Source organism: Odocoileus virginianus, unplaced genomic scaffold, assembly GCF_023699985.2.
Source record: "Odocoileus virginianus isolate 20LAN1187 ecotype Illinois unplaced genomic scaffold, Ovbor_1.2 Unplaced_Scaffold_27, whole genome shotgun sequence".
NCBI classification, from domain to species: Eukaryota; Metazoa; Chordata; class Mammalia; order Artiodactyla; family Cervidae; genus Odocoileus; species Odocoileus virginianus.
The window spans coordinates 2,499-74,587 of record NW_027224289.1 but is presented as its reverse complement, the minus strand read 5'-3'; the positions used below and the strand labels follow the sequence as shown (position 1 = coordinate 74,587).

The following is a 72,089-nucleotide window of genomic DNA, read 5'->3' as shown; positions in this document are numbered from 1 at the left end:
TTTAATTGCATTTCTGGCAACTGGCTATTTGCATCTTTTGAAAGTACCTTGACTCCTTCCTCATAACATAAAAAAATTAACTCTAGCTGGATACAAGTTCTAAATGTGATCAGTGAAACTATAAAACTTCTTAAAAACATGAAAGAATTTCTTTATAAGTTTGACAGCATAGATTCCTTCAAAAGCACACACACAAAACCAATCAGAAAAGGAAAAATATTAAATTTCACTCTTTCAAAATTAAATATATCTATTCCCCAAATACACCACCAAAAGAATGAAAACACAAGTTATAGACTGGGTTAAAATATGTGTGTTATGTATATCTGATACGGGCTTCCCAGGTGGCTCAGTGGGTAAGGAATCTGCCTGAAATGCAGGAGATGCAGGAGATGTGGGTTCAATCCCTGGCTTGGGAAGATCCCCTGGAGGAGGGCATGGCAACCCACTCCAGTATTCTTGCCTGGAGAATCCCCCATGGACACAGAAGCCTGGCAGGCTACAGTCCATAGGGTGGCAAAGAGTAGGATATGACCGAAGTGGACTGAGCACATATACATGCACGTGTCTGATAAACAACTTGAATACAGACTAACAAACATGCCTATACATTTTAAAATGGTAAAAATAAATAATCTACAACCTAGAAATCCATAATCAAATGATGCAAAGTGATACTTCTCAAAAGAAATCACCCAAATGGCCAATAAGCTTAGGAAAATGTGTTCAACACCATTACTCATCAACAAATGTAAATTAAATCCACCTTGTGCTCCTTCCCTCCCCTCTGAGTCATTCAGTTTTGTCCAACTCTTTGCAACCCCGTGGACTGTAGTTTGCCAGGCTCCTCTGTCCATGGGATTCTCCAGGTAAGAATACTGGAGTGGGTTGCCATTCCCTTCTCCAGAGGATCTTCCAGACCCAGGATTGAACTGCAGTCTCCCACACTGCAGGCAGAACCGTCTCAGTCACCTGGGAAGCCCCCACCTTGGGCTGCTACCACACAAACACTAGACTGTGCTCTTAGTGATATATTATTGTGGTTTTAATTGTATTTCTCTGATGATTTATGATGCTGGATATATTTTTATATGCTTATTTGCTATCTGTATACTTCTTTAGTGAAATAGCTCTTTGCCCACGGTCTAGGTGAAATGTTTGCCTTATTTAAATACTGTTTAGCTCTGAGAGTTATGTATATATTCTAGATACTAGTTCCTTGTTGGATATATGGTTTCCAAATAATAGTTTTTCACAGTTGGTAGCTTGTCTTTTCATGCTCTTACAGGTTGCTTTCTAGGGCAAAGATCTTAATTTTGAAGTCTAGTTTGTCAGTTTTAAAAAATTTTACTGACTGTTCTTTTGTTGTCAAGTCCAAAGACTCTTTTTTTTTTTCTTTTCTTTTTTTTTTTTTTTATTAGTTGGAGGCCAATTACTTTACAGTATTGTAGTGGGTTTTTGTCATACATTGACATGAACCAGCCATGGATTTACATGTATTCCCCATCCCGATTCCCCCTCCCGCCTCCCTCTCCACCCGATCCCTCTGGGTCTTCCCAGTGCACCAGGTCCGAGCACACTTGTCTCATGCATCCAACCTGGGCTGGTGATCTGTTTCACCCTTGATAATATACATGTTTCGATGCTGTTCTCTTGAAACATCCCACCCTCGCCTTCTCCCACAGAGTCCAAAGTCTGTTCTATACATCTGTGTCTCTTTTTCTGTTTTGCATGTAGGGTTATCATTACCATCTTTCTAAATTCCATATATATGTGTTAGTATACTGTAATGGTCTTTATCTTTCTGGCTTACTTCACTCTGTATAATGGGCTCCAGTTTCATCCATCTCATTAGAACTGATTCAAATGAATTCTTTTTAATAGTCCAAAGACTCTTGACCCTTACACATATCAAAATTTGGTCCTGTATTTTTTCCTAATATTTTTTATAATTTAACATTTTACATTTAAGTCTGTGATCCATTTTAAAGAATGTATGTATGAAGTGTGAGACCTGAATCAAGGTTAATTTTTCCTGCCAGTGGATTTCAACTTTCTCCAACACTGTGTGTTGAAAGGGTTATCTTTCTTCTATTGAATGTATTTGGCACTTTGCCAGAAAAGGTCAGTTGGATATATTTGTGTGTATGTATTTTCTTCACTGAACTGTGTGTTCATCCCTGCACCAGTACCAAATAACCGCAATAACTGTAGCCTGAAACCAGATTGACTGATTGTTCTGACTTATTCTTCAAAATTTTTAAAATTACTCCAGTGTCTCTCCCTGTTCATATAAATTTTAGAATAATCTTGCCTGTGTTTGTTTTTTAAATCCTGATGGACTTTAGCAGGAGTTCTATAATGTATGTATGTAAATTTGGAGAGACTTGTCATGTTCTCTGCTTTGAAACATCCAGTTTGCAAACTCATGATGTCTCTCCATCTGTCTTCTCTAAGTTATTTCATCAGTGTTTTGTAGTTTTCAGCTTAAAAATTATGTACATGTTTCTGTACAAAAAAGACCACTTGGGGTCTCTTTTCGAGTCATTGTAAATGGTATTATACTTTTAATTTTGAGGTCCACATGTCCATCGCTAATATATAGAAATACAGTTGACTACATACATTTATCTTATTTCCTATGGTGTTGCTGAACTCAATAGGTCTGAGAGTTTTGGGGGGTATGTTCTTTGAGATTCTCTATATAGATAATTATATTACCTGGCAGTTTCACTTCTTTTCTGGCCCAAAACTGTCTTTACACCTACTTTCTTTACTGCACTGGCTCTGATGTCTAGCACTGTGCTGAAGGAGAGTGATGAGAGTGGATGTGCTTGCCTTGTTCCCAGTCTTGGGGAAACACACACAGTCTTCTGTTAGTAAGCACACTCTTCGCTACGGAGGATCTTCCCCACTGTGCCTGCGCTTCTCAAAGTCTTCACCATAGTTGACTGTTGAATTCCGGCAAAAGTTTAGTCTACATAGATTAATATGATGTAATTTTTCTTTTTTTTATCCTGTTAATGTGGTGAATTTCATCAACTGATTTTCAATTTTAAGTAATTTGCATCCTTGAAAAAATATCCATTTGTGCTTGGTATATTACTCTTTTTATATAGACGAATTTTATTTGCTAATATTTTTAAGAAACTTTGTCTATATTCATGAAATATGTTTCTGTGCAGTTTTCTGTTATGATCTTTGATTTTAATTTCAGGGTAACACTAGCTTCATAAAACGAGTGAGGAATTCTTTTCTTTTTTTTCTGGAAAAAATAGTGCATAATTCACGCTAATACTTCAAAAGATTGGTAGAATTATCTAGTAACAATGAGGATTTTTTAAATTAAAAATTCAGTTTCTTCATAGATATCGTGACTTCAACTTTCTTTGGCCCCTGCTCTGAGAAGAAGGGAAGAAGAGTGGCCCCTGGAGCCCACAGTCAGGTTTGGGGACAGACAGCGTGTGCTTCTAGAGCACTGTGCCCCACACAGAAGTAGGTTCCTACATCTGAGAGCTGGGCAGCAGTGAGGTGCAGGGAGCTGTGCTTTCTGGTCTCTCCAGACCGACCTGTCAGTCTCTGCTCCGTCTTCACTTCTCCTCCCTTAGCTAATATCATCAAGAGAACAGGACTTCCCCCAGGGCTCTGCTTACACCACTGTAAAGTGGTTAAAATGCTTGAGGAATTGCAGTACGTGGTGAAGTTCTCTCCTTCTTGTAGAAACAAGAATTGAGGAATTTGACTTATCTGTTGTCCGTTCACTTCTGTTGAGAAAACAGTGAGAAGTATCAGAGAAAGTCTAATCGGATATCTATTCTCTCAGCTCCAACGGTCTCTCTCATTCTTCTTGTGTATTTTTCTCCTTCTTTCCATGTCTCCCTGCCCAACTCCCTCCATCTTTCCACTTTGTAGTTTCTGAGTTTTTCTCAACATCCTGCTCTTTATCAGAAAATCTCATTCCTACAGTTTCCTGCAGATAAGATTCCGCTGTGCAGAATTCTCTGGAAGCAATCAGGGTAAGCCCAAAGTCAGGTGATATTTGCATCCATAAGATCAACACTGGTGCTATGAGCAGCATTTCCCTCTTCTCCCTCTTCAGGAAGAGTTGCTGAGTCTGCCTGCTCCTAAAGGGTGTCCGTTGTACAAGCTTTTCCAGCCCCACACATGTTTTCGTGGTCTACACTGCCTTTTGCAAAGAAAAAAAGAAAGGAGTGACTGCAGTTTGAGACAGATAATCAGACTTACCCCTATTTTACTCATACATCTTAAAAAAAAGCAGGGCGGGTTTGCAGATGCTGCCCCCTGTGGCTGGATCTAAAATTGCTGACTTTATAACCAATTCTTCCCAGAATGCTTTGCAATTTAAGTGGAATATATGTTTGTCAAAGCTTGAAAAGAAAGAGTTTGCTCACGCTGATATTGTTTGGGGAGGAACAATTTGCCTTTTAAAATGGATTTTTTTTTAATTTAAAACTAGGGCATCAGGGGAAATAATGGAAATAGTGAGCGACTTCATTCTGGGAGGCTCCAGAATCACTGCAGATGGTGTCTGCAGCCATGAAATTAAAAGATATTTGCTCCTTGGAAGAAAAGCTATGACCAACCTAGACAGCATATTAAAAAGCAGAGACATTACTTTGCCAACAAAGGTCCATCTAGTCAAAGATATGGTTTTTCCAGTAGTCATGTATGGATGTGAGTGTTAGACTATAAAGAAAGCTGAGCACCAAAAATTGATGCTTTTGAACTGTGGTGTTGGAGAAGACTCTTGAGAATCCCTTGGACTGCAAGGAGATCAAACCAGTCCATCCTAAAGGAGATCAGTCCTGAATATTCATTGGAAGGACTGATGCTGAAGTTGAAGCTCCAATACTTTGGCTACATGATGCAAAGAACCGACTCATTGGAAAAGATCCTGATGCTGGGAAAGATTGAAGGTGGGAAGAGAAGGGGATGACAGAGGATGAGACGGGTGGATAGCATCACCAACTCAATGGACATGAGCTTGAGTAAGCTCCAGGTGTTGATGATGGACAGAGAAGACGGGCGTGCTGCAGTCCATGGGGTCACAGAGAGTCTGCAGACATGACTGAGCAACTGAACTGAACTGAACTGAGGGCATCAGGAGGAAATAAAATGTTTCATTTCGCATTTCCTGTTTTATCGGAATCATACATATTTGTCTCTGCATGTACTAATGGAATGTATTAGATCATAGACAGTTGAAAAATTTATTGTTAGATGACCTAAGATCATGAAATGGAAGATAATAAGTACCTTTTTTTCTGTTGTCATATAGATTATCCTGGTTGTGAATTATGAAATCTGGAGCTCCAACATCACTCATTATCAGAGAAATGCAAATCAAAACCACAATGAGGTACCATTACACGCCAGTCAAGATGGCTGCTATCCAAAAGTCTACAAGCAATAAACGCTGGAGAGGGTGTGGAGAAAACGGAACCCTCTTACACTGTTGGTGGGAATGCAAACTAGTACAGCCGCTATGGAGAACACTGTGGAAATTTCTTAAAAAAACTGGAAATGCTGCCATATGACCCAGCAATCCCACTTCTGGGCATACACACTGAGGAAACCAGATCTGAAAGAGACATGTGCACCCCAATGTTCATCACAGCACTGTTTATAATAGCCAGGACATGGAAGCAACCTAGATGTCCATCAGCAGATGAATGGATAAGGAAGCTGTGGTACATATACACCATGGAATATTACTCAGCCATTAAAAAGAATTCATTTTAATCAGTTCTAATGAGATGGATGAAACTGGAGCCCATTATACAGAGTGAAGTAAGCCAGAAAAATAAACACCAATACAGTATACTAACACATATATATGGAATTTAGAAAGATGGTAACGATAACCCTATAGGCAAAACAGAAAAAGAGACACAGATGTACAGAACAGACATTTGGACTCTGTGGGAGAAGGTGAGGGTGGGATGTTTTGAGAGAACAGCATCGAAACATGTATATTATCAAGGGTGAAACAGATCACCAGCCCAGGTTGGAGGCATGAGACAAGTGCTCAGGGCTGGTGCACTGGGAAGACCCAGAGGGATGGGGTGGGGGGGGGGGGGGGATCGGGATGGGGAATACATGTAAATCCATGGCTGATTCATGTCAATGTATGGCAAAAACCACTACAATATTGTAAAGTAATTAGCCTCCAACTAATAAAAATAAATGGAAAAAAATAAAGAAAGGAAGGAAGGAGGTTTTTTGTTTGTTGTCTGGTGATCTGTTAATGTCAGTAAATTTGTCATGGTTTCAGGTATTCTTTAATTGTTTAATGTTTACTAGATTTTGCTAGTAAACTGAGACTTGAGACTAAAAAAAAAAAAATTGGAGCTCATATTTATTGTCCCACTGTGTTATTTTACCACACACCAGTGATATTTTAAAATCAGTATAATTTGACAGGAAGCCTTATCTATCAGATATGTCTTTCTCTAAGACTTCCTTAAGCAAAACTCTCAGATAGAATACATTTTTATGGCTCCACAGAATTTCTCACTTATCACAGCACTTACCAGCCCATAGTATGATCTGTTAAATGAGGGGACTGGCCTCAAGATCTAGAGGGTGTGTACTGTATCACCTTCAAGAACTGAGCTGTCCTATATAGCAGATACTAGACACATGAGGCCACTTAAATTAATTGAACTTAAATAATATTAAAATTTTAGTTCCTCAATCATACTGGCCATATAACAAGGGCTAAGTACCCACACCTGACCAGAGACTATTGAATAGTGCAGATATAGGGCATTTCCACCATCTCATAAAGTTCCACTGAGTGGTGATTCTCTGCAATATAGGGTCTATGAAAACAAGGAACTTAGCCTGTTTGGTGTCACAATTAAAGGCCTAGATATGTGGTATGCACTTAATAAGTGTTTGTATGTTAACATCACCATGTTCCCAGAAACTACTTGAATACCTGATAAATAGTAGATACTCAAGTATTTGTAGTATAATAAATAAATGGATGTGTCTGCATGTGTGAGAGTTTGAACTCAAAATATTCCAAAGATCAGTTTAAAAACACCCTTCCATGACTGTAATCAGGAGTTGCTTGTAGCTATTTAGAAATATTGCTTTTGGAAAATTGTGTTAAAACTTCAGTCTGTCATAACAATTTATCACAGATTTGATGGCTCTTTAAAAAAAAATGGTTCCCTTGCAATCTGAAAGGGCTTACTTGGTAGCTCAGTTGGTAAAGAATCTTCCTGCAGTGCAAGAGGCCTGGGTTTGATCTCTGGGTTGGGAGGATCCCCTGGATAAGAAAACAGCAACCCACTCAATATTCTTGCCTGGATAATCCCATGGATAGAGGAACCTGGTGGACTACAGTCCATGGGGCTGCAAGAGTCTTAGTGACTAAACCAATCTGGAGGCCAGAAGTCTGAGACAAGGTATCTACAGAAACATACTTCTTCTGAATGTTCTAGAAGGGAATTCTTCAGTGCCTCTTCTAGCTTTAGGTGACTCCAAGTGTTCCTTCACTTGTGACTGTATACTTCCAACTTCCTCCTCCATCAAGAAGGCCTCACAAGACTTTCTCACCTGTGTGTTTCTTAAAAGAAAAATTGTCACTGGATTTAGGCCCTATCTGAGTAGTCCAGGATGACCTTATCTTTCTATCCTTAACTTTGTGTACTTTTACAAAGTCTCTTTGTCCAAATAAGCCACATTCACACTTTCTGTGATTAGGATGTGGGTATATCATTTGGGAGCCCTCTCTCCATCCCACTATAAGGTCTTTAATGTCTTTGAAGAATTCATAAAAATATATGAATGATGGAAATCTCAGCATTTCTTTCAGAGTCAAAAGTGAATCTGAATCTAAATTACTGCATAATATGGAAAGAGAGAGAAGCAAGTTTAGGATGTGCTGGAAAATGAAAATATCATGAGTTAACAAAGTTTTTTTGAAATGCACATTGTTGGGACAAATTTTTCTTCTCAAGTACATTGGATTTGGACACCAAAATGAAGACAAACCTAGCAATGCTATGTTAGTGAAGGCTTCTGCCCCATCCTAAAAGAGCAAGGGGTCTGGAGAGCACTTGGGGTTGCTTTTAAAGTTCCCTGATCTTCATGCAGATCAGGAGCCCTGCTGCAGTTTACACAGAAGTAGGTAAACTGGGACAGAATAGTCACCCCCTGGAGAAGGCTGCACTTTTCCAGCTCACAGCATCATATTTACTGTATGTTATCTCTGGATCTTGGGGTGAGAAATAGAAATTTGCTAAATGAAGATAAAGAGACCTGTCTTTGCTTTGGTTTATGGGCAAAAAGGGATCTCAACATGCTTAGTAGGAAATTACTCCACAGAATACATGTTTAAGATAGCCCTTATTCACTAATATTCTTGTCAAAGCAATTTTAAAAGAGGACCAGATACAAGAATATTTATAATAAATGGTTACAATTATTATCCTATGAGATTTTAGATAAGAAACAAATAACGCTGCCTGAACTGACCATGAATACTGAACACACATGCTCATTTTCACAATTACATGGAAAATTCATTCTGGCCAAAGAGGACAGCATCTGCAAAGGCTCTGACTTAGGAAAGAGTTTAATATGTCTGTCCATGGTTAGAATTTTAAAGTGGTTGATGTACATTAGGGAGTATGTGGTGGAAAAGGGGGAATGACAAAACTAGAAGCAATTCAGGGGAAAACTGTACACTGTCTTGTATTTCTTAATATAGAATTTGATCTTTGTATCTTCTAATGGTTCCTCACTACCCAACGATGACCAGGAAGTGATACGATTATATATACATTTTATAATAACTCTACAGTCATGTAGAAGTTAGATTCAAGGAGTTGAGAGTAAAGCCAGGAAGAAGCCTAAGAGGTCCCTGCAGTTAAACAAGATGGACCAAATGGCTGAATTAGAAGAGTAGCAAAGAGTTTGGAAATGAGGAGATGGATGTGGGTGCTACAGAAGAGATACGCTGACGTGACCTTAATGTTTATGGAGGGTGTGTGCTTCATTCTACGCTGGTGCCCATCTTCTGCAGACAGTGTGTTTACTCTAACAGGGCTATTTAAAAGGGCATGACTGTATCTCTATTAATAATCAAAATTAAACAGACTGTTTCAACTTCAGGTCTACTTGAGGATCTATATGCAGAACAAACTAGGTATGTTTCCAACAGTCGTGGCATTCTTGCAGCTAGTAAAATAGAATTCTGAAGCATAAAAATTTTTAAGTCACTTTCCCAAGATCACTCAGCTAATGAGTAGCAGATTTGGAAATATAACCTAAGTTGTTGTGTTCTGCTAATTTATCTAACTTATCTAAATTAATCTAATTTATCATGTTCTTACTGTTAGTGGGAAATCTGTTCATTAGAGTGCTATGTTCAGAGATTGGGTGTATGACTAACATGATAATATTAAATAAGTATTCAAAGTCATGTTTGCTATGATTGTTTGGTTTTTTCCCATTATTGAGTCCTGCTCCCACTTCTCGTCATATTTCTATACTACTAGAAAGACAGAGCAGTAGACAAAATTCACTTACCAGAGGAAAAAACTCCCACCTCGTGCAACAGTTCCAAACTTTCTGTCCAAGTTAGCTTATTACTCTCCAGGTTCAATTTATCATCTGAAGTCGATCAAGTTCACATCCGGCAGACAAAAGATTAAAAAGAGCCAGTTCTCCTGAATCCTCTCACTCCTGATTTCTGCATTGCGAGATTTACCAACTGCTTCAGCAATGGCAGGTCCTATGGTGATTAGGCTTCTGCACAATTTTACCCACGATCACTGAGGGGAGCAAGGAGGCTAGTGTAGGCCCCACAAAATGTTTGAGTAGGACCCTAGGTGGCAATTCTTCAGCTTTCATTCTTGCTGCATGCACTGTGCTGGAACCTGATTCTCTAGGAGGGAAAATAGAAAAATTGCGATAAAGCATTCACCAAGGGGTGACATCGAGTAAAGATGTGAAGGAAGTTCAGAGATACACCGTGTGGGTGTTTTGGGTAATAGCGTCACGGTAGAGAGGGCAAAGGCAAGGGACACAGGTCTTAATATAGAATGATTAGAGTGTTTAAGTAATAATATCTCTTCTTTCTCTGTACCCACTTATTCTTCCTAGGACACTATTGCATAAGAAACTTGCTAAAGCATTCAGCTGAATATTCATTGAAAGGACTGGTTCTGAAACTGAAGCTCCAGTACTTTGGCCACCTGATGCAAAGAGCCAACTCATTGAAAAGACTCTGATGCTGGGAAAGAGTGAAGGCAGGAAGAGAAGAGGACAACAGAGGATGAGATGGTTGGATGACATCATCGACTCAACGGACATGAGTTTGAGCAAACTCCGGGAAATAGTGAAAGACCCTGAAGCCTGACATTCTGCAGTCCATGGGGTCGCAGAGTCGGGCACAACTGAGCGACAGAACAACAACAAAGCATTCAGCACTGTTACCTGGTTAGTGGATGATTTCCTCATATTCTGATCCTGGGGCAATTGTGTCTATGGTTTGGCATCTTCTTTCCTGGTTCCCTTTAACTTCCGGTTTTAACCAGTAATGTCACCACCATTGAGACATCCAGCCACCCTGGGGTCAAGCGCTTCTCCATAGTCCAAGCCTTTCTCTTTAGGAGCCCTTTGAGATGTTACACACTGCCTGGCAATAAAAATTAGAGATGCTTATCACAGTTAGAAAAGTTATGTCTCATTTCTCACAGATTAAAAACTTGGGAACAATAAAATTATAGTTTTTATATTTAAATTAGATAATGAATCTGAAATGCATCCTACATTGCCTGAAATATAGTAAGCATAGTAAATAACAATTTTCTTTTTTATAATGAAACCTACCTTTCCTTCAATGTCCAGGTCTGTAACCTTCTACTGCTTTTTTTTCCCCTCTATATCAGGTCAGTGATGGGAGTTTCTAGAAAGATACTTAATCACTTATTTTCCTGGAGACTCATTACTCTTCTCTATACTTTTAGGTTATATCTACTAGCTACACTGATGCATTGCTACTCTCAGGGTGCAGAAAAGACACGAAAGGAACACTCAGAGGAGCTAGGTATTATTTTGATTCCCTAATGAATAATTAAATCAAGGTTATTTTTGTAAGTTTACTGGTTATGGATATAATATTTCTAAATTGGATCTCCCAGATTTTTTCCATTGTTTAACTATCTTCTTTTCTTTTTGATTTATGAGCTTTTCATATATCCTGCACTTGAGTTCTTTTTTAGAAATACACATTGCACATATAGTCTACCAGTCTGGAATTGACTTTCTACCCTCATGGCAGTTATTTTTTTTAAGTAAAGACTATTTAAAAATACACTTTCATGTTCATAAGAAGCTAGCTTGAAAGTTTTGTTTGTTTTCTCTAAGAACTGTAGAACTGCTTTCTTTTGGTGACTGCTATTGTTTCCGATAAGAAAACAGGTATCATTCAAATGAAGGTTCCCAGAATACAATATATCATTTTTCCCTGGGCATTGGCAAGATTATTTCTGCTTAAATAGACCCTGGGATTCTTCTTCAATGCCTTGCAAACTTCTGCCAAAACCATGATGTCCCATTTGCAGAATTCCTTATTCATCTTTATGGCATTTCACATAACATGCTCCTGATTAAGGACCTTGTTGTAGAGGAAGTCAATACAGCAGTGAGTGGAGGTGCCTCCTATAAGCAAATAGGTTATGGAATGGGTAACGGAAGTAGTTATAAATACCTGCGACAATTATCTGGTCATTTTCAGTAACAAAAACATAAAATGTTATTAATGTTTTTCATTTTGATATGAACATATTCACACATACATTAATTATTTTTAAATCCCCTGTCTCATTTTCTTGCCTGTAGTAACATAAAATGTGCTAATATAAGTTAATCTTATATCTCATTGTATCTCAGTTATTAAGATACAGGTTTCAATGCAAGAGTTTAATTCAGCTAGAAGAGGAAAGAACATCACCCAATAAACGAATAAATGAACTTGGTATAATTTTGCAGAAGAGAGTTAACTTATACCAGTTGAATGAAGAATTATTGCAGCAGGAAAAATAGTTTTCCTGTTGACGTCATGACAAAGTTGTGTTGTTAAAAGAGGTACTGTTGGATGCCTAGTTAACAAATCAATTAAGTAGTTAAGCTATTGCAGTAACTTTGTACTGCCCCAACCTAAGTATCCAGAAATCTATTTGGAAGGTACTTGTCATGAAGTAGCCATATTTTTATATTCTGCTGTTTGGTGCAGAGCTCCAGGCCCTGCGGCAACTCACACATGTTGCTGCTGATCAACTACATCATCTTATTGATGAGGCACAACTCTTCCACCTCCCAGCAGATCTCCAAATCTTCTGTTCATCTCGGGCCAAGTATGCATGTAGCATAACAGCAAGTGACACTCTTCTCCTCAAGGTCACTCATTCTTGTGAGACACTAAAGGAGGTGAGAGACCAGTTTTAGTGTGTTATGCAGGTTCCATTATCCTCGTGGTTCTAGTATGTCCTTATGAGTCACAGTTTGTCCATGCTTTTGTCTGCACCCACTTTCCCTCACAAATATTACTCTAGCTGGATAACAGTGAATTCGGTCTCAACACCAGATGCAAAGATAACAGCTTTGTATGGACTCCTCCAGCTCTAGCAATTGCCTGAGTTCTCATCCCGATAACTGATCTCTTATTCGACACCACTAGTGGTTCTGCTTTTCTGATTGTAGCTTCAGTGACAGAGTCTAAGAGGAAAGGACTAAGGAAATGATTTTCATGATGATTCTGGATAACTAGACCCATGTTTGTCATGTGAGGGTCTTTAGGTGAAGCTGCCACTTTGATGTATTATGGGGCAAGTATTCAACTTTAGACAATGCATGTTCTGTACGATTGTTTTAAAGTCAAAAATTCAAGACCGAGAATGTATTAGTAGGAAGTTACTCTGGACACCTGTTTCCAAATGACATGGAAGGAGTTTTTGTTTAAAATTAAATCCTCTGATCCAGACCACAGATGAAGCAACCACAGGACTACCCTTTCTTGTCTGAGGTCTGCAGGTGTGCATTTCAGCTGGGGTCTGGCAGCAGGGGGGCTCTCACTTATTAAGCTCTGGGGTTTTTGTATAGCTTTTCCCATTACTTCAAGCACTGTGAGTTCCCAGACTGCACAAAAGTACTTTGCGGAGTCTTCCAGTTGTAAGGCTGAAATGGTGAGGCTGATGGAGTTCTGTGCTTTCCGAAAGTCTACAGAGTAGCGGCCGTTCCTTGCATCCGGGCCAGAAGATTCCTGACGAAGAAGGAAAGTCATCTCTCCACTGGGAAGCTGCTTGTACCAAAAAAGGTAGTGCGTGTACCTACTCCTCCCTAGTTCATACCTACAGTTCAGAATGACAGATTGCCCTATTTGACTGGTTATGTCTGGCTGGTCTTGAGTAACTTTCTGGGCCACACCAGATCCTGTGGAAAAAATCAGAAAACGGAGCTGAAGTAGTGAAGTAGTGAACAAAATAAATAGGAATTAGACTAATTTGAGATCCAAATTGAAATCATAATAAATATGCTCTTCTCCAACCCTCCTTTCCTCCCCAAGTCCCTGTGAAGCACCACGTGCCTGTGTGCAGTCCTTTCACACTAAACACTCACACCCATGTTTGAGAGCATCCCTACCAGAGAAGGTGAAGGCCAGGAACACCCAGAGCAGACTGGAGAGTGGCATGAGGCATGGATTCCCCTGCACAAATGTGCTCAGTTCTGCCTCAAGCTGAGAGTTCAGTGTCTTTGAGTGCCTGGCAGCACATATACATACTACCCGGTACCTGCATGACTCCCCCCAACAGGAAGTGGGGGTTGTCGTGTTCATAGACTACGTGGTCTGTGCACAGATGAGAAAAAGTCTGACTCACCACAGACCTTTATTTTGTATACTTTTCTTGCTCTGGTCATGAATTACCTGGTCACTAATGACCTATGCAGTATCTGAAAGGGGCTTGAAAGAAACAATTCTCATGAAAGGTTTGAGTTGAGCAGAACAGAAGAATAAACAAGTTGACATACATTGGTAATTATTCAGCAGAATAACTTTACCAGTCCATTTAAAACATAATTTAGTATATGCCATGAACCCTTCTTATAATCTATTTACTGGTCATCATTTAGCCTATGCCTACTCTCCTCCATCCAGAGTCTAATGAATCTTTTAAGAAGCTCAAAGACCTTCAGCTTTCTTAGTGAAAGGCAATCTCATCCAAATAGTTAATATATCTCTTGTCTACTGGATTCTAAGGTTCTAGTTAGGTTTTCCTGTACATAAGTTACTTCAAGATCAAACAATAACAAATCAGTCCTTCTGACTTTTGGAATCTATTCCGTTATCTATGTTTTTATGAAATTATAACAGGAATAAAACACTTTTTATACAGCTTTTCCCATTACTTCAAGCACTGTGAGTTCCCAGACTGCAAAAAAGTACTTTGTGAAGTCTTCCAGCTGTAAGGCTGACATTGAGTCTTACTTATTAGACATTGAGAAGGATCAGGACATTCAGACCTGCTGCCTCCCAAAGTGGAATCATACTTATTAGATCATGTGTCCTAGAGTTGTCCTCATGTCACATTTTCTATGTCATTGGCCCAAATAGTTCAGCCTCACTTGTTAGTGGCTCATTATTTTTCTCTTTGTAAAATAAAGTCAATAGAAGCATGCCAGATCTTTCTGTGACACAATGCTACAATGCACTCCTGCCAAACTTGGCATCTACAAGCTGCAGACACTTAGTGCCTGTCAATACCACAGAAGCTGGTGACTGACGTTCTGCACACTGGTACAAGATCATGCAGAATGTAACTGTCAATCTTCCATCTGGTTTCATTGTTTTAATGGAAAAATTAACATAAAATAGTCAAAGGCAAATAGACAAGTAGAAAGGAATACAGACAAGTTCTCTAAAACAGTGCCAGTCCTTTAATTTTAGGACAAGATAACTAGTGATGCAGGAATAATAGTGTATATTTAGTTGAGATGTCTACTCCTGTGTCTCATTTCACCTCAGAGCGCTGACAGGCAACTGATGCCCTGCTTTGCAATTATTTATAACTAAGTAGAAGAGACCATGGATGCCCACAGCAGCCTAGGCAGCAGCATGATAAAATGAAATATATATATTAACAGAATAATTACAGGTAAAAATATAAAGAAATTGATATTGATAAATTTTCATCAAAACACAAAACTTACTCTGATTCACCAGTTTTTACAGGCACTTTTTTGATGCATAACTCTATGAAATTTTATCACATGTGTGGGTTCTTGTAACTGTCACAGAAATCACAATATAGAACTGTCCCATCATTCTAAAAAATGTCCCTTTGCACATGTTCTCACCCCTGCAATCCCTGATCACCCCTGGCAACTACTGCTCTCCTTTTCATTTCTATATTTTTCCTTTTAAGAAAAAGAGACTCAGATGTAAAGAACAGACTTGTGGACTCTGGGAGAAGGCGAGGGTGGGATGTTTCAAGAGAACAGCATTGAAACATGTATATTATCTAGGGTGAAACAGATAACCAGCCCAGGTTGGGTACATGAGACAAGTGCTCGGGCCTAGTGCACTGGGAAGACCCAGAAGGATCGGGTGGAGAGGGAGGTGGGAGGGGGGACTGGGATGGGGAATACATGTAAATCCATGGCTAATTCATTTCAATGTATGACAAAAACTACTGTAATGATGTAAAGTAATTAGCCTCCAACTAATAAAAAAAAAAATTAAAAAAAAAAAGAATGTCACATAAGTAGAATCATACCTTATGTATGGAATCATTATGTATCATAAGCATTCTATCCAATAAGTGTTATACATCAAATAGCCTTCTGAAATAGACATTTTCCCACTCAGCATAACACTCTTGAGATCAATCTGGCTTATTGCATGTCTCAGTAGTCTGTTCCTTTTAATCACGACAGATTTTTCCCAACTAAAGATGGTTTGACTTATGCTTATTGACTTTATGGTGGTGAGAAAGCCATATGCATTCAGTTGAGAGCAAATTTTGAATTTTGATCTTTTCCTGTGCTAACACCAGGGAGCATGATATTCTCGGGTGATGCTGGGAGTGAGCTGAGCTAGTCAGCCCCAGAATCAGGAGTGTAAAAACAACCTTTCTGTACCCATACAACCTTTTTGTTTTTCACTCACAGCTCAGCAGTCAATAAAAAACATGAGATTTTTTTATACTTTACTGTAAAATAAACTATGTGTTAGATTTTTCACAACTGTAAGTTAGTGTAACTGTTTAATATGTTTAAGGTAAGCTAGGCTAAACTAAGATGTTCGGAGGGTTAGATGTAGTAAATGCTTTTTTCTCCTTAATACAATAATTTCAACTTACAATGGTTTATTATAGGTACATCATAAGTTGAGGAAGATCTATAAATAGTATGTCTATTTATTCATCAGTTTACCCACATAAGATGTTTGGGCAGTTTCCACTTTGGGGCCATCACAAATACAGCTACCATGAATATTCATGTACAGATTTTTATATGAACACAAGTTTTTTATTTCTCAAGCATTAATACCACAAGTGTGATTGCTGATTTGTAAGGAAAGTGGATATTTAAGCTTCTGTGAAACTGATGTACCATCTTCTAGAATGACTGTATCATTCACCCACCAGCAATGCATGAGTGATCTAATTCCTCTGCATCATTGCCAGAACTTGGTATTGTCAGTACTTTTAGTTTTAGCCTTTATGACACATGTGGAGTGCTATCTCATTGTGTCTCTAATTTACATTCCCTAATGGCTATTGATGGTGAACATTCGTTCATATACTTATTTATATGCTTTTATCCCTACTACATATCCTCTTTGGTAAAGTGTCTGTGTTAGTCTTTTGTTCATTTTTCAACTGGATTGTTTGTTTCCTTCCTGTTGAGTTTAGGAATCCATTGTATTCTGAATACCACTCTTTTGATGGAAATATAGTCTGCAAACATTTCCTACCATTCAGTGGTTTGTCTTTTTCATTCTTTTAATAATAACTTTCACAGAGTAATTTTTTTAAATTTTAATGAAATCTAAGTTTTTTTATGGATTGTGCTTTTGATGTCATGTCAAAAATCTTTTTGCCTAACAGTATGTTATAAAGATTTTATCTTCTGGTTTCTTCTAAAATATTTATGGTCTTTCATTTGAATGTATGATCCATTTTGAGACTGAATTCAAAGTTTTGTATAAGGTGTGAGATTTAGGCCAAGTTCCAATTATTTGCGTAAAAATATCGAATTGTCCCAGTATCATTTGTTGCTAAAACTGTCCTCTGTTCAATTGTCTTTGCACCTTTGTCAAAAAATAAATTTTCCCCACTTGTGTGAGTTGACTTCTATACTGTTACTCGGTGACATAAACTTGCCAATAATTTCTTAATTATCCTTTTAGCATCTGTAGTATGCTAAAGGTTTACTTTTTCATTCCTTATATTCATAATTCATGTTTTTCTCTTTTTCCCTTGATACTTCTACCTCAGAACAGATCAATTTTATTAATCAGCTTTCTCCCTGTGTGAGTCTACTTCTATAGTGTTACCCAGAGGCATAAATTTATTAATAATATTGTTTTATTACCATTTTCACACTGCAGAATCTGCATATGATTTTCTCATGTGTATAATTCATGGTTTTGGTTATTATATTGATAATTCCCTTGATAATTCTAGCTAGGAATAGATCAATGTAATTAATCATTTTAAGAAAATTAACTATATTTAATGGTTATTTCTATTGTTTGTTTTAGAGTTCACCAATCTGAATTTTTAAGTTTACCCTTATTTTAGATTATATAGGGTTTTATTTGTTCTTTTTCTATCTGCTTTTGTTGAAAGGTTTTAATAGTCATAGTAATTGCTTCTTAAACATACATATGAGTTGTGTTAAATTTAGTGCCTAAATTCCAAATGTTTGGGAGTTTTTAGAGACATTTTTTCACAATTGATTTTCTATATCCATTCCATTTTGGTGAAAGAATAAATTCTGTATAATTTCAGTTTTCTTATATTAAGACTTCTTTATGCACAAGCATGTGTGTGTGTATATTTCATCTGCACTTCAGGCTGTGTCTGGAGCCTCGGCTGCAGGTCTGGGCACAGGCTGCAGGTGCCTGGGGAGCACTGTGCACTTGCTGCACAGAAGTATGCGGCTGAGTCTCCAGACTAGGAAGTTGCAATGTGCAATGTGAGCGGTTTGGCACTCTTATTGAGGGAAACTGTGAGTCTTCCATCTTCCATTTCATTCACAACTGAACGTATGACTATCAAGAATGCAGGCCCTTTACCAGAGTATTGCTGGTACCACAGGAAGTAGTCAAATGCACTCTTCTCATAACCACAGTTCAGAATGGAAATCTCTCCTTCCTGGACTGTCAAAGATTGAGGGCTCTGTTTCACCTGCTCTTGGTCACTTTTTTCCCTTCTGTTGTCCACTCACCCCTGCTTAAAGAGATAAAAAGTCATTAGGTCCACAAACTGATATTTCCTTCTTAAAGTTTCTATCTGCATGAATTTGTCCACACTCCAATTTTCTCACTCCCCCAAATTAATGAGATATCCTAGGGTTTCTCCATCATAACTCACAGTCTACTTGAAGACACAGAATTAAGAATGATGCTTCCAGCATCTTGTCCATTGTTCCTGGCACCAAAGTTCAGTGACAGCTCAGGTTCTTCTCCTGGTCTCCTCAGCCAGCTAGAACTCTGACTTAAGGTTCACATCAGCTTTAATTCTTTCAAGAGGCCCCGCCTTCTCACAAGTACTTTCAACTAAAGCTATTTTTTTCAAAGCAAGCACTTCTCAATTTTCTCTATCTTAGACTTGCTCAAAATTACTTTCAATGAAAAGCAGAAATCCCCTCCTTACACATGGAATATGCTTAGTTTAGAATTTGTCTCCCCTATTCCTCATCTTCTTTTTCTTCATGTTTCCAAGAAGGTTAAAAATCAGGACAACTTGATATCTTAACAGATATTACATTATTTTAAAATGGAGAAGAGAGGGATTCCCATGAAATCACAAAATGAGCATTTCTCTTTTTCTGATTACAAGTACAAATTAAAGTCTATTGAAGATATCAGTTCATTTTAGTCACTCAGTCATGTACGACTCTTTGCGAACCCATGGACTGCAGCACACCAGGTCTCCCTGTCCATTACCAACTTCCAGAGTTCACTCAAACTCATGTCCACTGAGTCGGTGATGTCATCCAACCATCTCATCCTCTGTCATCCCCTTCTTCTCCTGCCTTCCATCTTTCCAGGCATCAGTATTTTCCATTGAGTCAGGTGGCATCAGGTGGCAGAAGTTTTGGAGTTTCAGCTTCAACATCAGTCCTTCCAATGAATATTCAGAACTGATTTCCTTTAGAATGGACTGGTTGGATCTCCTTGCAGTCCAAGGGACTCTCAAGAGTCTTCTCCAACACCACAGTTCAAAAGCATCAATTCTTCAGCACTCAGCTTTCTTTACAGTCCAACTCTCACATCCATACATGACTACTGGAAAAACCATAGCTTTGACTAGATGGGCCTTTATTGGCAAAGCAATGTCTCTGCCTTTTAAAATGCTGTTTAGGTTGGTCATAACTTTTCTTTCAAGGAGGAGGCATCTTTTAATTTCATGGCTGCAGTCACCTTCTGCAGTGATTTTGGAACCCCAAAAATAAAGTCTGCCGCTGTTTCCACTGTTTCCCCATCTATTTGTCCCATCTATTTGTAAAGTTAAAAAAAATAGGATCATATGTTTTTGAAGCCCAGCATTTTGTCTCTGTATTTGATGTCATCTCAAATTCAAAGAAAACATCATTACAGTCCAACAGGAGAAATAATAAAAGTTCTCATTCTTCAGTTGAATCCCATCTACCCCATCGTTCTAAGGGGAACTTTTATTGTTTGTTAGACTTCTGATATGTTTTCTTTTTCATTTATTCATTCATGAATGCATCTCAATATATATTTACTGAGTGTTGCTAAGTGACTACTTAATATTCAATACTTGGGTCTCAAGAAGGAAAGAGACAATTCCCATCTTCAGTCCACTGAGGCCCAATACTCAAGTACATTCAGGTAAAAGCCACTAAGGAGAAATGTATATCTCTAAGATATGACAAAAAAAATTAATAAACTCTGTTTCTCACTCAAACAGGTAACAGTTTTAATGGAGATGATACTTGAACTGGAACTTACACCACTGCTACATTTCCCATAAAGATGGAGAACATGAACTCTAGGCACAGATTAACTAAGTGTGGTATACATTTATATTAAAGAAGCTAAATGTGGCCATATCCTTGAGGACAACATGTATTATTCAGAGAAGTGTTGATTTTCAAAGGCATATTTTCAAACTATTAAACTACAATATACATAGATACTACCTAGGTAGATGTATGGATAGACAGAAACATACCATAAATTCATACATGATTGATAGATGTAAACAGAACCATAATAGGAGATAAAACTTTAGTAGATTTTTAAGGGATCCTTTCTGGCTACTTGAGGAATATGTGTATGTGGGACAAGCATTACAGTAATCTCTGAAGCAGCATTGCCCCTTTTGTGGCCATAGAAAGAAGTTACACTGAAAAAGTGTATATAGCTTCTTAAAAATTCATGTTCACCACCTATGAACATCAATCAGAGCACTGAAATATGTAACCAAGTCTTCATCTTGAATCAGTGATTTCTTGAGACAGAAGGAGATTTTACCTGGTTGAAATATTGACCCTCAGACTGAGTCAGTGTAAGGAGCTGTCTTTCTTCCCATAATGTCAACAGCAAATCAAGAAAAGCCCTTTATACTGAAGAGACCATGTCTTTAAATAGATTCTAAATCAGAAAATTGTGTTATATATTCTGCCCACTTAATACTGCTGTCTTTTTATTTTTTGGTTTGCACACTGATGACATGAGTTTAGCTTGTTTTTGTTTTTGTATTATTTATTGAATCTATTATTGAGACAGTAACTGTACAGAAATATTTAAGACCCCAACAGAATGAAACAATAAGCAAGTAGACTAGAACTATTCTAAAAGACCCTTTATAATCATACATCATGATCATATAGGATTTATTCCAGGTATGCAAGGATGATTCAGTATCCTTGATCAATCAATGTGATATACCACAACAACAGAATGAAAGATAAAAATCACATAATTCCTCAGTAGATGCAGAAAAAGCATTTGACAAAATTCAATATCTGCTCATGATAAAAGCTCTCAATGAACTTGATATGGGGAAGATGCACCTCAAAATAATGACGGTTATTTATGACAAACCAACAGCTAACATCACAATCAGTTGTTTTAAAAAATGAAAGCTTTTTCTGTAAGACCTTGAACAAGACAAGTCTGCAAATCTCACCACTTCTATTTAACATAGTACTGGAAGTCCTAGCCATAGCAATCAGATATAAAAAAGAAAGGGAAGGCATCCAAATTTGAAGAAAGAAACTGTCACTATTTGCAAATGACATGATGTTGTGTATAGAAAATTGTAAAGTACCATCAAAAGGCTATTAGGATAAATAAATGAAAGTAAAGCTCAGTAAAGTTGCAGGGTACAAAGATAACATATAGAAATCTTTTGCATTTCTATACACTAATAATGAATTACAAGAAAAAGAATTTAATAGAACATCCAATTTACAATTGAATCTAAGAGAATAAAGTAATTAGCAATAATTTCAACAAAGGAATTGAAAGACCTGTATTTTGAGAACTACAAGAATTGATGAACATTATTTAAGACAATACAAATAAATAGAAATATATCTCATGTTCATGGACTGGAAGAGTTAATATTGCTAAAATATCCATACACCCAAAGCAATCTACAAATTCAATGCAATCCCTATCAAATTACCCATGGCATTTTTCACAGAACTAGAAAAAATAATCCTAAAATTTGTATGGAACCACAGAAGATGTCAACAGCTGAAGCAATTTTGAGAAAAGGACCAAAGTTGAAAATACTACACTCTCTGATATGAAAATACGCTACAGTCGTAGTAATCCAAAATTGTATGGTACTGGCACAAAAACAGACATAGATAAATGGGACAAAATAAAACCCATGCACCTATGATCAATCAATCTATGACAAAAGAGGCAAGAATATACAGTGGGGGAAAAGACAGATTCTTCAATAAGTAGGTTTTGAGTAAACTGAACAGCTACATGTAAAAGAATGAAACTAGAAATTTTTCTCACAGCATGAGTTAAAATAACTCAAAATGCTTTAAAGACTAAAATGCAAGAACTGAAATCATAAAACTCCTAAAAGACAATATAGACAGTATGCTCTGTGACATTCATCTCTATAATATTTTTTTCTAATCAAACTAAACTCATGCACAGAGAAGAAAACCATTGACACAAAGAAAAGGAAATCTGAAAAGGAAAAGATATTTGCAAACAACATGTCAACAAGGATTTAATATCCAAAATATATAAAGAACCTATACATTTGATATCAAAAACATGAACTTATTTTAAATTAGGCAGAGGCCCTATATAGACATTTTACCAGAAAAGGCATACAGATGGCCAACAAGCACAGGAAAAGATGCTCAATATCTTTAGTCATCAGCAAAATGCAAATGAGAACAACAAATCAGCAAATCACCTTATTAGGGCTGTCATCAAAAGGCAAGAAATAAAAAGGTTGGTGAGGATGTGGAGAACAGGGAATCTTTGTGCACTATTGGTAGTAACATAAATTGGTGCAGCCTTTATGGAAAACAGTATGGAGATCCTCCCCACTCTGCCCTCCCCAGATTAAAAATGGAATGATGTCTGCAACCTGAAGTCTTATCCTTCCTCAGTTGCTTAGAAAGTAGGTAGCACCTTTAGGGGGAAAGAGATAGCGAGTAGGATCCTATCTGGTTTTAGTGGATGTGGTGGGAAAGATAACAGCAAATTGACTGACAATTTTTTTAAAAAATTAAAAATAAAACTACTACATGATACAGAACTTCCACTCCTGGGTATTTATCCAAAGAAAACAAAAGAGCTAGTTCAAAAATATATATGCATCCCAATGTTCACAGAAACATTATTTACAATAGTCAAGATATTGAAGACATCAGTGTTCATTCGTATCATAGATGAATGGATAAAGAAGATCTAGATGATAGATAAATAGATAGATCAATATAGATATAAATAGTGAAATATTACCATAAAAAGTAAAATCTTGCCATTTGGGACAACATGGATAGACCCACGGGTATTATACTTATTGAAATAAGTCAGAGTGAGACAAATAAACTGTATGTTTTAATATATATATATGTGGAATCTGTAAAACAAAACAAACAAATATAACAAAACAGAAACAGACTGACAGACATAATGAAACAACTAGTGGTCACTGGATGGGAGAGAAGTGAGTGTAGGAGTGAAATAGGTGAAAGGAATTAAGAGGTACACACTCTCAGTTATAAAATAAATAAATTATAAATTTGTAATGTACACCAAAGGAAACATTATCAATATTTTATAATAATTTTGTATGGTATGTAATTTATCAAAAATATCAATGATAGGGATTGCATTGAATCTATAGATTGTTTGGGGTAGTATACTCATTTTCACAATATTGATTCTTCCAATCCATGAACACGGTATATTTCTCCATCTATTTGTGTCCTTTGTGATTTCTTTCATCAGTGTTTTATAGTTTTCTATGCATAGGTCTTTTGTTTCTTTAGGTAGATATAGTCCTAAGTATTTTATTCTTTTTGTTGCAATGGTGAATGGCATTGTTTCCTTAATTTCTCTTTTTGTTTTCTCATTGTTAGTGTATAGGAATGCAAGGGATTTCTGTGTGTTAATTTTATATCCTGCAACTTTGCTATATTCATTAATTAGCTCTAGCAATTTTCTGGTAGAGTCTTTAGGGTTTTCTATGTAGAGGATCATGTCATCTGCAAACAGTGAGAGTTTCACTTCTTCTTTTCCTACCTGGATTCCTTTTATTTCTTTTTCTGCCCTGATTGCTGTGGCCAAAACTTCCAAAACTATGTTGAATAGTAGTGGTGAGAGTAGGCACACTTGTCTTGTTCGTGATTTTAGGAGAAATGCTTTCAATTTTCACCATTGAGGATAATATTTGCTGTGGGTTTGTCATATATAGCTTTTATTATGTTGAGGTATATTCCTTCTATTCCTGCTTTCTGGAGAGTTTTTATCATAAATGGATGTTGAATTTTGTCAAAGGCTTTTTCTGCATCTATTGAGATAATCATACGGTTTTTATCTTTCAATTTGTTAATGTGGTGTATTACATTGATTGATTTGTGGATATTAAAGAATCCTTGCACTCCTGGGATAAAGCCCACTTGGTCATGATGTATGATTTTTTTAATATGTTGTTGGATTCTGTTTGCTAGAATTTTGTTAAGGATTTTTGCATCTATGTTCATCAGTGATTTTGGCCTATAGTTTTCTTTTTTTGTGGCATCTTTGTCTGGTTTTGGAATTAGGGTGATGGTGGTCTCATAGAATGAGTTTGGAAGTTTACCTTCTTCTGCAATTTTCTGGAAGAGTTTGAGTAAGATAGGTGTTAGCTCTTCTCTAAATTTTTGGTAGAATTCAGCTGTGAAGCCATCTGGTCCTGGGCTTTTGTTTGCTGGAAGATTTCTGATTACAGTTTCGATTTCCATGCTTGTGATGGGTCTGTTAAGGTCTTCTATTTCTTCCTGGTTCAGTTTTGGAAAGTTATACTTTTCTAAGAATTTGTCCATTTCTTCCAAGTTGTACATTTTATTGGCATAGAGCTTCTGGTAGTAGTCTCTTATGATCCTTTGTATTTAAGTGCCTATAGATTCAATGCAACCCCTATCAAGCTACCAATGATATTCTTCACAGAACTAGAACAAATGATTTCACAATTTGTATGGAAATACAAAAAACCTCGAATAGCCAAAGCAATCTTGAGAAAGAAGAATGGAACTGGAGGAATCAACCTGCCTGACTTCAGGCTCTACTACAAAGCCACAGTCATCAGACAGTATGGTACTGGCACAAAGACAGAAATATAGATCAATGAAACAAAATAGAAAGCCCAGGGATAAATCCACATACCTACAGATACCTTATCTTCAACAAAGGAGGCAAGAATATACAATGAAAAAAAGACAACCTCTTTAACAAGTGGTGCTGGGAAAACTGGTCAACCACTTGTAAAAGAATGAAACTAGAACACTTTCTAACACCATACACAAAAATAAACTCAAAATGGATTAAAGATCTAAATGTAAGACCAGAAACTATAAAACTCCTAGAGGAGAACATAGGCAAAACCCTCTCCGACATAAATCACAGCAGGATCCTCTATGACCCACCTCCCAGAATATTGGAAATAAAAGCAAAAATAAACAAATGGGACCTAATGAAACTTAAAAGCTTTTGCACAACAAAGGAAACTATAAGCAAAGTGAAAAGACAGCCTTCAGAATGGGAGAAAATAATAGCAAATGAAGCAACAGACAAAGGATTAATCTCAAAAATATACAAGCAACTCCTGAAGCTCAATTCCAGAAAAATAAATGACCCAATCAAAAAGTGGGCCAAAGATCTAAACAGACATTTCTCCAAAGAAAGCATACAGATGGCTAACAAACACATGAAAAGATGCTCAACATCACTCATTATTAGAGAAATGCAAATCAAAACCACAATGAGGTACCATTACACTCCAGTCAGGATGGCTGCTATCCAAAAGTGTACAAGCAATAAATGCTGGAGAGGGTGTGGAGAAAAGGGAACCCTCTTACACTGTTGGTGGGAATGCAAACTAGTACAGCCACTATGGAGAACAGTGTGGAGATTCCTTAAAAAACTGGAAATAGAACTGCCATATGACCCAGCCATCCCACTCCTGGGCATACACACCGAGGAAACCAGATCTGAAAGAGACACGTGCACCCCAATGTTCATCACAGCACTGTTTATAATAGCCAGGACATGGAAGCAACCTAGATGCCCATCAGCAGATGAATGGATAAGAAAGCTATGGTACATATACACAATGGAATATTACTCAGCCATTAAAAAGAATACATTTGAATCAGTTCTAATGAGATGGATAAAACTGGAGCTCATTATACAGAGTGAAGTAAGCCAGAAAGATAAATACCAATACAGTATACTAACACATATATATGGAATTTAGAAAGATGGTAACGATAACCCTATATGCAAGACAGAAAAAGAGACACAGATGTATAGAACAGACTTTTGGACTCTGTGGGAGAAGGTGAGGGTGGGATGATCTGAGAGAACAGCATTGAAACATGTATATTATCAAGTGTGAAACAGATCACCAGCCCAGGTGGGATGCATGCGACAAGTGCTCAGGTCTGGTACACTGGGATGACCCAGAGGTATAGGATGGGGAGGGAGGTGGGAGGGGGGTTCAGGAGGGGAACACATGTAAATCCATGGCTGATTCATGTCAATATATGGCAAAAACCACTACAATATTGTAAAGTAATTAGCCTCCAACTAATAAGAATAATTGGGGGAAAAAAAAGAAAAAATATCAAATGACTATGCTGTACATCTGAAACTAATATAGATTTGTAAGTCAACTATGTTTCAGTTTTTAAAGTTTTAATTAGATAAATATGTGGCAAAGTAGACTTTGGGTGTAGGGTTATTTGAAGGATCTTAATACTGATTGATTGTTGCTGAACCATGCAAAGACACCGGGATTCTTGGCCTACGGAGAAGAAGAATTCAATCCGGGGTCAGAGACAAGGCTTGATCGCTCAGAGCTTTTGTGTAATAAAGTTTTATTACACTATAAAGGAGACAGAGAAAGCTTCTGACATGGGCTTCAGAGAGGGGCAGAAAGAGTACCCCCTTGCTAGCGTTAGCCATGGAGTTATACACTTTCTAGTTAGTTATTACAGTGAATCAAAAGAATGTCTGGAGGCTGTAAAGATGTCACTAGATCTACTCCCATAATTTACATTTTAAGATAATGGGATTAGCCGGAAGGTTTTTTCCAGAGACTGTCCTCAAGCAGGATATATTATTGTTATATAATCCTAAGGAATGTAGAGGGAAAAAAAGTTTGTCCTTTCTTCCTCCTTGAGAATTCCAGACTCCTCTCTCCTTGGGGACCCCTGGACTTCTTATCAATCTGCCTAGGAATTGACTGTCTCAATACAAATTATTCTGGATTATCTGGGTATGTCCTACACATAACCATGCATCCTTTGCTGAAACACACACCAAAAAAAGACCATCAGATATTTCTCTAGAAAGATGAGTTTAGCTGGGATAAACAAAAGATTGCAATTTGGGGTCTGCAACCATGTAAAGCCTCATGCAAGTCCCCACAGGACAAGAGAAGAATGATCTCATAGAGAAGAAAAGGAAGTTGAGAGTGCTACTGTGAACAGACATTTACATTTGTTTACATTGGGATGTCCCTGGTGGTCCAGTGCTTAAGAACCTGCCTTTCAATGCAAGGGATGCGGTTCAATCCCCAGTAGGGACCTAAGATCACACATGCCACCAGGCGATTAAGCCCATGTGCCATAACTAGAGAGCCCATGTGCTGCAACTACTGAGCCCTTACACTCTAGAGACAGTGCTCCTAAACAAGAGAAGCCCCTGCACACACACACACTCACACACACACACACAAAGTAAACAGAGTCCATGGTTTTTCACTGGCCCAGTGTTTGCCTGGAAAAGAGGTGGCATCTTTCTTCTGCCCTTTAATCCTGTTATCTTCACAGTGTATGAGAGCTCCCCCTGTCTCCCAACTCTATTTAAATGAGTTTTTGTTAATTTTCTAATTTCCTACACCTTAGAAGCAGAAGAGTATTTGACTCCAGAAAAGAAAGGAGCTGAGGTGACAGAAGAGGTTGCAGTGATTCAAGGAAGGGCTATGACGCAAGGATTCCAAGTGACCTCCAGAAGCCAGAAAAATGCAAGGAAATGGATTCTTCCTTAAAGCCTCTAGAGAAAACCTACCAGCCAGCCAAGTAAAACTGATTTCATACTTTTCCAACCCAGAACTATAAGAGAATTTATTTGTTTTAACTTATCAAGTTCATATTAAACACTGAGCAAACATTTTTTTATTGCTTTCCACAGTAGTAGGATGGCAAGTAATTATTTGCAGTTGTCTGTTGGAACACTTCATGGTGAGGCAGACTTGAACATTCTGGAGAAGGCAACTAAGCTGGATAATATCTTTATTGGAGTGGTTTCATTTCATTCCTTTCACTTTTAAACATTTCTGAGTTCAGCATGCATGCTCGGTCACTCAGTCAGTCCAATCCTTTGAGACCCCATGGACTGTTAGCCTGCCAGCCTCCTCTGTCCATGAGATGTCCCAGTACTCCCCAAGAATACTGGAATGGGTTACCATTTCCTCCTCCAGGGGATCTTCCCCACCCAGGGATTGAACCCATGTCTCCTGCGTCTCCTGCATTGGTAAGCAGATTCTTTACCACTGAGCCACCTGGGAAGCTGTGATTAAATATTTATTTTAATTCTGTCCTCGTATCAACTACTCTGCTAGTTCCCAGTTCGAAGTTTCTAGTGCAGAAGGAGATACATGTTGAGAAGGAAAGATAAAGACCAAAGTCTGTAATCTGTAGGGCCAAAAAGTGTCTGTGGTTAAAACGGTACCAGTGTAGGTAAGAAATATCAGCACTGCAAATGCCCTGTGGGGTCTTACGGTGTGACTGAGGCTGGAGGAGGGGCTGAGCCCCGGGAGGGTTCATGTAGAGGCTGCAGGTGCCTGGGGAGCACCGTGCTGCGCAGCACAGAAGTAAGTGCCCGAGTCTGTGGTCCGCGAAGAGGAAATGTGCAGTGAGCTGCGGCGTTCTGCAGGGACTGTCGTGGCATTTAATCTTCCTTCCTGCTTTGTCCCTGAAGGAACGGAAAACAGGTGGATGAGGCGGCCCCCGGGGTTCTGAAGATACCACTGCACATTGTCTGAGGAGGTGGAGAAATTACACCGCAGAGTAGAGCTGGCTCCCTCCTGGAGACTCAGGGCTGGGGGACTCTGCTCCACATCCATCCCTCGCACACCTGATGAAAAGGAGAGAAACAGTCACAGGTGAGGGTCACAGAGCGCCTGCAAAACCCGGGAAGTACACCCCCAGCCCCATAAATGATAAGGATAGAAAGTCTGCAGGACTTGTCAGCTCCTCTTCCTCCTTCAGCAAAAGAGAAGCTGCTCATTCCTTCAGATTCCCCTGTGGGGCAGCCCCAACTCACAGCAAACCTGGGCAAACAAAAGCCCGAGTACAGTGTCCACCAGCCTTTTCATGACGCTTTGCCTTGTTGCTGGAAAACATTCACAAGATACATAGCAAACCCTGGGTGGTGAGTGTCATGACTTGTCTGGATGTTTCAGCTCCTGCAACCAATCAGCTCAGCCAGCAAACCCTGTTCAGCTGACACTCTGTGACAGGAAGCCCCACCCTCTGGTTTCAACTGAACTAAAAACAGGTTAAAGAGGGGTGAGAGTGGAGGGAAAAGGTGACATTCAATGTCTTATACATAATTTTGAACTTGTGAAATGGAAGTTCCTACTTTCTACTGATATATATTAATAAATAAATCTTAGGCAATAAATGTGGAAAGAAAATCAGAAAAAGCTGGTATCTATACTTCAAAATTTTCCATCTTACCTTTTGTTTATGACTCCCTTTTTGACCCAGGGGACCTTCCTGAGAGCTATGGATAAAGATAATGACATAGATATAGATAATAACAATCAATGTAAATATAGATATTTTGCATTATGGTCATAAACATCTAGTGCTTGAATCAGGGAATAAGACAGAGCTATTAATTGAAAGGAATATTCATCAAAAAGCATGCTTCTTATATGCCAATAATGATTTAGCTTTTCTTCACACAAAATTATTCTCCTCTATTATTACAAAGCCCCATTTGAAAGAGTTTTCTGGGGGATGGAGTGGTAAAGAATACTCTTGCCAATGCACAGGACGAAACAGATGGGGGTTCAATCTCTGGGTCCAGAAGTTCCCCTGGAGAAGAAAATGGCAATCAGCTCCAGTATTCTTGCTTGGAAAATCCTATGGCCAGGGGAGCCTGGTGGGCTATAGTCCATGGGATGGCAAAGAGTTAAGACTCGACTGAGTGACTGAGCACATGAAAACTCAGAAGGAATTTCGGAGGTAGGAGGTAGATGGGCCCCTGGGCTAGACAGCTGGTATTTGTCAAGCAGAGTAAAATCCAAGCTTTGTTTTCCCTACACACTCCAAATACTGAGGGAAGAACCAATTCTACCTGTTGGAACTGTTCCTTTGACTTGCTTTTCATTGCTTTTGTTATTATAATCATACATAATGGACTGCCTCAGAGAATCAGCCCCTCTGCCTGACTGCTAAAGGGCTTTTGTTCATGACCTGTCCACCTGTGGATGGTAGGAAAGAAGAAATTAATACATCCCCTGCCTGAGGCTTGCCATTCTAGGAGATGTTTACAAGATTAATTTTGCCTTTTTAATTTGTTTCCTCACCTCCCCCCTCCCTGTTCTGTAAAAGAACCTGGCATCCAGACCCAGACAAGATGGTTATTTTGAGACATTAGTCTGCCATCTTCTTGGTCAGCCAGCTTTCCGAATAAACTCCTTGCCCCCACACCTCTGTCTCTCAGATTCATTAACCTGTCATGCTAATTAGCCTCAGTAACCAAGACAATTAACGGCAGGAGCTGAGCTCTACTAGAGTAAAAAGTGACCACTTCTGAGGTCAAGAGGTCAAGGAAAACTGTGCAGGCACAGAAAGACTCCTCGGAGCTCAAAAAGGAGGTGGCAGCACCTCATAACAGATGATGCCAAGCATCCCACAAAGCTCTGTGCTGGAATCCATCTTGGCAAAAAGATGCACATGCATCTTTCAGGAGTGTCCTAAAACAGGTCTGATGTGGGAAAAGGAGAGAGATATCTGGCCAAAGATAAACACAGACCCAGAAGAACTGCCCCATATGGATGACTTAACCACCTCTTCACTGCACTCCTCATCTTCCGCCTCATTAGGGAGGATGCCCTTGTGTCTCCTGCATTGGCAGGCAGATTCTTTACCACTGCACCACCTGGGAAGCCTATTATTGGAGACTGATGAATAAAGGAGAACTTTTTTTGCTTCACACTATATTGTGTTTGGAAAGGTCACCCAGATATATCCTTAAGTGCCAACAGTAATTAGCTCCACCAGTCTCAAATGCTTTAGTCAAAGAGTTGAAATCCTTTAAGGAAAGAAGCTTCTTAGGATACTAGCAAAAAAGTCTGGAGATAATGCAGTTAGAAATAAGGCATTGTCCTGGGTTTTTTGTTTGCTTGAGAGATGAGATTAATATTGTAAAGCAAATTCTCTGACTTGTGTTATATCAACTCACATGGCCAACCTCAAGCTATTATATCTCAGCCCATCACTATTCCAAATGACACGGGAGTAAGTAGCTTTCTCCAGCTTGTTGAAAATTCTATGGCCTCATTTTCCCTAGAATTCTGATTCTAGAGGACAAAAATGCCAAATTTCAGAAAACAGGAGTCTTTCCTTTGCAAAATGATAAAGAAAAAAGAATAGAAAAGACAAGAAAAAATGAAGAAAAGAAAAATCTAAGATGCCCATGGGAACCAAACACTTCCAGGATTCTGTATTGTCTGTACTGTTTGCCTTCACAGAACATGCCAACCTCCTAATATAACAAAGACTGAGCTACAGTGTCCAGGAGGTTTGTGTTCAGCTCCTCCTGCAGCCCCAGGCACTGTGTCACTCAGAGCACAGAAGTACTTGGCCGAGTCTTTCCAATGAGCTGGTATTTTCCTCAGGTGGAAGGACTTCTCATTCTTCCTAAGTTCAGCCTCAAAACCTTTGATGCCTGAAACAAGATTGTCTCCAGACACGTACTTCAGGAGAAGCTGGAGTCCTTGGTCCGGGAACTGCACGGACCAGAAGAGGTATGGTGAAACAGAAGATGAGTAGTTGCACTTCAGCTCCAGACGGGCTCCTTCAGAGACAGTGATGTGGTCATCAGGCTGGGTCACTGACTGGGCTCCAGCTCCTGCTGAAACATCAGTGCTGAATCAGTGAACTCAGCTAAAACAAAAAGTCCCTATTCAACATGGAGCAATATTCCACGTGTGGGCAAAGGAGTGAAATGGAGCAATACTCACTCAGAAACAGGAGCATCTCAAGCATCAAGGTGAACACCAAGGTCATAGTGGAGCAGTGAAGAGGCAGTGAGCTCCTTTCTAACAGGTTCCCCACAAATAAGTTTGAAGACTGGCTGACTTGAACCCAGGTTTCTCTGAAGTTAAGAATGACAAAGGATATATATTTCTTCTGATGGAGATGGTAGGGAGGTTGTTAGGAAGAGAAGCTGTCTTAACAAAATGCCTGTCTCTGGTGTCTGAGATGCTTTACATCTCACTGTGTAAAAAATGGTCAGAATATCTCTTTAAACCATAGGGTTTTTGTGAGGTTCTTCTGATCTTTTACAGAAAAGCAATTTCCAATTAGGCAGCAGTGCCCTCCAGAGGCCAAATAGAGAACTACGGAGAAGTTCACTGTTTTCACTAACATGCCCCACCTTTTTACTGCCCTTCTGTGGTTGAATTTCAAAGCATTATGATTATGTACAGAAGAGGATTTATATGTTGTCAGCCTTGAACTATTTGGCTTTTTAAAAAAACAGAATTGTGAGTTAAAAATTCCCTGTGTTACTGTATAGCACAGGGAGCTATATTCAATATCCAGGGGTAAACAATAATGGAAAAGAAAATAAAAAAGAAAGTCTATATATGTATAACTGAGTCACTTTGCTCTACAGAAGAAATTAGCATAACATTGTCAATCAGCTATCCTTCAACTTTTAAGTGTTGGATACAAAATAATTTTTAGAATGAAACATAAAATCACAATGTTACAATTTTTTTAGTTTCCAGATTTAACTATGAGCCAGAAGGAAATAATCCAATATATTTCAACTGCAGAAAGAGAAGAGCCATTAATCCAGAAGCCTTCACTAATAAAGGTGAAATTGAGACATTCTTAGTTGAAGGAAAACTAAGAAAAGTGGTCACCAGAAGACCTATCCTAAAATAATGTCTAAAGGAAGCTCTATAAACAGAAATAAAATTATAAAGGAAGGAGTCTTGAAACAACAAGAAGGAATAAAGAATACAATAACCAAAAATATGGATAAATACAATAGACTTTTCCTCTTGAATTTCCTAAATTATATTTGGTGGAAATATTTTATAGCATATTAAATGTGTTATATAATAACATATATAATAATATAATATAATTATATATCTGGGAAAAATTATAACACTGTCTAATGAGGCTCTAGACACACATGGAGGAAATACTAAAGAAAATTATTTTATGAATAGGGGAGAATAAATAGAGTGTAAAGGGAGGCAATATTTATATACTTCATTCAAATAGGTAAAATAATATTACCAATAGACTGTGTTATGTAAATGCAATAACTGGAGCAACCATATAAAAACAGCTATACAATAAGACACATCTAAATGCTATAGGCAGCCATGAAATTAAAAGATGCTTACTCCTTGGAAGGAAAGTTATGACCAATCTAGGTATGTTAAAAAGCAGAAACATTACTTTGCCAACAGAGGTCCATCTGGTCAAGGCTATGGTTTTTGCAGTGGTCATGTATGGATGTGAGAGTTGGACTGTGAAGAAAGCTGAGCACCAAAGAATTGATGCTTTTGAACTGTGGTGTTGGAGAAGACTCTTGAGAGTCCCTTGGACTGCAAGGAGATCCAACCAGTCCATCCTAAAGAAGATCAGTCCTGGGTGTTCATTGGAAGGACTGATGCTGAAGCTGAAACTCCAATCCTTTGGCCACCTCATGCTAAGAGTTGACTCATTGGAAAAGACCCTGATGCTGGGAGGGATTGGGGGCAGGAGGAGAAGGGGACGACAGAGGATGAGATGGCTGGATGGCATCACCGACTCGATGGACATGAATTTGAGTAAACTCCGGGAGTTGGTGATGGACAGGGAGGCCTGGCGTGCTGCGATTCATGGGGTCACAAAGAGTCGGACATGACTGAGCAACTGAACTGAACTGACTGACATGCTATAGGAGCTTCTTTTATGACTCAGACCATAAAAGAATCTTCCTACAATGCAGGAGACCCGGGTTCAGTCCCTGGGTCAACACGATGCCCTGGAGAAGAGAATGGCTATGCACTCCAGTATTCTTGTTTAGAGTGTTATAGCCACGCATTCCGGGAAACAAACTCACTCAGAAGGACAATGCAGATAGTGGAGTGCAGTTTATTACACCAGTGGGCCCAAGGCAGAGTCTCCTCTTAGCCAAGGACCCCGACCAGCATTTGTGAAAATCTTTTATACCCCATGTGTACGTGTCCAAACCCACCACCCCAATTCCCTTGAGACTTACATAAACAAAGGAAGGGTAAATACAACTACAATAACCCCATCATTCACGTGTTATGTGTTCAAACAGTCAATAATCAATAAGCCCGCAGTTACATTCCAAACAGTTAATAATCAATAAGCTTGTGGTCACGTTCCAACCAGTTAATAATCGATAAGCCTGTGATTACATCCTGATAGATACGGAAAAAGTTTATGACCTGTCCGGAGACAGGGGTGATTACGGTATGTTTCCTCTTAGGCAATGAGTAACCTGGATGTGATCTTCAAGATTCCCCTGTCCGGAGGGGGTCTTATCCTTCCATTGTCATTCCCACAGGCACTAAGCAGAGAGTTCAGAGTCCACTGGAGAGGCAGCTGAGCATGATCAGCACAGATAGGCCTGAGATGGAGTCCTGGCCCTGTGAATTCCTTCTCCAAGAGAATTCCATGGTAGGCTACAGTCCATGAGATCACAAAGAGTCAGACACAACTGAGCAACTAACACACACACACACACACACACACACACACACAAAACACTGCAGATAAATTGAAGTGTAATCCTAGAAAATGTTGAATAACTCACAGGAGGTTAGAAGGAAAAACATAGGGGACAAAAAAAAGCACAAACAAAAAATCAAATAAAATGGAAGGCTAAGCCCTAAAATATCAAGACATTAAAAACAAGTGATCTACACACAAAAACTAAGACACAGAAGTTGATCTGAACACACCAGTGATAAAACAGTTCAGACAAAAAGTGGATTAAGAAACACGACCCAACTATAACTGTCTGAAAGAAATTAATTTCAAATAAGACATAGTCATCTTGAAAGTAAAAGGATGGGAAAAGATGTATTATGCAAACATTAATCAAAGGAAAGTATAATGGCTATATTAACATCAGATAAAGTAGACAGATTCTTGAACAAAGAAGATTACGAGAGACAGAGAAACATTATCTATTGATGAAGAGGACAATTTAGTGAGAAGACATAGTAATCCTAAATGTATATGTACCAACTAACAGAGCTGAAAAATAAGTGGAACAAAAATTAGAACTAAAAAGAAAAGAGACAAATCTAGAAATATAGTTAAATACTTCAGTATTCCTCTCTCAACAACTGGTAGAATAACTTGCCAGAAAATCAGCAGATATATAGAAGAACTCAATAACACCATTAACCAGTAGGATTTAATTCTCAGCTATACAACACTCCACCCAACCAGAGGAGAATATACTTCTTGTCAAGGGTCCATGGAATATATACCAGGTAAGTCCAAATCTTGGGACCTAAAAAAACTCAACAAATCTAATGTAAAAGAACTGAAATATAAAGAGTATGTTCTCCAACCACAATGAAATAATAGTATAAATAAATAACAGAAAGATACAGGAAAATTCCCAAACATTTGGCAACCAAACAACACACTTCTTAATTTATGGGCCATAGAGAATGTCTCAAGGGAAATCATTGAATTTCCCATGAGTTGAATAAAAATGAAAATACAGCATACCAAAATTGGGGGGACACAGCCAAAGAAGTATTGAGAGTGAAATTTTAGCACTACATGCAAATATTAAAAAAGAATAAAATCTCAGATTATCTAAGCTTCTATCTGAAGAACCTGGACAAGGAAAAGATAAATTAATCCAAAACAAGCATAAGAAAATAATAAAGATAAAAGGAGAAATCAATGAAATTTAAAAGAGATAAACAATAGAGAAAATCAATGAAACAAAGAGTTGGTTCTTTAAGAGGATCAGTAAAACTGACAAAGTTCTAACAAAACAGACAGGTGGAGGGGCGTGGGAAGAACAGGGACAATGTCAGCAGGCTAATTAGCAGTATGGCATCCTATGTGATTGGCTAAGGATGAACATTTGCCTTTCTCCAGTTGGTCCTGGGCTTCCCTCATAGCTCAGTTGGTAAAGAATCTGCCTGCAATGCAGGAGACCCCGGTTTGATTCCTGGGTAGGGAAGATCCACTGGAGAAGGAATAGGCTCCCCAGTATTCCTGGGCTTCCCTTGTGGCTTCCTTTGTGGTTCAGCAGGTTAAGAATCCACCTGCAATGTGGGAGACGATGGGTTTGATCCCTGGGTTGGAAAGATGCCCTGGAGAAGGGAAAGGCTACCCACTCCAGTATTCTGGCCTGGAAAATTCCATGGGCTGTATAGTCCATGGGGTCACAAAGAGTTGGACTCGACTGAGAGCCTTTCACTAACTAACTAACATTAGCAGTTGGTCCTGAGTTGAATGAACTTCCAAAGTATTATGCTAAGTAAAGTAAACAATGCCAAAATGCCATGTATTGTAAGATTCCATTTGCATGAAATGCATAGAATAAGCAAACCTGTGGTCAGAAAGCAGGTGGGTGGCTCCCAAGGATGTGTGCATGGGGAGTGCGGGGAGTGACTGTGTCATGGGCGCGTGGTTTCCTTTCTGGGTGATGACAAGGTTTCAAATCTAGATAGAGGTAGTGATTGTGCCATGTAGTGAATACACTAGATGCACACTTAGGTGTTCATTTAAAAGAGTGAACTGTGTGAAATGTTGCTTAATCTCAACAAAACTACTATTTTTTGATTTTTTATTTTATATTAGAGAAGAGCTGGTTAACAATGTTGTGTTATTTTCAGGTATACATCAAAGTGATTCCGTTATACATACACATGTATCTGTTCTTTTTCAAATTATTTTCCCATTTAGATTGTAAAACTATTATTTAAATTGAAGTTGATGAAAATCTAATGATCAAAGAATTCACAAATTTTAGATCATTTTATCAGATTTTTTAAATTAATTTATTTTGATTGGAGGATAATTACTTTACAATATTGTGATGGTTTTTGCCATACATCAGCATGAATCGGCCACAGGTATACCTGTGTCCCCACCATCCTGAGCACCCCTCCCACCTCCCCTGCCACCCTATCCCTCCGGGTTGTCCCAGAGCGTGGGCTTTGGTGTCCTGCTTCATGCATGGAACTTGCACTGGTCATCTATTTTACCTGTGGTAATGTACATGTTTCAATGCTATTCTCTCAAATCATCCTACCCTTGCTAATTGCCTCTTTCTGGAAGGAAAGTCAATACAGAAAACCCCTTAATGGAAGAAGTTTCCTCAGCACCAAGCCAGGACGTGGTTGGAGCCCCATCTGCAGTTTGAGTCCTGGGAACAGGTTCCCTCTGCGCACTGTGGCTCACAGCACAGAGGTAGGTGGTCGAGTCACTGTGCTGAGAAGTCGCAATGTGTAAAGCACTGTGTCTTGATGGTTTATCCAACGAGACTGTAATTCTTCCACTTGTTTGCTCTTTCTGATTCGCCTGAATTGACAGTAGGGATGTGAGCCCTTTCCCGGGATCCTGCCTAAACCACTGCAGGAAGTACAGAGCGCTGTCGGTGTAACTGCAGTTGAGATCCACGCTGTCTCCCTCTCTCACGCTCAGAGCTTCAGGACTCTGACTCACGTCCTGCTTACTGCTCACCCCTGTTCAGAAAGAGAAAACAGAGACAGGCTGGTTAGCGGCTGATTATTCTTGGAAACTAACTTAAGTTTACTTTTTCGCTCTCCACAGGAACTCCCAGAAACCATGCAGGTACAACTCCCTGACTTTCTGTCTTCCCTGGGGAGGAATATCTGGGAGTCACCCATTCTTTGCCCATTTCCAAATCCCTCTAACTCACAGTTTAGTTGTAACCAAAGGATGAGCAGGCTCAGGAATTTGTCCATTCCTTCTGTCATTTAGACTCACTGGAGAACTGAATTCTTGTGTCTGTAAAATGTTCAAGGACTCGCAGGATAAAAGACCTGCTTTGCTGCCTCTTGTGTTCAAAACTTTCTACAGGAAACACAGAGTCAGCTCAGCCAATCAGAGCAAGTCACAGAGGCACAGAGGAGGACCTGCCAGAAGCCCATCTGCCAGGAGTGTGAGGTTGCCATGGAAACACCATCATCTCAGGGCTAAGCCCAGCGTTGCCAGAGAAATGCTTATCTCTTTCCCTCCTCTTTCCCTCCTCCTAGGGAAAACAATTTTTAACACATCAGATTTGCAGAATGTGGCTAAGTATGCACCTAGAGGGGCTTCTCTGATGGCTCAAACAGTGAAGAATCTGCCTGCAATGCAGGAGACCCAAGTTCGATCCCTGGATGGGGAAGATCCCCTGGAGAAGGGAATGACAACCCACTCCAGTATCCTTGCCTGGAAAATTCCATGGACAGAGGAGCCTGGTGGGCTACAGTCCATGGGGTGGCAAAGACTCAGACAATACTGAGTAACTCATACACACAGGTACCTAGAGAGAAATGTAAGCATAAATGCTTATGTTAGAAAAGAAGAAATCATAAGTTTTACTGCACAGCTGCAGCTGAACCTCTTCACATTCCTGTAACTGCTCCCTCCTCTTGCCACTTCAGTTCTTAAGAATTGTTTTCTTTAATTCACACTTTCTTGAAAATCCCTTTCTATCATTTCTCAGCCATCAGGTTGCAAAAAGAGTTAAGAATCATAATATTCACATTCAATGTTTGTGATATATCAGGAAATGGGCACTTTCACATCCTATAACTGAAGTATAAACTAAATAAGATTCATAGGTGCTATTTTCATATCATTGGCCAGATATTCCACTTGTCTGAGAATTTTTTAAGAAATAGCCTTATAAATACATTATAAAATTTCATATTGTATGCAGCAAGGATATTTAAATATCCTTCAATACAAATATTCAATATGTTATGATAGATCTGTATTATAATATACTATACAGTTGTCAAAAGAGTAAGTAGACTTATTTCTGACTTGCAAAGATTTTTTGGACTTATTCAAACTGGTTATTTACATTTTAGATTAATTCTTGTTGGAGTATAGCTGATTTACAGTGTTATGTTACTTTCTGCTGTTTAGCAGAAAAAATTTTGAACTGTTTAACTCTGGAGTTTTTATTTTTTAATTCTCATTTTATGTTGCCTGCAGCATTTATCTCAGAAATCCCTTCATCTTTAAACATGTTTAAGGCTCAGTTTCCTTACCTGAGGATAGATTAATATTACTTTGTGGGTTTTAGATTACAGAAGGAGTATCTAAAGTGCTGAGCAATGGACCTGGCATACGGTAGTGGTTCAATAAATGATAATAAAGACTCTGATGTTGAAGATGAGAATGACAAAAAGACAGCAGGTAGAAACAAGAATCTCATGATAATTCTCGGATCTATTCCACTGAAGACATTGGGCAGACTATAAAGCTAAAAACCCAAAAGATCAAAACTGAACAAAACCAGGAGGTATGGATAAGAATACCTGTGTCTCTCTCCTTGAATCAGGAAGCTTCCACTTCTTCTTTCCTTCTTTGTAAACCCCCTCTTCTTCTACCCACAAAGGAGGAGTGAGGAGGGCTGATTCTGTCATTCAGAGTCCATTTATGAGTAGGAGATTGAAAAAAAAGTGAAAATGCTAGTCGCTCATTCATGTCCAACTCTTTGTGATCCCATGGCTGGTATCCTGCCAGGTTCCTCTGTCCATGGAATTCTGCAAGCAAGCATACTAGAGTGAGCAGCCAATCCCCTCTCCAGGGGATCCTCTTGGCCCAGGGGTTGAGCCCGCGTCTCCTGCACTGCAGGTGGACTCTGTGCCATTTGAGCCACTGGAGAAGCCCGGGAGGTCAGCTCTCAGTCTAACTTAAACACAGGACCCAGAGCCCACTTCTTCTGCTTACAGCTCCTGCATTTTGAAGTCTTTGCCTACCTGTGATAAATGCATTTCTATAGAGGGCTAATTTAGTGCCCTGGGATGGGCTGCCTCTTCTTTCTATTTCAGCCCAGATGCCTGAAAAGTAAATCAACTCTTGGCCAATTTGAGGTGTGTCCTATCTTTCCACCTCATCCTTGTAGGAATTCTGAGCTTGCTATTCTGGATTCAGAAGGAAGTAGGAAACTCTACTTAGGCAAGAACCTCAAACTTACCTTTCCTAGAGGTAATCAGAGGACCAGTGATATTAGGTCCTGGAGGTAATTAGGTCCAGGGATCAGCTAAAAGTCCTTCTTCACTTTCTGTTTGTCTTAAGCTAATATATACAGCATCTTCAGGAATCTTCCCTGTGGTGAGCAGGGCAGGATTTGGCCATTCTTAGGTCCCACTTCAAATGGAAATATTTTAGTTGAATAATAATGAATATATGACATATCAAAACATGTAAGATGCAGCAAAAGCAGTACAGAAAGTCCCTGACTTATTGTTTTCCAACTTTACGATGGTACAAAAATAATATGGATTCAGTAGAAACTGCACTTCTAATTTTGAATTTTGTTCATGGGCTAGTATGATGCTGTCTTTTAATGCTGAACATCAGCAGTGAGTTGCAGCTCCCAGTCAGTTACTCGATTGCAAAGGTAAACAACCAACACACAACCCTTCTGAACCTAGACAACCACTCAGTTTTTCACTTTCAGTACAGTGCCAAATAAATTGTATGTGGTAGTCAGCATCAAATTATAAGATAGGCTTTGTATTAGATAATTGTGCCCAACTGTTGGCTAATATAAGTGTTCTGAACATGTTTAAGGTAGGCTAGGATGAGCTATGATGTTCAGAGTTCAGGTGTATTAAATGAACTTTTGACTAAAGATATTATCAGCTTATGATAAGTTTTTTGGCACATAACACCATTGTAAGTCAAGGAATATTTGTAATTAGAGACAAATTTATGAATTTAAATTATATTTGTCAGGAAAAAAGAAATGTTGAGAATTAATAGGCAAAGTTGCAACTCAAAGAACTGGAAAAAGTAGCAAGTTAAAATAAAAGAAAGTAAAGGTAGCAAATAATAAAACATGGACAGAAAAAAACACAATTTGTCAACCATCATAAGAGAAAACTAAATATATAAAGAACCCTTTATCTGTTAAACTAACTGAATCCATAATTTCAGGATTATTAAGTTTCTCCCATAAGGCTATGCTTACATGGCCTCACTATAGTGAACTTTCTGAAAATTGTTTCTAAATCATTAAAAACCCTACACAAATTCTTCTACAGGTAGAAAAGAAGCCATAAATTGCAAGTTACCTAATGAACCATTACAATCTTGATACCAAAATCTGACATTAACATAGAAAAGAAAAAGTTGAATACTAGTATCATTCAGGAAAATGGGGGGAAGTGCTCAATAAAATAATAGCAAATCAATGTTTCATTATGTAAAAAGGACAAAACAACATTCCTAAGGGCACTTAACTCTAGAAATTAAAGTTGGTTTCACATTTAAAAATCAATTTAAATAAATAAAGAATATTTATCAAAAACACTATAATTAATAGTCACAGTGAAATATTGAATGCTTTACCTCTGAGTTTGGGAATAAGAAGAATTCTATTCAACATTTTATAGGTGATCTTAGCCAGTTAAGTAGGACTTGCTATATCATTTGTGGGGTGCAGTTAAAATGAAAATGCAGAACAACAAGTGGGCTGGGGAGTCATCTCGTAGGACCACTGCCCAGACCCCAGACCTACTGAAGAGCTTTCCGTCAGTGAACACACAGAGGTGCTAGGCGAGTGGTCCCTGGAGAGGACATGGAAGCTCTACAGTTCCTCTCACAAACCTGACCCTACAGGTCTCTTCCATCTGGATATTCATCTGTATCCTTTATCATAGCCTTTTATAATAAACAGGTAAAAATAAGTGAAATATTTCTCCTAGTTCTGTGAGTCACTCTAGAGAATTAATTGAGCCCGAGGATTTTGTTTTGTTTTATCTTGTTTTGGGAATCTTCTATCTACAGTCTTTTGTTCAGAAGCACAGTTGATCACTTGGGCTTGTGACTGGCATGCCTTTTTCAGGTAGAAAGTGTCAGAACTGACTAGAATGATAGGATACTCAGGTGGGATTGCAGAGAATTGCTTAGTATGGGAAAAAACACATTTGTTGACCAGAAATGTTTTGTGTGAGTAGTAAAGGAGACTCATAGGAAAGAAGGACATAATAGGGCAGAACTGGGTTTTTCCCTACACAAGAAGGAAAAAAATCTGGTTTTTTTTCCCTCACACACAGCTTTTTTCACAATAGCACAAAACTGTAATCAATCCAAACAACCCAAATATCTACTTCTGGGAGGATGGATAATTAAATTGTTAGATATTCATATAGAGCAACTCTACACATCAATTAAAAAAAGAAAAAACAAGACATACACAAAGTGACACCAGTGAATTGCAAAGATATTATTGAGTGAAGAAAAGCCAGAGATAATATACACTATGCATGTAGATATTAACAAGTGTAAAATTTCATGGAGCTCTAAGCTTCCATTTTGTACACTTTATTATATGTGTTGTACCTCAGTTACAGAGAAAGAGAGAAGAGAAAGCCAAGAAGCATTTTGAATATTGAGATAAATGTCAGTGTCATCACCTGAGAATAAAAAGTGGTTGCTCTGGGGAGGCAAAAATAGACTATGTGGAAGAGTGGGAAGAAAAAGAGAGTGCTATTTGATTTTGTAAATAAATGAGAGTATTATTTTGATTTAAAAAAAGAAATTTTATTTTTAAAAAGGATGAAAAAGTGAGAATCTCAGATGAGATGAGGTTGAGAAATAATCATTGGCTTTATCACCACCAAAGCCACTGGTTTAAGTGAGAGCTTCTCACGGAGTAATGCTCACAGAAGTCAGGTTCAAGGAGGGGACAGTAAGTCTAGACAGTCAACTAATTTGATTATTAAGGAGAAGAGAAATGTAGTAATAGGGCTGGTGGAGATATGACCTTCAAGAGTATATTAAAATGGGAAAGATTCTCTTACAGATGTGTGGCCAGATTATTATAAGAGAATGCCAAAAAATTTATTTCAGGGAAGAAGGTACATTCCTGTGGCATCTTTTCAAGGGGCCCAAGACTGGAAACCAAGACTCCATACCACCACTATCCCTTTTGAATCTACACGGGCGAAGCTCTGGGCTGTTTAAAAGAGCAGCCTGATCCATGGACACACGGGGGGGGACTGTCTAGGATCCTGGACAGAATGCCCAGTAATCTCTGCTGTCTGGCTGCGTCACAAGAGTTCGTTCTCCATAGGACCACTTGGGAAGAGGCTCTGGGTGCTCAGGAGGCAGGAAAACAGCAAAGACAGCCCTTATTCTAGAGCCGCAGCCTCAGGGTTTGGGTACAGTCTGCAGGTGCCTGGGGAGCACTGTGTCTGCACAGCGCAGAGGTAAGTGGCTGAGTCTTCAGGTTTGGGGGCTTCGATGTGCAGAGAACTTCCCTTCTTTAACAAGGTGGCTCTCAGTCTTTCTTTCTGCTTTTCATCCCCAACTGAGTAAAGAAGGAAGAGGAGTTCAGGGCCCTTCCCGGGGTCTTGTCTATACCACTGTAGCCCTCTGAAACCGCTGACGGTGTGGCTGCAGTTGAGACTGAGACTGCCCCCCTCCCGGGTTCTCAGGGTCTGAGGACTCTGCTCCACTCGGTCTTCTCCACGCAGCCCTGTTCAGGAGAACAAAGTCAGAAACAACGCAAAGCTTTCAGTTCAGCAGTGCTTAAAATCCCAACACAAAGCCTGGGATGAGCAGTGTCTAGACTCCTCTCTCTCTCCTCCCCGTCTTTGGAAAAATGTGCCCATAAGTTCTCACCTCTTAACCGGCAACTTACATCCAAGCTGAAGCCACAAGACTATGAATGCACATTCCAGCATGTTCTCCATCCTGCCACCTCACTCTTGATGCAATTTTAATGATTCCAAATCTTCTCCCCTGAGGAGCTGCTCCTGTGTCTTAGTTCTTCTCTAATGCACAAGAGAGCCTTTCTGCTGGGCTCAGCCAATCACGAGCAAATCCTCTAGTAGCTTCATGCTTTTGACTTTTAAGACACTGGGAAAATGAAAGGAATGGAATCACTGCCCCCTGGTGGTCACAAACACAAACATCTCACTGGACAACTATGCCACCTACAAAGACAAATATTGAGGGAAGGACATCTTTTATGTTGATGGGCACAGTACACAGGAGGTCTAAAGCAGTAATCAGAAAAGTCTTCTCTGCCTGCAATTTTAATCATGTCTTTGTTCCTTGAATGTACTTTAAAGCTAAACTGCTACCAAGGGTTATAGGAGATGAGCCCAAGCATCAGTGTAATGGGGCTTCTTAACTGGCACTACTGGTAAAGAACCCATCTGCCAGTGCAAGAGATGTAAGAGACATGGGTTCAATCCCTGGGTAGGGAAGATGCCCTGGAGGAGGACATGGCCATCCACTCCAGTACTCTTGCCTGGAGAATCCCATGGACAGAGGAGCTTGGCAGGCTACAGTCCATGGGGTTGCACAGAGTCGACACGACTGAAGGGAGCTTAGTAGCAGCAGCATTGGTGTAATGGACTGTGTTTCCCTTCTACGGTACACAGGAGTCTCAGCAGGGGAGACCTCAAAAAGACCAGAGTGCTGAGAGAAGCAGAGGGGTGGAATAGTTGTGCATCTGTCTGGAAACCTCTTTGACAGAGAATTGGGAATATAAGTTAAGAAATCCATTTCTTCAAATAATTTTATGCTGGCTTCAGGGACCAAGCATAACTAAAACTCAGGGTCAAGAACTTGATAGATCTTGGGAGGACAGAACGGGCGATCATGGCAGAGGGAAAGAAGAGCTCTCCAATATAGACATCAGACAGGTCAGAAAGTCACAGGGCAGAGTGGGTAGCAGAAGATAAGTATAGCAAAACTAGCCTTGCTTAATTTGCTTGGTTCTATGACACCCCATTGGATTTTGTCATTGAACATGTGTCTATGTTGTGGAGTTGACCACCGTTTATAGGAGCTCTCTTAAGACTTGTCTGAACAGCACACTCTGCCCCAACCCCATTAGCTTCAATGCAGAAAAAGAGCATCAGCTCTCAGCTGCACTGTTTTGATGTCACTTTATCCTTTACCCACTCAGTGACAAGAAAGAATAAGCAGCACAGAAGTTCTTACACTAACAGTGTTTGGAGTTTGTTGTTCTTGGACTTTTTATTTGAAAATTTGGTAATTTCTCAGTGATTTAAAAGTCATTGAACTAACGTATCAATTTTAGCATCCTTTGATATAATTCATTTTACCCAGACTTAGCAAGCTCTCTTACAATCATATTTAGAAGGCAGCTTTTCTTTGTTTCTGAATGTGTATCTCAGAAAGAAGATGGGAAAGATAACTGCAAGATAAATGCAGGCACTCTTTGTAGAACAGACACTAAATGAATCCGGGAGCTGGATGAGTGATGTGTAACGAAGCTCAAGAGACGATTTACAGTTGCGAACTTTATGAAAATTGCATGTCATTTTTAAAATACTTTTAATTTTAAATCACTATAGACTCATGGAAGTTTCCAAAAATGTACAAGGAGGCTCTGTGTACTCTTTACCCAGTCTCCTCCATGGTATCTAAATCAGGAAATTAACATTAGTAAAATCTACAGGTTTCAGTTTTTAGATTTCCTCAGTTTTGCATGCAGATGTGTGTGTGTGTGTGCGTGTGTGTGTGTGTGTGTGTAGCTCTATTCAGTTTTACACATGTACAGATTCATGTATTCATGTATATCACATGTATAGGTTCATCACCACAATCCAAGATGCACAACTGCTTCATCATAACAAGGTTTCCCTAGGCCATGCACACCTTTGTAGCCACACTGACCCCCTTCCCTAATCATTAACCCCAGACAATCACTCATCTGTTCTTCATCCATACAATTTTGTTGTTTAGTAATGTCATAGAGGGGCTTCCCTGGTGGCTCAATGGTAAAAGAATCTGCCTGCAGGAAATGCAGGTTTAGTCCTTGGGTCAGGAAGAGCCTCTGGAGAAGGAAATGGCAACTGACTCCAGTATTCTTGTCTGGGAAATCTCATGGAGAGAGGAGCCTGGTGGGAGTCCATGGGATTGCAGAGTCAGGACTGACTTATCGACTAAACAACAACAATGTCCTAGAAATGGAATTATATAGAAGTAGCCAATGAGATTTTTTTCACTTAGCATAAGTAGTAAAATCATGAGATCTATCTAAGTTACTGTATGTATCCAACTTGTTGGTCTTTTTTATTTCTGAAGAGTATTCCATGGTGTAGATGTTTCACAGTTTGCTTAACCAGTAACCCACTGAGGGACACAGTTGTTTCCATATTTCGGCTGCTGTGAATAAAGCTGTTATGAATATTCAGGTACAAGTTTTTATGTGAATAAAATCTTTTATTTATTTAGAATAAGTGTCCAAATGTGTGATTGCATGTTTAGTTTTATGAGAAACTGCCAAGCTATTTTCCAGAATGCCCGTATCATTTTATATCTTCATCAGCAATTTGTGAGTGATTGAGTTTTTCCCACGTTTGCCAGAATTTAGTGTTATCACTATTTTTTATTTTAGCCCCACTGAGATTTGTGTAGTGATATTTCATTGTGGCTTTAATTTGCATTTCTCTGATGGCTAATATTGTTGAACATCTTTTCAGGTGCTAATTTGCAATCTGTATATCCCCTCTTTGGTGAAACACCTGTTCGAATCCGATGCTCGTTTTCTTCCCTCATAGCTCAGTTGGTAAAGAATCCACCTGCAATGCAGGAGACCTAGGTGGGTTCGATCCCTGGGTTGGGAAGATCCACTGGAGAAGGGAAAGGCTACCCACTCCAGTATTCTGGCCTGGAGAATTCCATGGACTGTATAGTCCATGGGGTCACAAAGAGTCGGACAAGACTGAGCAACTTTCACTTTCACCTCCAGTTCTGTAACTTATCATTTCATATTTTAGTAGGGTCTTTTAGAGAGGAAAGGTTTTTAATTTTGATTCAGTTTGGTGTGTGCATGTGTGTGTGAGTGTATCATGCTTTCAGTGTCAAATCTAAGATTTACTTAGCTGCAAGCCTGAAGTTTTTCTCTTATTTTTTTTAGAGTTGCATAGTTTTATATTTTACATTTAAGTCCATGATCCATTTTGAGCTAACTTTTATAATGTATATATATTTTTAATATATTTAAAGGGCTGTGTCATCATCTTTGTTTCAGGCTTTACCTATTTGCTGTTATCAAGTAACTAGTTCAAAGCAACATGACCAAAGTGTGGATTGAAGACTTCTCATAGGGGAGTGAAAAAAAATTCGTTCTTTGAGCCTGTGGCTTTCCCTTTTTATACTTAGTGTGATTTCTCTACCTAAAGAGTAAAGTTAAAATTGTAGTAAAAAGCCAAGCCCTTCTCAATTCATCACCTCTGAAATCCTCTATCATGTATTACAGGGCAATGCTTTCTAGTATAGATTCAGAAAATGGTTACATCTGTCTTATGATTGAAGATAACTGACATTTCTAACATTCACATTTCTTTAAACTTTAAAGTTCTCTGACAAAAATGCCTATCAATCTTTAAGTCATCAAACTGATCTAAACAACAGAATCTCCTTCCTTGTCTGTAACTTCTTTCCTATAATTGAGCATGTGTTTCTTGAAGAAGAGAATATTCTTTACAAATTGTCCCAAGAATGAAAATTCCCTCTTTCTGTTATTACTTTTTGCTAAAATTACAGGCTTCCATTGACCTTTTTCACAGTCAGCATTCCAAGGTCAAACAGCTCATTTCTCCAAGGATGTAGTCATTCTTCTTTCTACTGTCCCAGGGGCAGAGTCTTTTAAATACCAATTTTTTAAATACAAATATTATAATTGAGGATAACACTTTCTAAAAATTTTCTTAAGGGTTGTGAATCCAGGAGCTTAAAATTGTTCTTGATCAAAATAAGTCAGCCCTTGAAAACAGAAACTAGAAAAACAGACAAGGCACTTTTCTTGTCTTAGGCTAGGACTCCCAATGGTAGGAGTATTTATCCCTAAACTAGGTCTTTAGATTTGAAAGCAAAAATATACAAAGAAGCAGCACAAGTCATGGCAATGGTAAAGATAAATAGAAACAGATAGTTTGACACCATCCAGTTGTACTCATGGGCAAAATCTAGTGTATGGAGACTACCTGTTATACAAAGGTCATTTCCTTTGAACCTTAGAAATTAGGATGGAAAGGAAAAGTACTGGGACTCAAAGAGAACTAAGGTAACTATGACTTTCTTTCAGTCTGGACCACTGCTCCCTCCTTGCCCACTACCATCCTTAGCTTAAAAGGATTCATATCTTTAGCCACAGCAAGTAAATATTTGAGGCTAAAATTCAAAGATTAAAAAGTCTAGAAATGAAAGCAAGAAAGAGATAATACAGGGGTACGTTAACATTGGCTGAAACCTAGAAGAATCACTGATAAGAGGGACTTCCAAGTTCACAAGAGAACAAGTCGATATACCTTACTATAGACTCACTCAGGTGATTAAGATGGCTCTGTCTATGCCAACAGAAGGGAGACCATTTAATTTAATTGCAAGCCTGAAAATAGTACCATATGAAGAAAATCTGTTCAAACAGAAAGGGAACTTATGACACATATAAACAGAAGTATTCTTATGGTGATGAGAAATGAACTACAAGAAAAAATAGATCCACAATTACCTAACAGCATCCAAAGGGTAGAAGCTCTATATCTGTTGATTTTATGAATTAATTCTTCTTCTTCAGTCAACCAATATTTAATATACAACCACTATGTGCTATGTATTGTGTAATGTACAATGCATTCACATTTCCTGACCCTACGGAGCTCAGAGTTATAGTCATAACAGAGACATTACTTTGCCAACAAAGGTCCATATAGTCAAAGCTATGATTTTTCCAGTAGTCATGTGTGGATGTGAGAGTTGGACCATAAAGAAGGCTGAGTGCTGAAGAATTGATGCTTTTGAACTGTGGTGTTGGAGAAGACTCTTGAGAGTCCCTTGGACTGCAAGGAGATCAAACCAGTCAATCCTAAAGGAAATCAGTCCTGAATATTCATTGGAAGGATTGATGCTGAAGCTGAAGCTCCAATCCTTTGGCCACCTGATGCGAAGAACCGACTCATTGGAAAAGACCCTGATGCTGGGAAAGATTGAAGGAGGAGAAGGGGATGACAGAGGATGATAGTTGGATGGCATCACTGACTCAATGGACATGAGTTTGAGCAAGCTCTGAGAGATAGTGAAGGACAGGGAAGCCTGGTGTTCTGCAGTCCATTGGGTCACAAAGAGTCGGACATGACTGAGCTACTGAAAAATACAATACATAATTATAGATATAGATGTCGATACATAAAAGCATATTAATTGCAACATCCCTTTTGTCTTGGGCTTTGAAGACAGCCTGCAGTACATGAGAACTCATGGAGAGAGACCACAATACATGGTTGAAGACACTTGCAAAACAGATATAAAGCCCACTTTTTCACTTTCCTTAGCCTATTCTGCACAATAAGGATACATGAGGAAACTGATAATTCACTAAAGAGTTAGAATAAATAGGGACTTCACAGATGGTGCAGTGGCCAAGACGCTGAACTCCCAATGCTAGGGACCTGGGTTTGACCCCAGACAGAGAATTAGATCCCATGTGCTGCAACTAAGAGCTGGCACAGCCAAAGAAATTTTTAAAATATTAAAAACAAAAGAGAAAAAAGTGAAGCTGTGGTAGTGTGTGTTTTTTTTCAATCTTCCTCAAGTTAGAGGAGATTCAAAGGATTGAAATATTCCCCTGGAGTCTGGAGGATTTTGAGGCTCACATTAGGTTGCAATGACAACTTCTCTCACTTTACTGTGGTAAAGAATCTGTCTGCCAATGCAGGAGATGCGAGTTCAATCCCTGGGTTGGGAAGATGCCCTGGAGAAGAAAATGGCAACCCACTCCAGCATTCTTGCCTGGGAAATCCCATGGACAGAGGAGCCTGCAAAAAAATGGGATTGCAAAGAGTCAATTCTAGGATACATTTTTCTTCTTTCACATGTTTGATTTATTCCTTGAAACTGCTTACATCTATTTTCTTCATTAAAAGTTGGTCTCTAGGTGACTTTACTTCCTTCTTTCCAATGTCTTTTACAAATTTAACTCTTTTAACTAATTACTTGATGACTTGGCTATGTAAGTCTATTGTCTCTCTCTCTCTCTCTCTCTCTCTCTCCTTCACACACTTGCGTGTCATGCACACACACACTTATACTTTCTTTTCTGGAAAGCTGCTCTTTATTGGGATCCTGTTATTTGTACAATAGGGATAGAAAATCCTTACACAAGGAAGAGTAGTATCTTCCTTTTTAGAATTCCAGATGAAAGCAAACCCACTAGGTTAATTCCCACCTAAAGTCACTAAGAATAGTGCAGAGACATAACTCTTTTAGATGTTATATGACAGCTACTCTGCATATATGTGGTGTGGAATCATCCAAAATTGAAGCCATCTGGAGTTAACTGGGACTAAAGTATAAAGCAAAGCCTTCCTATAAAAGAATTTTGTGAAACAAGGAAAATATGACTGTTTAGTAATTGCAGAGTGAAAATGCTCTATACTCCAGGGTCACAGAAATGAGCAGGGAGCCACATCAGAAAGATTTAATGGTAAACTCCTATTAAACTCCTAGGAGTCATCAAGAAAAACACCAAATACTTTTGTGCTTATTCCAGTGTTGTTTACTACAGCCAGTAAAACAATCTAAAAATCTAGTAAAATGGAATTAGCCCAAAAGTATGATAAAATCACACATTGGAATATCACCATTAGAATGTGTGATGTTGGCCTGTAAATATTGTTGTGAAATAATTATTTCACAATATACTGTCAGGTAAAAACTCAGAATAGAAATATCCTATAAGGTATGAATCTCTAATAGAGTTTTTTGTGACTAGTAAAATTGGTGAGTTATTTTGTTTTTAGCATTCCTTCTTTGCATATTCTATTTTCTACCTTAAACATACATAACTCTGTAATCACATATAGAGAATGTGACCAGGTGTTGAGGTTAGTTCTGAGCTAACTGTAGGGTTTTGTTTCTTCTTGGGGTGAAGATTTGTGGTAACAGTTACTCTATGCACATCATTCCAAGTCATTCACGGCACAGGTGAGGCAGGGCACAGGGAGGGTCCAAGAAGTGTCCTTTCAGAGATATTTCAGATCCACAATGATGGCCAGACTTAGCAATGCATAAATATTTGTGCAGTGAACTTAAATCTCTAACAACTCAGATGCAGATTTAGTTAAATACTATTGAATTTTTTAAAGCCAAATTTCATGCTTCAATAAAACCACCATTTAAAAGTTCTTTTTTTTTAAATTTGGCAAATGATGCAAGATAAAGAATTGAAGATGAAGGTATTTTTGATGAATGACACTTTGAGATAAACTCTCTGAGCCAAAGAGATAGCATTTTCCTTACAGTGAGGTTTTCACTTCTAACCCCCCTACCTGTTCCTGTCCTTACTGAGAATCTCACGAAGGTGTTCATAGCTGGGGGACTCCACACGTTGACATCTGAGGTTTCTGTGGGGCTCCCTCAGGCACCGGCATCACTGTGGTCTCTCAGAGCACAGAAATACACCGCTGAGTCCTCGAGCTGTAAGTCTGTGATGGTGAGGCTGATGGAACTCGTTGCTTTCTGGAAGTTCAAAAAATACTGGCCTTTTGTTGTATTCAGCTCATTGTAAGACTCCTGATGAATAAGGAAAATCATTTCCCCACTTGGTGGTTGCTTGTACCAGAATAAATAATAAGAATAACTATCAGCTTCATATGCACAGTTCAATTTTACATCCTTCTTCTCCAGCACAGGAATTTCTGACTGGTTTTGAGTTACTTTCTGGGCCATGATGGATCCTAGAGAGAAGAAGAAGAAAAAAAAATTAAAAAAATATATATATATATATATATATATACACACATATGGAGAGAGAGAGAGACAGAGAGGAAGAGGCTGATTCTCCTGGTGGAACTCAGAGGACTTCAAGGAACAAACAGAGGATTAAGAGTTCTAATCCCTCTGCCAGTTAACCAACTCTTCTAAACCCCAACAGACAGTAATCACCTGCCCTAACTCTACACACGGGAGCTGAGCAGAGCTGAGTCTGCTGGCGGTCATCCTTACCAGCCTTACCAAGGCAGACAGAGGCTATGACAGCTCTGAGCAGGCCAGGGAGCCCCATGTGGGAAGTTCTTCCTCTGAGTAGATGCCTGAGCCGTGCCTGAGGGCACACACATGGTGACTGAACTGTGAGACGCTTCTGCATCAGAACAGGAGATGTAACTGGCTATATCAGTTTGCCTGCGTCATGTCATGGCTTGTTGAAGTGGTTGGTGATTGTCAGCTGCCTATTTAGACTGGAAAGTCACTTGGTCATAGCTGACTCTTTGTGACTCCATGGACTGTAGCCCACCAGGCTCCTCTGTCCATGGGATTCTCCAGGCAAGAATATTGGAGTCGGTTGCCATGCTGTAATTAAATTAACAACAGTCACATCAGGGCTGCATGCATATTCAGTCAATGCATCTAGGATAGACATATGTTATGTGACATAAACAATTTATTATGATTATAGTGACCTCTGAGAACAAATAGGCATCCATTTTTGTACAGCTCTTTTTGAGGGGTAGGGATTTGCAGCCCAAATCTGCAGTGAAATAAGCTCGCAACTTTTTCTTTCATACAGGAAGATAAAACTGTTTACTCTCAATCGTCATAACTTTTCTTCCTACACTCCAAGGCATGGGTTTCTATGGAAGTTTACACTGGATAAAGTTCCTTGTCTGTTTAATGCAATCACAGCAAGCTTCCTGGTGCACAAAATTTGTCCAGCTGTATGTGTCTAACAGGAATCAATAATGTGTGCTAAAATAATCTTGCTTTTAAATATCCACCCTATAGCCAAAATGAGTACAAGCTCACCAGACCAAGCATCCTTATTTCCTTACATCAGAAATGCAGCCCTAGCGGCTGCGTGCCGCCGCTGCTGACCCGTGCGCCGCCGCTACTGAAGCCCGTGCAGCGGGAGCCCGCGCTCCGCACCAAGAGGAGCCGCCGCGGTGAGAAGCCCGTGCACCGCAATGACGAGCAACCTCCACCCGCTGCAACTGGAGAGAGCCCAAGGTCAGTAACAAAGACCCAGCCGGACCAAAAATAAAACAAACAAATAAGTAATAAAAGAAACATGGCCACTCAAAAGTCACAAACGCTTTTTCATCCCACGGCTGCAGCAGCTCCGTTCAAAGGCTTTCACTGCAAACAGCACCTCAATAGTGTTAGGTCTCAGCCACACACAGACTGCTATGTGATTTGCCTGGTACCTCTGTGTTGGTTTATGATTATGATTCAGGTGATGCAGCTTTTAATCATCTATTTCTTTTCTCTAAATGAACTACTAATTTTGTGACATCTAATATCTATCTTACATTATGAGAAAAATAGATTTTTTTTTTTTGAAAGTCAGCCTAGAGAAGAGAGGAATCTTTCTGGATGAACAGGGGTGCTTCTGGGGATTGGAGCTTGGGTCTTCTTTAGACTGACATCCACCCTATTATCCCTGTAGAGCAATTCCCAACCCTCTGAGTTTCTAGGATTAGACCTGAGCTTGATTGGTTTTCCCTGAAAAACTCTAATGTACACTAAACTCTGATCAAGGAGAGAATATACCTCTTCCTGACGTCAGCCTCCTGCTCCCCTTGGGTTTGCGCTCAGCTCCCCCTGCAGCGCTCTATCACTGTGTCACTCAGAGCACAGTAGTACACAGCCGAGTCTGATGCTTGCACTGCCTGTTTCTGCAGGTGGAAGGAGCTGTCCCTCTTAACAAGAGTGGCCTGAAAACCTTCATGCTCTACCTTCTTGTCTGCTGTTAAGCCCTTCAGGAGGAGTTGAGGAGCTTTGTTGAGATGCTGGATGTACCAGAAAAGATAGGACAGTTGTATACGTGGCCTGGTAAGTGCAGTTCAGGGTCATGAGAGCCCCCTCTAAGACACTCACTGGGCCTTCTGTCTGGTTCACTGAGTCACCATTGGTCCCTCCTACAAGAGAATCACTTTGTTTTAGTAGAAATGTACAGGAGGAGAGTTTTCAGCCAGAGAAGAAAAATAAAACTTACCTGTTATCATAGGAAAATGAGAAATCATTTTAGGATAAAATGCTACTTACCAAGTATTAAGAAGATGACCAGAACTGAGTGAGTGGCAGAAAACATTCTGGCAACAGTCCTTGTTCCCTAGAAACAGCAAATCTATCAAAGTTAGTCTTCAGCTGGATGTTACAGAAGCTCCTCACTCAGAAAATGGGAGCCCCTTTCTGCACAGCGGCAGTCATCTGTCTTGGCGGCTACAGAGTAATCGCATTTGAAGGAAGCCCCGCCCTCTGGTGGTGATCTTAAAGATTACACCACAGTCATATCTGACCTCAGTTCAGTTCAGTAGCTCAGTCATGTCCAACTCTTTGTGACCCCATGGACAGCAGCAGGCCAGGCTTCCCTGTCCAACACCAGCTCCCGGAGCTTGCTCAAACCCATGTCCACTGAGTTGGTGATGCCATCCAACCATCTCATCTTCTGTCGTCCCTTTCTCCTCCTGCCTTCAATCTTTCCCAGCATCAGGGTCTTTTCTAATGAGTCGGCTCTTCGCATCAGGTGGCCAAAGTATTGGAGCTTCAACTTCAACATCAGTCCTTCCAGTGAATATTCAGAACTGATTTCTTTTAGGACTGACTGGTTTGATCTCCTTGCAGTTCAAGGGGCTCTCAAGAGCCAAGGGGTTCTCTTTTGAACACCATAGTTCAAAAGCATCAATTCTTTGGTGCTCAGCTTTCTTTTTTGGTCCAACTCTCAGATCCATACATGACTACAGGAAAAACCATAGGTTTGACTATATGGGCCTTTGTCAGCAAAGTAATGTCTCTACTTTTTAATATGCTGTCTAGGTTAGTCATAGCTTTTCTTCCAAGGAGGAAGTGTCTTTTAATTTCATGTCTGCAGTCACCATTGGCAGTGATTTTGGAGCCCTAGAAAATAAAGTCTGTCACTGTTTCCATTATTTCCCCATCTATTTGCCATGAAGTGATGGGACTGGATGCCAGTGATCTTAGTTTTTGAATGCTTAGTTTAAAGCCAGCTTTTTCACTCTCCTCATCCTGACCTACTCCTGACCTAGTCCTCCTGATGAGAGTTTGTGGGGTACACACAGGAGAATGGGACAGGACTCTAAGAGGAGAGCCCTAAACACAAACATGCTTTGGGAAACGTTCCATTATTACATCCATTATTTTTTTCCGTGTGGTATGATAGCACTAGCTTTGCACATAATGCCAGTGAACAATTTTTAGGAGGAATAGTCAGAGGGTTTCTTCTTTACATGTGTCTCCATGATTCCCATGGGTCAGAACAGGACCCCTCTGCATGGAAAGTGCTCCCTCCACTCCCCAAGACCTTCACCTGAATTAGCTCTATTCATCCCCAAGGCACAGCCAACATGCTGTTGGAATGTTGGAATGTTACATAATGTTGGAAACATTATCTAAGTCAGGTCTCAAACAATGTGTGGCTGAAGGATCAGGTGAATGAATGATCCCTGTGCCCTGTGCTGGGCTCAGTTGCTCAGTCGTGTCTGACTCTTTGTGGCCCTAGAGACTACAGCCTGCCAGGCTCCTCTGTCCATGGGATTTTCCAGGCAAGAATACTAGAGTGGCTTGCCATGCCCTCCTCCAGGGCATCTTCCCAACACAGTGATTGAGCCAGAGTCTCCTGCATCTCCCGCATTGCAGGTGGATTCTTTAAATATCTGAGCCACCTGAACATTTAAGGCAGTTCTCATCTAATGTGTGGTTGAATGAGCAGGTTATTACCCCTATCCATCATAAAATGTCATATTTGTAAAATTAAAAAATAAATTGCTGTTACTTCTTTTTACTGATAAAGGTAGAGTTGACCTTCCAACTAGAAAACTGGACAAAATATATGAGACAAGTTGTGGATCTTGGACATCAGGTAGCACAGAGATAACGAAAACAGATGAGATGAGCCAGGACATCGCCCAGCTTTCTTCACGGAGGCAGCTTCTAGGCACCAGTGCATGAGGGATTTAATAAAAATGGCCCAACTGTCTCACTGTGAGATGGAATAATATTTTGGGGATCCTGAAGAACCTAGAAATTGATGGACCAGTGTACCAGAGAGGAAGGACTTAGGCAAAAGAGAGAGAGGGAGAGAGATGAGGGCAAAGAGGTGGGGGGAGGAGTCACTGTGAATCCTGTACTGAGTACTGATCTGTAACTAAACAGAGAAGACCCAATGAGCTTGGTAAACCTCCCTGAAGGGGCCTCCTTTGGGGCCTGGACCCTACTTGGATGACAGCCACCTACACCTTCAGCCTCATGAGGGATGGGTGACCTTACTTAGGAAACCTGGTTCTTGAAACATCTTTTTACCTCTTGTCACATTCTTGCTTTAATTCAACTAAGTATTTTTTTTTTAGAATGTCAAGTTTAGATGCTTAATATATTAGCCAGGCACTCTTCATTCCAGAGGCATGTGTGTGGTATTTATCTGTCTTCTGTTTATTTATTAGGGATTCAGGAATCTCAATGGAAAGAACTGTTTGCTCAGTGTCTGTCAGCCTGTTTGTCTAGTTCCCTGTGCAATTATTTGTGCTAGTGAAGTGAACCCAGCAAAAGATTTAACGTGGTCATTTCATAGCCTGTTCTTTCCTCTAGGATTGGGTTTACTTTATACAAAGTCTATCTATAATATGGTAAGAAATCAAGAGTGTTCTTTGCTGACATAAACCATTTTAAGGCTTGGGGACTCTGTGGCTGCAGGCAGCTGTGAGGTTGCCTTACACGGGCTCTCAATGTTGTCAATCCAGTAACAATGGCTATGACTAAGTCAGCTGAACTCAAGAACAGTCTTCTTCAAATGTGCCTTTTTCACCTACTGAGATTTTCTCACCAGTTAAAATGAACTTTGTTAGTTCTTACCAAAACTGGGATCATTTTTAATGCACATCTGATGCTGAGCTGTTCTTTTTTTTTTTCATTTATTTTAATTAGTTGGTGGCTAAATACTTCACAACATTGCAGTGGGTTTTGTCATACATTGACATGAATCAGCTATGGAGTTACATGTATTCCCCATCCTGATCCCCCCTCCCACCTCCCTCTCCACCCGATTCCTCTGGGTCTTCCCAGTGCACCAGGCCTGAGCACTTGTCTCATGCATCCCACCTGGGCTGGTGATCTGTTTCACCCTAGATAATATACATGCTGTTCTCTCAAAACATCCCACCCTCGCCTTCTCCCACAGAGTCCAAAAGTCTGTTCTGTACATCTGTGTCTCTTTTTCTGTTTTGCATATAGGGTTATCATTACCATCTTTCTAAATTCCATATATATGTGTTAGTATGCTGTAATGTTCTTTATCTTTCTGGCTTACTTCACTCTGTATAATGGGCTCCAGTTTCATCCACCTCATTAGAATTGATTCAAATGAATTCTTTTTAATGGCTGAGTAATATTCCATTGTGTACATGTACCACAGATTCTTTATCCATTCGTCTGCTGATGGGCATCTAGGTTGCTTTCATGTCCTGGCTATTATAAACAGTGCTGCGATGAACACTGGGGTGCACGTGTCTCTTTCAGATCTGGTTTCCTCAGTGTGTATGCCCAGAAGTGGTATTGCTGGGTCATATGGCAGTTCTATTTCCAGTTTTTTAAGAAATCTCCACACTGTTTTCCATAGTGGCTGTACTAGTTTGCATTCCCACCAACAGTATAAGAGGGTTGGGTCCCTTTTCTCCACACCCTCTCCAGCATTTATTGCTTGTAGACTTTTGGATAGCAGCCATCCTGACTGGCGTGTAATGGTACCTCATTGTGGTTTTGATTTGCATTTCTCTGATAATGAGTGATGTTGAGCATCTTTTCATGTGTTTGTTAGCCATCTGTATGTCTTCTTTGGAGAAATGTCTGTTTAGTTCTTTGGCCCATTGTTTAATTGGGTCATTTATTTTTTCTGGAATTGAGCTTCAGGAGTTGCTTGTATATTTTTGAGATTAATCCTTTGTCTGTTGCTTCACTTGCTACTTTCTCCCATTCTGAGGGCTGTCTTTTCACCTTGCTTATAGTTTCCTTCGTTATGCAAAAGCTTTTAAGTTTAATTAGGTCTCATTTGGTTATTTTTGCTTTTATTTCCAATATTCTGGGAGGTGGGTCATAGAGGATCCTGCTGTGATTCATGTCGGAGAGTGTTTTGCCTATATTCTCCTCTAGGAGTTTTATAGTTTCCGGTCTTACATTTAGATCTTTAATCCATTTTGAGTTTATTTTTGTGTATGGTGTTAGAAAGTGTTCTAGTTTCATTCTTTTACAAGTGGTTGACCAGTTTTCCCAGCACCACTTGTTAAAGAGACTGTCATTTTTCCATTCTATATCCTTGCCTCCTTTGTTGAAGATAAGGTGTCCATAGGTTCGTGGATTTATCTCTGGGCTTTCTATTCTGTTCCATGGATCTATATTTCTGTCTTTGTGCCAGTACCATATGGTCTTGATGACTGTGGCTTTGTAGTTGAACCTGAATTCAGGCAGGTTGATTCCTCCAGTTCCATTCTTCTTTCTCAAGGTTACTTTGGCTATTCGAGGTTTTTTGTATTTCCATACAAATTGTGAAATTATTTGTTCTAGTTCTGTGTAGACTACCGTTGGTAGCTTGATAGGGATTGCATTGAATCTATAGATTGCTTTGGGTAGTATACTCATTTTCACAATATTGATTCTTCCAATCCATGAACATGGTATGTTTCTCCATCTGTTTGTGTCCTCTTTGATTTCTTTCATCAGTGTTTTATAGTTTTCTATGTATAGGTCTTTTGTTTCTTTAGGTAGATATACTCCTAAGTATTTTATTCTTTTTGTTGCAATGGTGAATGGTATTGTTTCCTTAAATTCTCTTTCTGTTTTCTCATTGTTAGTGTATAGGAATACAAGGGATTTCTGAGTGTTAATTTTATATCCTGCAACTTTACTGTATTCATTGATTAGCTGTAGTAATTTTCTGGTTGAGTATTTAGTGTTTTCTATGTAGAGGACCATGTCATCTGCAAACAGTGAGAGTTTCTTTTTTTATTTTCTTATCTGGATTCCTTTTATTTCTTTTTCTGCTCTGATTGCTGTGGCCAAAACTTCCAAAACTATGTTGAATAGTAGTGGTGAGAGTGGGCACCCTTGTCTTGTTCCTGATTTCAGGGGAAATGCTTTCAATTTTTCACCATTGAGGGTAATGCTTGCTGTGGGTTTGTCATATACAGCTTTTATTATGTTGAGGAATGTTCCTTCTATGCCTGCTTTCTGGAGAGTTTTAATCATAACTCGTTGTTGAATTTTGTCAAAGGCTTTTCCTGCATCTATTGAGATAATCATATGGTTTTATCTTTCAATTTGTTAATGTGGTGTATCACATTGATTGATTTGTGAATATTAAAGAATCCTTGCATTCCTGGGATAAAGCCCACTTGGTCATGGTATATGATTTTTGAAATGTGTTGTTGGATTCTGGTTGCTAGTATTTTGTTAAGGATTTTTGCATCTATGTTCATCAGTGATATTGGCCTGTAGTTTTCTTTTTTTGTTGCATCTTTGTCTGGTTTTGGAATTAGGGTGAAGGTGGCCTCATAGAATGCGTTTGGAAGTTTACCTTCTTCTGCAATTTTCTGGAAGAGTTTGAGTAAGATAGGTGTTAGCTCTTGCCTGAATTTTTGGTAGAATTCAGCTGTGAAGCCATCTGGTCCTGGGCTTTTGTTTGCTGGAAGACTTCTGGTTACAGTTTTGATTTCCTTGCTTGTGATGGGCCTGTTAAGATCTTCTATTTCTTCCTGGTTCAGTTTTGGAAAGTTATACTTTTCTAAGAATTTGTCCATTTCCTCCAAGTTGTCCATTTTATTGGCATAGAGCTGCTGGTAGTAGTCTCTTATGATCCTTTGTATTTCAGTGTTGTCTGTTGTGATCTCTCCATTTTCGTTTCTAATTTTGTTAATTTGGTTCTTCTCTCTTTGTTTCTTAATGAGTCTTGCTAATGGTTTGTCAATTTTGTTTATTTTTTCAAAAAACCAGCTTTTAGCTTTGTTGATTTTTGCTATGGTCTCCTTAGTTTCTTTTGCATTTATTTCTGCCCTAATTTTTAAGATTTCTTTCCTTCTACTAACCCTGGGGTTCTTCATTTCTTCCTTCTTCTAGTTGCTTTAGGTGTAGAGTTAGGTTATTTATTTGACTTTTTTCTTGTTTCTTGAGGTAGGCCTGTAATGGTATGAATCTTCCCCTTAGCACTGCTTTAACAGTGTCCCATAGGTTTTGGGTTGTTGTGTTTTCATTTTCATTCATTTCTATGCATATTTTGATTTCTTTTTTGATTTCTTCTATGATTTCTTGGTTATTCAGAAGCATGTTATTAAGCCTCCATATGTTTGAATTTTTAACTATTTGTTTTTCCTGTAATTGAGATCTAATCTTACTGCACTGTGGTTAGAAAAGATGACTGGAATGATTTCAATTTTTTTGAATTTTCCAAGGCTAGATTTATGGCCCAGGATGTGATCTATTCTGGAGAAGGTTCCGTGTGCACTTGAGAAAAAGGTGAAGTTGATTGTTTTGGGGTGAAATGTCCTATAGATATCAATTAGGTCTAGCTGGTCCATTGTGTCATTTAAGGTTTGTGTTTCCTTGTTAATTTTCTCTGTTTAGTTGATCTATCCATAGTTGTGAGTGGGGTATTAAAGTCTCCCACTATTATTGTGTTACTATTAATTTCCTCTTTCATACTCATTAGCATTTGCCTTACATATTGTGGTGCTCCTATGTTGGGTGCATATATATTTATAATTGTTATATCTTCTTCTTGGATTGATCCTTTGATCATTATGTAGTGTCCTTCTTTGTCTCTTTTCACATCCTTTATTTGAAAGTCTATTTTATCTGATATGAGTATTGCGACTCCTGCTTTCTTTTGGTCTCCGTTTGTGTGAAATATTTTTTTCCAGCCCTTCACTTTTAGTCTGTATGTGTCTCTTGTTTTGAGGTGGGTCTCTTGTAGACAGCATATATAGGGGTCTTGTTTTTGTATCCATTCAGCCAATCTTTGTCTTTTGGTTGGGGCATTCAACCCATTTACATTTAAGGTAATTATTGATAGGTATGGTCCCATTGCCATTTACTTTGTTGTTTTGGGTTCATGTTTATACAACCTTTCTGCATTTCCTGTCTAGAGAAGATCCTTTAGCATTTGTTGAAGAGCTGGTTTGGTGGTGCTGAATTCTCTCAGCTTTTGCTTGTCTGTAAAGCTTTTCAATTCTCCTTCATATCTGAATGAGATCCTTGCTGGGTAAAGTAATCTGGGTTGTAGGTTATTCTCTTTCATTACTTTAAGTATGTCCTGCCATTCCCTTCTGGCCTGGAGGGTTTCAGCTGATAGATCAGCTGTTATCCTTATGGGAATCCCTTTGTGTGTTATTTGTTGTTTCTCCCTTGCTGCTTTTAATATTTGTTCTTTGTGTTTGATCTTTGTTAATTTGATTAATATGTGTCTTGGGGTGTTTTGCCTTGGGTTTATCTTCTTTGGGAGTCTTTGGGTTTCTTGGACTTGGGTGGCTATTTCCTTCCCCATTTTCGGGAAGTTTTCAGCTATTATCTCCTCGAGTATTTTCTCATGGCCTTTCTTTTTGTCTTCTTCTTCTGGGACTCCTATGATTCGAATGTTGGGGCGTTTCACATTGTCCCAGAGGTCCCTGAAGTTGTCCTCATTTCTTTTGATTCCTTTTTCTTTTTTCCTCTCTGCTTCATTTCCACCATTTTATCTTCTACATCACTTATCCTATCTTCTGTCTCCGTTATTCTACTCTTGGTTCCCTCCAGACTGTTTTTAATCTCATTTATTGCATTATTCATTTTTAATTGACTCTTTTTTATTTCTTCTAAGTTTTCCTTAAACATTTCTTGCATCTTCTCAATATTTGTCTCCAGGCTATTTATCTGTAACTCCATTTTGTTTTCAAGATTTTGGATCATTTTTATTATCATTATTCTAAATTCTTTTTCAGGTAGATTCCCTATCTCCTCCTCTTTTGTTTGACTTGGTGGGCGTTTTTCATGTTCCTTTACCTGTTGGGTGTTTCTCTGCCTTTTCATCTTGTTTAGATTGCTGTGTCTGGAGTGGGCTTTCTGTATTTTGGAGGTCTGTGGTTCCTTTTTATTGTGGAGGTTTTACCCAGTGGGTGGGGTTGGACAATTGGCTTGTCAAGGTTTCCTGGTTAGGGAAGCTTGCGTCAGTGTTCTGATGTGTGGAACTAGATTTCTTCTCTCTGGAGTGCAATGGAGTGCCCAGTAATGAGTTTTGAGATGGGTCTATGTGTTAGGTGTGACCTTGGGCAGCCTGTATGTTGACGTTCAGGGCTATGTTCCTGCGTTGTTGGAGAATTTGCGTGGTATGTCTTGCTCTAAAACTTATTGGCTCTTGGGTGGTGGTTGGTTTCAATGTATGTATGGAGGCTTTTGGACGGTCTCTTATTACTTAATGTTCCATGTAGTCAGGAGTTTTCTGGTATTCTCAGGTTTTGGGCTTAAGCCTCTTGCCTCTGGATTTCGGTTTTATTCTTCCAGTAGTCTCAAGACTTCTCCAATTATATAGCACTGATAATAAAACTTATAGGTTAATGGTGAAAAGATTCTCCCCCGAGAGTGACACCCAGAGAGGTTCACAGAGTTACATGAAGAAGAGGAGAGGAAGAAGGGAGATAGAGATGAGCAGGAGGAGAAAAAGGGGGCTCAAGAGGAGAGAGACAGATCTACGCAGTTGTCTGTTCCCAGAGTGTTCTCCGTAGCCCAGATACCCACAAAGATTCACAGAATTGGATTGGGAAGAGAAGGGGAAAGGAGGAAATAGAGGTGTTCTGAGGTAGAAAATGGAGAGTCAAGATTGGGAGAGAGTAATCAACACACTCCTGAATAAAAATGGGAACTGAATATTGGATTCTTAAATGTCCACAATTTATATCATATACTGAAAAACAAAGATTAAAAATCTAGAGTAGAGGTTAGACTCTTAAAAATACAATATTAAAAACAAAAACCAAAACACAAAAAAATTTTAGAAATATATATGAAGTTCAGTTTAAAAATAGGGCTTCTCTCTTTTTTTTTTTTTTGGCAAGGTTATAGTGTAATGAAAATGAAAATTAAGGAGTAGTTAGAGGAGTAATAGAGGACTTTAAAAGGAAATAAGAGAAAAAGAAAAATAGAAAAAAGAAGAGAAAAAGAAAAAAAAACAAGAAAAAAAATTTTTTCCTAATTAAAAAAATTGTAAAAATCTATGAAAATGAAAGTTAAGGAGTAATGGGGGAGTAATAGGGAATTTTAAAAGAAAATAAAAGAGAAAAAAGAAAAAAGAAAAAAGAAAAAAAATTTTTTTTATTAAAAAAAAAAGTAAAAATATATCTAGGAATTTCTCTGGAGCTGTTGCGGTCAGTGTGGGTTCAGTTCAGTTTCAGATAGCTCCTCGTTCCAGCTTACACTTCTCGATATCTATAGGCCCCTTCTGGTGTAGTCAGTGTTCTCTACAGGGATTTTAATCTGTTGCACCGGTCCCTTCTGAAGCGGTTCCCTTTGTTTATTTGGCTTCTGTTTGCCGGTCTCTTCAGTGCCTAATTTCTGCCCTGACACAGGCGGGCGGAGGTGGTCTCTTATTCAGGTTGCTAGTTCCGTCGCGCTGCGGGGAGGGACTGGCGCTGCTTTCCCCGTCTACGCTGCTCAGGCTCCCAGCTGCTCTATATGGAGCGTGGTTCCAGCCCTCGGGTGTTCCACAAAAGCGCGGACTCGGCTGCGCCTGCGTTTGTGCCTTCCCCGGCCCGAGCAGCTCAGGCAGCCAGGAGCTTGATGGGCGCACTCTCCCCGGGTGCAGTGCGCCTTCTCCCCTCCACGGTCCCAGCCTCAGTTTCCACCCGAGCCAGTCGGGTGCGGTGCGCCTTGTCGCCTCCACGTCCCTAGCCCCAGTCCCTGCCCGCTCCAGTTGGGTGCGTGCACCCTGTGTTTAGCCGTGACCCTCCTGGTGAATGTGATGCTGAGCTGTTTTTTTTTGCTTGTTTTGTTCTTTTGTCTGCCAAGTCTTAGTTTAGGCTTGTGGGATCTGGTTCCCTGACCAGGGATCGAACCTAGGCCTCCTGCAATGTGAGTGCAGAGTCCCAGTCACTGAACCAACGCTCTCCCTAAAATTAGAATCTTGAGTTGAAGTTATCATGCTGGTAGGACTCTCTGGCTCAGCAGATCACCTAGATTCTCTTAAACTCTTGTGCATTTTCAGGAATCCTTCCAGCATTTATTCTGGAAATTTACAGGGTTGTCTACAATGTGGAAACAAAAATGAGACACATTTCCTACCTCAAATGGCTTTCAGTTGATTGAGGAGCAGGTGAGCAAAAAAAAAAAAAAAAAATCCTATGCCCTGTCTGTACTCCCACTAGCCTGGACCCCAGTACATGAAATGAGGGATCAGACTGGAAGCAGAGAACTGAAGCAGTTACTACCAGGGAAATAAAACCTGCTAGAATACTTTTATTTCCCCACCGTTAAGATTTATTTTTGTTCTTTCATCTCCCTCTCCATTTCTAGGCCTCTTTATTAAGATGTTGAACCCCCAGGGCACAGGTGGCCAGCACCCAGTGTGCAAGACTCTAGGATGTTAGGGAGGAAGGCAGTGCTTACCTTCAGGTGGGTGTCCAGATCCACCCTAAGTGACGATGGTGACTACATCTGCCAAGACCATAAAACTACTATAACTATTAAACTGCATTTAAGTAGTTGTGTCTATACATTGAGCTTCCCAGGTGCTAAGTGATAAAGAATCTGCCTGCCAAATGAGGAGATGAGGGTTCGATCCCTGGGTGAGAAAGATCTCCCAGGAGAAGGGAATAGCAACCCACTCCAGTATTCTTGCCTGGAAAATTCCATGGACAGAGGAGCCTGGTGGGCTACAGTCCACAGGGTCGCAAAGAGTCAGACAAAACTTAGCAAATCACGCATGCCTATAAATTATGAAATGACAATGATTCAGTATTCTGGCCACAACTTCAGCTTCAGCATCAGTCCTTCCAATGAATATTCATGGTTGATATCCTTTAGGATGGACTGGTTTGATCTCCTTTCAGTCCAAGGGACTCTCATGAGTCTTCTCCAACACCACAGCTAGAAAGCATCGAACTCTTTGGCACTCAGCCTTCTTTATGGTCCAACTCTCACATCTGCCAGGGTCCAGCCTCAGCAGGATCCAGTGGTACCCTCAGGATGAACAGTGTCAGAGAGAGAGAGAAAGAGACCAGACTGGGGTGTGTGCAGCAGGGTCTGGTGTTGCTTTATTTTTTACCGTAGCTTTTATACCCTAAGTTAGTACATTTCTAAGGGGAGGTGAAAGATAAGCATACAAAGTTTAGTTTAACATTACATCAGTTTGTCCTTCACGAAACCAGGGTGTTTTCTGCATACTTCTTTGTTTATGAGAGTCTTCTTTCATAGTGGATGTTGTACATTATCTTCTGGCCTTGGGGCCTATTAACATTTTATGACCTAGGTGAAGGCAAAGCTGTTTTCCGTAGTCTATTCTTTATTGTTCTATTTTGCCTTGAGCTTAGCAGAAAACAGAAAAGTTGCAGTCTCATGGTACAGCAGGTTGCAACATAGTAGAAATACAATCCTGTTAACACAAAGGTCAGTCTTTTTGCAAAAGTTCTCAGCTAAATTTATCTAAAAAGTTTACCACACAAAGACTCTGCGCTCCAGTGAGGCAGCCTCTGTTTAGCACTCCTGGTTAAAATTAACAATCCTAAACTCTTATTTTTCTAAATCTTTAACTATAACCACTTTTAGAATAATATTTTTGTGTTCTGTAATAGGGCCTCCTCACCCCCTGAAGGGCTCTGTGACCATTAGGGCCTTTTGTGGTCAGGTTCTTTATGCTGTTTATGATTAAGGTGTTGTGAGCAGTCATGTGAATTAGTATGCATTTGCCAAACAAGCCAGAGTGCCAGCAGAAGGGTTTATACTTGAAACATTTCCTTCATTCCTGGCCCCTTCATAGGGAACCAGCGTCCAGGAGATTTATTAATTAGGGTTCTATGTTGGTCTTTATTTATTTATTTATTTATTTATTTATTTTTTCTTCCATTTATTTTTATTTGTTGGAGGCTAATTACTTTATCAACATTGCAGTGGTTTTTGTCATACATTGAAATGAATTAGCCATGGATTTACATGTATTCCCCATCCCGGTCCCCCCTCCCACCTCCTTCTCCACCCCATCCCTCTGGGTCTTCCCAGTGCACCAGGCCTGAGCACTTGTCTCATGCATCCAACCTGGGCTGGTGATCTATTTCACCCTAGATATACATGTTTCGATACTGTTCTCTTGAAACATCCCGCCCTCGCCTTCTCCCACAGAGTCCACAAGTCTGTTCTATACATCTGAGTCTCTTTTTTCTTTTTTTGCATATAAGGTTATCGTTACCATCTTTCTAAATTCCATATATATGTGTTAGTATACTGTAATGGTCTTTATCTTTCTGGCTTACTTCGCTCTGTATAATGGGTTCCAGTTTCACCCATCTCATTAGAACTGATTCAAATGAATTCTTTTTGATGGCTGAGTAATATTCCATGGTGTATATGTACCACAGTTTCCTCATCCATTCGTCTGCTGATGGGCATCTAGGTTGCTTCCATGACCTGGCTATTATAAACAGTGCTGCGATGAACATTGGGGTGCACGTGTCTCTTTCGGATCTGGTTTCCTCAGTGTGTATGCCTAGACGTGGTATTGCTGGGTCATATGGAAGATCTATTTCCAGCTTTTTAAGGAATCTCCACACTGTTTTCCATAGTGGCTGTACTAATTTGCATTCCCACCAACAGTGTAAGAGGGTTCCCTTTTCTCCACACCCTCTCCAGCATTTATTGCTTGTAGACTTTTGGATAGCAGCCATCCTGACTGGTGTATAATGGTACCTCATTGTGGTTTTGATTTGCATTTCTCTGATAATGAGTGATGCTGAGCATCTTTTCATGTGTTTTTTTGCCATCTGTATGTCTTCCTTGGGGAAATGTCTGTTTAGTTCTTTGGCCCATTTTTGGATTGGGTCATTTATTTTTCTGGAGTTGAGCTGGAGGAGTTGCTTGTATATTTTTGACATTAATCCTTTGTCTGTTGCTTCATTTGATATTATTTTCTCCCAATCTGAGGGCTGTCTTTTCACCTTGCTTATAGTTTCCTTTGTTGTGCAAAAGCTTTTAAGTTTCATTAGGTCCCATTTGTTTATTTTTGCTTTTATTTCCAATATTCTGGGATGTGGGTCATAGAGGATCCTGCTGTGATTTATGTCGGAGAGTGTTTTGCCTATGTTCTCCTCTAGGAATTTTATAGTTTCTGGTCTTACATTTAGATCTTTAATCAATTTTGAGTTTATTTTTGTGTATGGTGGTAGAAAGTGTTCTAGTTTCATTCTTTTACAGGTGGTTGACCAGTTTTCCCAGCACCACTTGTTAAAGAGGTTGTCTTTTTTCCATTGTATATCCTTGCCTCCTTTGTCGAAGATAAGGTGACCATAGGTTCGTGGATTTATCTCTGGGCTTTCTATTCTGTTCCATTGATCTATATTTCTGTCTTTGTGCCAGTACCATACTGTCTTGATGACTGTGGCTTTGTAGTATAGTCTGAAGTCAGGCAGGTTGATTCCTCCAGTTCCATTCTTCTTTCTCAAGGTTACTTTGGCTATTCGAGGTTTCTTGTATTTCCATACAAACTGTGAAATTATTTGTTCTAGTTCTGTGAAAAATACCGTTGATAGTTTGATAGGGATTGCATTGAATCTATAGATTGCTTTGGGTAGAATAGCCATTTTGACAATATTGATTCTTCCAATCCATGAACACGGTATATTTCTCCATCTGTTTGTGTCCTCTTTGATTTCTTTCATCAGTGTTTTATAGTTTTCTATGTATAGGTCTTTTGTTTCTTTAGGTAGATATACTCCTAAGTATTTTATTCTTTTTGTTGCAATGGTGAATGATATCGATTCCTTAATTTCTCTTTCTGTTTTCTCATTGTTAGTGTATAGGAATGCAAGAGATTTCTGTGTGTTAATTTTATATCCTGCAACTTTACTGTATTCATTGATTAGCTCTAGTAATTTTCTGGTGGAGTCTTTAGGGTTTTCTATGTAGAGGATCATGTCATCTGCAAACAGCGAGAGTTTCACTTCTTCTTTTCCTATCTGGATTCCTTTTACTTCTTCTTCTGCCCTGATTGCTGTGGCCAGCACTTCCAAAACTATGTTGAATAGTAGTGGTGAGAGTGGGCACCCTTGTCTTGTTCCTGATTTCAGGGGAAATGGTTTCAATTTTTCACCATTGAGGGTGATGCTTGCTGTGGGTTTGTCGTATATAGCTTTTATTATGTTGAGGTATGTTCCTTCTATTCCTGCTTTCTGGAGAGTTTTAATCATAAATGGATGTTGAATTTTGTCAAAGGCTTTTTCTGCATCTATTGAGATAATCATATGGTTTTTATCTTTCAATTTGTTAATGTGGTGTATTACATTGATTGATTTGCGGATATTAAAGAATCCTTGCATTCTTGGGATAAAGCCCACTTGGTCATGGTGTATGATTTTTTTAATATGTTGTTGGATTCTGTTTGCTAGAATTTTGTTAAGGATTTTTGCATCTATGTTCATCAGTGATATTGGCCTGTAGTTCTCTTTTTTTGTGGCATCTTTGGTTTTGGAATTAGGGTGATGGTGGCCTCATAGAATGAGTTTGGAAGTTTACCTTCTTCTGCAATTTTCTGGAAGAGTTTGAGTAAGATAGGTGTTAGCTCTTGCCTGAATTTTTGGTAGAATTCAGCTGTGAAGCCATCTGGTCCTGGGCTTTTGTTTGCTGGAAGATTTCTGATTACAGTTTCGATTTCCTTGCTTGTGATGGGTTTGTTAAGATCTTCTAATTCTTCCTGATTCAGTTTTGGAAAGTTATACTTCTCTAAGAACTTGTCCATTTCCTCCAAGTTGTCCATTTTATTGGCATAGAGCTGCTGGTAGTAGTCTCTTATGATCCTTTGTGTTTCAGTGTTGTCTGTTGTGATCTCTCCATTTTCGTTTCTAATTTTGTTAATTTGGTTCTTCTCTCTTTGTTTCTTAATGAGTCTTGCCTAATGGTTTGTCAATTTTGTTTATTTTTTCAAAAAACCAGCTTTTAGCTTTGTTGATTTTTGCTATGGTCTCCTTAGTTTCTTTTGCATTTATTTCTGCCCTAATTTTTAAGATTTCTTTCCTTCTACTAACCCTGGGGTTCTTCATTTCTTCCTTCTCTAGTTGCTTTAGGTGTAGAGTTAGGTTATTTATTTGACTTTTTTCTTGTTTCTTGAGGTAGGCCTGTAATGGTATGAATCTTCCCCTTAGCACTGCTTTTACAGTGTCCCATAGGTTTTGGGTTGTTGTGTTTTCATTTTCATTCATTTCTATGCATGTTTTGATTTCTTTTTTGATTTCTTCTATGATTTGTTGCTTATTCACATGCGTGTTGTTTAGCCTCCATATGTTTGAATTTTTAATAATTTTTTTCCTGTAATTGAGATCTAATCTTACTGCACTGTGGTTAGAAAAGATGACTGGAATGATTTCAATTTTTTTGAATTTACCAAGACTAGATTTATGGCCCAGGATATGATCTATTCTGGAGAAGGTTCCGTGTGCACTTGAGAAAAAGGTGAATTTGATTGTTTTGGGGTGAAACGTCCTACAGATGTCAATAAGGTCTAGCTGGTCCATTGTGTCCTTTAAAGTTTGTGTTTCCTTGTTCATTTTCTGTTTAGTTGATCTATCCATAGTTGTGAGTGGGGTATTAAAGTCTCCTACTATTATTGTGTTGCTATTAATTTCCTCTTTCATACTCGTTAGCGTTTGCCTTACATATTGCGGTGCTCCTGTGTTGGGTGCATATATATTTATAATTGTTATATCTTCTTGGATTGATCCTTTGATCATTATGTAGTGTCCATCTTTGTCTCTTTTCACAGCCTTTATTTGAAAGTCTATTTTATCTGATATGAGTATTGCGACTCCTGCTTTCTTTTGGTCTCCGTTTGCGTGGAATATTTTTTTCCAGCCCTTCACTTTTAGTCTGTATGTGTCCCTTGCTTTGAGGTGGGTGTCTTGTAGACAGCATATATAGGGGTCTTGCTTTTGTATCCATTCAGCCAGCCTTTGTCTTTTGGTTGGGGCATTCAACCGATTTACATTTAAGGTAATTATTGATAGGTATGGTCCCGTTGCCATTTATTTTGTTGTTTGGGGTTCACGTTTACACCACCTTTCTGTGTTTCCTGTCTAGAGAAGATCCTTTAGTATTTGTTGAAGAGCTGGTTTGGTGGTGCTGAATTCTCTCAGCTTTTGCTTGTCTGTAAAGCTTTTGAGTTCTCCTTCATATCTGAATGAGATCCTTGCTGGGTACAGTAATCTAGGTTGTAGGTTATTCTCTTTCATTACTTTAAGTATGTCCTGCCATTCCCTTCTGGCCTGAAGGGTTTCTATTGATAGATCAGCTGTTATCCTTATGGGAATCCCTTTGTGTGTTATTCGTTGTTTCTCCCTTGCTGCTTTTAATATTTGTTCTTTGTGTTTGATCTTTGTTAATTTGATTAATATGTGTCTCTGGGGTGTTTCGCCTTGGGTTTATCCTGTTTGGGACTCTCTGGGTTTCTTGGACTTGGGTGGCTACTTCCTTCCCCATTTTCGGGAAGTTTTCAGCTATTATCTCCTCGAGTATCTTCTCATGGCCTTTCTTTTTGTCTTCTTCTTCTGGGACTCCTATGATTCGAATGTTGGGGCGTTTCACATTGTCCCAGAGGTCCCTGAGGTTGTCCTCATTTCTTTTGATTCTTTTTTCTTTTTTCCTCTCTGCTTCATTTATTTCCACCATTTTATCTTCTAACTCACTTATCCTATCTTCTGTCTCTGTTATTCTACTCATGGTTCCCTCCAGAGTGTTTTTGATCTCATTTATTTCATTATTAATTTGTAATTGACTTTTTTTTATTTCTTCTAGGTCCTTGTTAAACCTTTCTTGCATCTTCTCAATCTTTGTCTCCAGGCTATTTATTTGTAACTCCATTTTGTTTTCAAGATTTTGGATCATTTTTATTATCATTATTCTAAATTCTTTTTCAGGTAGATTCCCTATTTCCTCCTCTTTTGTTTGGCTTGGTGGGCTTTTTTCATGTTCCTTTAGCGGTTGGGTATTTCTCTGCCTTTTCATCTTGTTTAGATTGCTGTGTCTGGAGTGGGCTTTCTATATTCTTGTGGTCTGTGGTTCCTTTTTATTGTGGAGGTTTCACCCAGTGGGTGGGGTTGGACGATTGGTTTGTCAAGTTTTCCTGGTTAGGGAGGCTTGTGTCAGCGTTCTGGTGCGTGGAATTGGATTTCTTCTCTCTGGAGTGCAGTGGAGTGTCCAGTAATGAGTTTTGCGATGGGTCTTTGTGTTAGGTGTGACTTTGGACAGCCTGTATGTTGACACTCAGGTCTATGTTCCTGCGTTGCTAAAGAATTTGCATGGTATGTCTTGTTCTGGAGCTTATTGGCTCTTGGGTGGTGGTTGGTTTTGGTGTAGGTATGGAGGCTTTTGGATGGTCTCTTATTCCTTAATGT

At 39.2% G+C, this 72,089-nt stretch overlaps 1 pseudogene and 2 gene segments (V, D, J or C); all 3 read right to left on the bottom strand.

Moving 5' to 3' along the window:
• Positions 1 to 28,144: 28,144 nt before the first annotated feature.
• LOC139033649 (T cell receptor alpha variable 22-like) lies at positions 28,145 to 29,727 on the bottom strand. The segment is given in 2 exon segments: positions 28,145 to 29,128; positions 29,318 to 29,727. Coding segments are annotated over 2 exon segments (366 nt in total).
• A 1,089-nt stretch (positions 29,728 to 30,816) lies between these two features.
• LOC110125466 (uncharacterized) lies at positions 30,817 to 38,164 on the bottom strand (annotated as a pseudogene).
• Positions 38,165 to 50,030: 11,866 nt separating this feature from the next.
• On the bottom strand, positions 50,031 to 53,298 carry LOC110121699 (T cell receptor alpha variable 19-like). The segment is given in 3 exon segments: positions 50,031 to 50,294; positions 51,807 to 52,214; positions 52,492 to 53,298. Coding segments are annotated over 2 exon segments (453 nt in total).
• Positions 53,299 to 72,089: the final 18,791 nt, after the last annotated feature.